We start from the raw sequence: 60948 nt of genomic DNA, 5'->3' as shown, positions 1-60948 counted from the left end.
TCGATAACATAATTAAAACATATTTTGAGTTTTTTATCATTTCATGGTTTATATTTCTTGTGGAAGTTGACTACTTTGCACTGAGAACATAATAAAATTGAATGCATATATTAATAAAAGGTGTGTAAAATACAAAATAGTAGCCTATTTATAATGTCTCTTATCTCTGTTTAAGAGATAAAGAAGACCTAAATATACAATTTAAGCCATTTCTTATAAATATGTTACTTATTTTAGAGAAAATATGAGTAAATAAATCATTGAGACATAAAAGTCACTGAATGACCCAGCTCACTTTACATAGGTATCTGACAGGTTAACCTGGTTAAGCAGATGTCCAAATGTTCTCGCGGCTGAGTGTCCTTTAGGACCCAGCGGAGAGCTCAACTGCGCGGCTTGAATACGCTTCATTCCCTCAAACTTACATTTGGAGATGATCGCTTTCAGCAGGTTAGTTGTTCTCTCCCGGGCAGGATAGGTAAGCGCTGGTAGCAACTGAATTTAACTGGTGGTTTCGCTGTAATAACTCGCATTTTGCCGGCTGCGTGTCATTACAATTACTTTTATTGACTTTTATTGGCAAAGCTGGCCAATGAACATTTGGCAGACGTGTAGGTGAACCTGTGCACTGCATTCAGTCAATTGCTGTGGAGTAACATTTCTGGGACATGATCTGATCAGCAAACACCGGATTCATTCACTGGATGTTTTCTATCTGGGAAAACTGTCAAGGTGGGTTATTTTTGTCGCTCGCATGTTGCATGAACCAAAAGAGTCTAATCATCATAATCCATGTACAGGTAATTTCTCAGAATCTGGAGGAGATCAAATGAGGCAGGTTTAAATACTTACCGTGTAGGCTAATATGACCCGCGTTTCTAAATAGATCGTCCAGGTGTTTTTTTTTTTTTTTTTTTTTTTTTTTTTTTTTTTTTTTTTTCGTCTAATTGGTTATTTTATTTCTGACACCTCCAATGTCAATTAATCGATAGCTCAATGGCTTTATCCAAATTTAGATCTATATTTCCCTCTAAACTGCACAGTTTACCTGTTCTTACAATTATAGTAATTAGTTTTGCTTTGTGCTTTAAATGAATGCATATCGCACATTCACTTGGTAATTCGCATAACTTGAGCACAAGCTCATATTTATTCATTACCACGCCTCCTGCGCACGAGCGTTCTTGAAGAAAGCGTTTTGTCTAGTGCTTTGTAACTAGTAACCTGCTGCTCTTTTTCTTCCTCACACTCTTAAAAATAAAGGTTTTAATTAGAAATAAAAAAAAAGTTTGTTTATTTGCTGCATCAGGAAAATATTTTAAAAAAAATATTTTGTAGTTATCTAAATTGTTAAAATATGTAAACATTCGTTTAAGAACTCAGAAACTATTGTACAGAACTGAAGAACCTTAAAGAGCAGGTCATATGGTATTTTAAAGTGGCAAAATTTAAAGTATTTTAAATTTTAAACATCAACATTTTATTTTAAGATATTAATCTTTAAAGAACCATACATTCAACTCAAGAAGCCTGTACAGCTTATGAGAAGAATGACATATCAAAGCACAATTGAAAAACCTTTATTTTTAATAAGAGTAACTATCCATTAATCATGAATGTCTAAACCTTATAGGGCATTTAATAAAAAGAAAAAAATCTAATAAGGGACGATTACAGATAGATCACATTTCAGGCCCTTAATGATTATTCATTCATTGGCATTTGTTTTCCTCTTAACTGATGCTTAACGCAGATATGTTACTTCAGTGGAGTTAATTGGAAGGACATGACTCTGTGTTGCTCTCAGCGGAGTGGACAGTACAGTATGGGAATGAGAATAGCACTTTAGACCTCATGTCAGTGTGTGTGTGTGTGTGTGTGTGTGTGTCAGAGCATGCAAACCTTTTAGGAAAGAGGCATTTAATTATATATGTTTCTCTGGTATGTGGTGAATATGGTCCGATGGGAAGCAAGCGACAGGTTGATTGGCATTACTCATGGAAAGATTAATGCATTCTTACATGTTTGGAAGAACATGCCAAGTGCTTTTAATATGTGAAGATGTCCTGCAAAGTTTAGTGACTTGCTTTCTATATAAAGGAGATTTAGATTTGAAACATAAACACTTAAACATAAATGTTCTTTATTGGCAACTATGGTTCCATGAAGAATGAAAGTGAAGAGTGAAAAACTAAAGGTTCTTTGCAGTTGAAAAGGTTCTTTAGATTATTAAAATGTTCTTCAGAATAATAGAAGAAAATGGGTTTTCATTGTAAGTTTCTTTTGGGAACCCAAAATAGTTCTTTGGCATGGTTGTGAAATCCACCTTTTTGATGTTTTATTTTTAAGAGTGCAGATATGCTTGATTCTTCTATTTCTTGCTGACATAATTAACACCACAGCAGATGCTAATCTGTCAGTTCAGAAACTAACAGAAAACAAAGCTTCACAACCTTAAAAAAGATTACAGGGTGCAAAGCTGTTAGAGCTTGTTTCAATTTCATCACCTGAACAGCTCAAGTCCCATTGCGCACAAAGCTATCATGTAAAGTATGTGGTAGTGTGTGTTTGAGAGGAAGAGAAAAGCACAGAGGGGGTTAAAAAGCAGGAATGATCAAGGTATGTCAGAAGTATTGACACTGTGAGGGACAACAAGTTTAGTGGAAAGACCATTGAATAAATAGAAGTATTCACAGCGGGTTTACAGAATACCTGAAAGGCTGTAACCACCGTGAGCCATGTGCTATGAGTGTCTACTGACTTAAAACACTTTGGTATGCTTCGGTTGCCTGGGGAGTAAAATACAACTGGACACAGGGGGGTGTTTTCAGAGGTTCTGAGAAAAAAAAGTAGGGATAAAAAAATACCCACGCCACCACTACACTTTTTTACATGGTCATATGGGACACTTGTAAAACATTCATGGTCCCTTTTCATAGCAAAATCTATTATTTTTCTGCTGTTGGAATTCAGCATCAATTAAAGAAAAAAAATGTTCAGCAGAGAAAAAATAGAATCTTTCAAATGGAATTTGCCCCTCTTAAGAGATAGTTTGCCCAAAAAGTGAAAGATTGTCATTCGTTCACCCTTATCTTTCCCAATCTGCATTCTTTTTTTTTCTGTGGAATACAAAATAAGTTCTGAGGTATGTTCTGTCTTTTTCATATAATTAAAATGAATGACGACTGAAGCTTTCAAGAAAAAGAAAAACACACAAAAGATCCATCAAGTACTTTTATGAAATAAGAAGTATCATAAAAGTTCTTTATAGAATTTAAATTTCAGTAGTTATTCACTGATCACCTCTCCCTCGATAAAGCTTCAAATGATCCTTGTGTGTTCCAGAGAAGAAAGTCAGTCATATGTTTTGGAACATTAGGTTTCTTAATCCATGAATTATAAAATTTCTTTTTTGGAAATTAATCCTTTGAGATGAGGGATGTACTGATCTAGGCATTAATAAAATAATGGAAATTATGAAAGATATAAAAAGATATATCTAAAAAAATAATAATAATAAAATAAAACTAACTTTTAGATGTTAAGACAGATAGCGTCTTGATTATGTACTTAACCATTGTTCCCTCATGGAGGGAACGGAGACATTATGTCGAATGACATATGGGGTCTCACTTGGGAGGCCAATCATCTCTGAGTTTAAAAGAAAATGTCAATGAAAATCGGCTAGTGGATTTTGCATACCTGAGCCACTCCTCATGCATAGAGGTATAAATAGGTGACAGGTGCATCCACTCTTCAAGTTTTACACTGAGGAGTCGAGAACATGCCCTGGCAACAGTGAATGGTTCAAGGCTGTGCCATGGGGACATAACGTATCCGTTCCCTCCATCAGGGAATGAGGGTTACGTAACCGTTCCCTATCTGTCAGTCACTACGAGTTATGTCGAACGACATATGGGGTCCATGGAAAATGCTACAACCTGAACACCATCACAACCCTATGGCGCTGCAATTGTTGACAAGCCATGGCATGCCACAAAAGCTCCGCTAAGGTCGTAACCTTCCCGAATCCCCAGCGCAAATTCACTGACCTTGGTACTGAAGGGGACCAACGGTGAGTACATTGCTGCTGGAGAAAGCCATACTGCTGTTCCATCCACAGAAATTTTTTGGAAGGGATTTCAACCTTTAGTGAAAGTTTGCTTCAAATCTTCCCTATTTGTTCTTTCAGAGAATTGGTGTTCTTCTCTCGGAGAGAAGAACACCAATTCATGAACAGACTCCACTTCAAAGCATAGGCCTGCCTCGTAGATGGAGCTCTAGCATGAGTTATAGTGTCTACCACCACTGGCGGTAGGTCACTTAGGTCTGCTGCGTCCTGTCCAGAAGCCACACATGGCGGTTCCAGAGATCTGGACATGGCCATATGTGCCCAGCCCCTGAGAAACGAGGTCCCTCATCAGGGGGATGTGCCAGGGAGGGGCTGTCACGAGGAGCATGAATTCCGAAAACCAGGTCCAGGTGAGCCAGTAAGGCGCAACCAACCGGACCTGTTCCTTGTCCTCCCTGACCTTGCACAGTGTCTGTGCGAGCAGGCTCACCATATCAAATGCATACTTGCATAGAGCCCGAGGCCAGCTGTGTTCCAGTGCATCCGTGCCCAGGCAGTGGGAGGACTCATGGGAAGCAAACAGGTACACCTGAGCTTCCCCGAATCGACTGTAGATCAGCTGGTCCATCTGGGAATGGAGCTGCCATTCTCCCGGGAAAGTGAGCTGTCGTGAAAGTGCATTGGCTGCACGATTGAGCTCCCTCGGAATGTGGACGGAACGCAGCGACTTGAGCCGCGTCTGATTCCAGAGGAGGAGATGGCAGGCAAGTTGAGACGTGCGACGTGATCGTAGACTGCCCTGTCGGTTGATGTACGAAACAGCTGCAGTGTTGTCCATGCAGACCAACATGTGCTTGTCCAGCAGCAGTGGCCGAAACTACTGCAAGGCTAGATGCACTGCCAACAACTCCAGACAGTTGATTTGCCAAAGCAGTCGAGGTCCTGTCCAGGACCCTGAAGCTGCCTGCCCGTTGCAAGTAGAGCCCCAGCCCATATTGGAGGCATCTGTCGTGACAGCGACTAAGGGCACCCCGGCCCGTAAAAAAACAAGGTCCGACCAGTGGCTGAATAGGTGGTGACACATCGGTGTGATGGTGATACGATGTGTACCATGGCCAACTTGGGATGGGGAGTGTAGCCGGTGCTGAAGTGGTCTCATATGAAGCAATCCGAGCTGTGTGACTGCGGCTGTGGATGCCTTATGTCCCAGGAGCCTCTGAAAATGTTTCAATGGTACCACTGTCCTGCCTTTGAAGGAACTCACACAGTTCTGCCCCGACTGGGCATGTTCGTTGTTGAGACGTGCCGGTCATACTCACCGAGTCTAACTCCATACCGACATAGGAGATTCTCTGCACAGGGGAGAGCTTGCTCTTCTCTCGGTTGACCTGAAGCCCCAACTGACTGAGGTGCCAGAGCACCAGGTCCCTGTGATCGCACAACTCCTCTTGTGACCGGGCCATGATGAGCCAGTCATCTAGATATTTGAGGATCCTGATGCCCACTTCTCAAAGTGGGGCAAGAGCGCCCTCTGCGACTTCCGTGATGACATGGGGGGACAGGGAGAGCCCGAAGGGGAGGACCTTCTACTACCCTCGAATGCAAACTGCAAGAATGGTCTGTGACGAGGAAAGATTGAGACATGAAAGTACACATCCTTCAGGTCGATTGCTGCTAACCAGTCCTATGCTTGAATGCATTTGGTAATACATTTCTGCGTCAACATCTTGAATAGGTGCTTGTGAAGGGCCAGATTCATCACTCGCAGATCCAAGATAGGTCGAAGGCCACTGCTTTTCTTGGGTACGGTGAAGTAAGGGCTGTAAAACCTCTTCCTCATCTCAGCTGGAGGGACTGGCTCGATTGCATCCTTTGCCAAAAGGACAGCAGTCTCCTCACGTAAGACAGAGGTGTCTCGGACTGCCACCGAAGTCTCGAGAATGCCGTTGAACCTGAGAGGTTACGACTTCTTGACCACTGATGATAGGGGACATCGTGGGTGAGAGTGAGGAAGCAGTGTGTCACTCACCGTCGACCCACAAGCTTTGCAAACCGGAGGAAACGGAAACTGCTCTTTCTTTGAAAATGTGGCGGAACAAAAAGAAAAGGGAACAAAGAATTCTCCACCTAGCCCTCCTCTGGGGGAAGGAGTGGTGCTGTCTTCACCACCTCCTGCAGAGCAGTCTGCCACATCTCCAGGTTGCCCTGTCAGGGCCGCTTCATTGTCTTCTTGGAGGACTTAGCAGCTGGGTGTGACACGAGGGGTAGCACTCTCCTGTGTGGCTTGATGCACAGGCCTTGATGTTGTCTCAGCATGGGGTAGAGCCAGAGTGCAGGATGCAGGAGGGGGCCCATGGTGGACGAGCAGGCTGAGACACAGCCCGTGACAGAATGGTGGAAGCTGGAGTTCACGTTGGGCAGGATGTGCTGGATGGCCTCAGTCTGCTTCTGTACTGCCGAGAACTGCTAGGCAAAGTCCTCTACAGTGTCACCGAACAGGCCAGCCTGGGAGATGGGAGTGTCGAGAAAGCGTACTCTGTCAACATCTCTCATCTCAGCCAGGTGGAGCCAGAGTGGACATCACCTTCCTGAGGGACTGTGCCATGACTTTCATCAATCTTGGCTTGGTGTACCTGCAGGATAACAATGGCATGCAGCTTGGCCCAAAGTACTATAAGCTTTGGGAGCAAGAGCCGGCGACAGCTTACAGGCTTTGGACGGGAGACACAGACTAATCCATCCAGAAACCAATCATCCAGCCGTGGTTAACCTGGCTTACACATAACATACTAATACACTTCTAATATCCAAATCCGTTAAAGGATTTTTAGGCTGCATTAATTAGGTAAACCGGAACCAGGAACACTTCCCATAACACCCGATGTACTTGCTACATCGTTAGAAGAATGGCATCTACGCTCATATTAGTCTGTTTCTCTCTTATTCCGAGGTCACCGTAGCCACCAGATCCAGTCTGTATCCAAGTCAGAGGGTCACTGCAGTCACCCGGATCCAGTATGTATCCAGCCCAGATGGTGGATCAGCACCTAGAAAGGACCTCTACAGCCCTGAAAGACAGCGGAGACCAGGACTAGAGCCCCAGATACAGATCCCCTGTAAAGACCTTGTCTCAGACGACCACCGGGACAGACCACAGGAAACAGATGATTCTTCTGCACAATCTGACTTTGCTGCAGCCTGGAATTGAACTGCTGGTTTCGTCTGGTCAGAGGAGAACTGGCCCTCCAACTGAGCCTGGTTTCTCCCAAGGTTTTTTTCTCCATTCTGTCACTGATGGAGTTTTGGTTCCTTGCCGCTGTCGCCTTAGGCTTGCTTAGTTGGGGACACTTCATTTACAGCGATATCGTTGACTTGATTGCAAATTATTGCACAGATACTATTTAAACTGAACTGAGCTGCATGATGACATCACTGAATTCAATGATGAACTGCCTTTAACTGTCATTTTGCATTATTGACACTGTTTTCCTAATTAATGTTGTTCAGTTGCTTTGACGCAATCTTTTTTGTTTAAAGCGCTATATAAATAAAGATGACTTGACTTGACTGGGTGGTGTAGTCACCTCCATCCCGATGGCCCTTGTCTATCATGGCCTCCTAATAACCCCCATCCACTTGATTGGCTCTATGACTCTCTCTCCTCTACCCCTTTAGCATGTGTGTGGTAAGCGTACTGGCCCCGTTGTCCTGTGACTGCCATCGCATCATCCAGGTGGATGCTGCACACTGGTGGTGTTTGAGGAGAGATCCCACCACATGATTGTAAAGTGGTTTGGGGTTACAGCAATACACAATAAAAGCGATATATAAATGCATCATTAATTCATAACTGACAAATGGCCAATTTTGCACTATTTATAAAATAAATAAAGAATATAAAAATAGAGGCAACAAGTGAATTTAATCATCAAAACAATATAACTGAAGTTCTAAAAGGTGTAAATGGAGATCTGCTACATATTACACTCTGATATTAAAAAATACATAAATAAGTAAAACATTGGGCAATAACCAAAATGGTACCGGTACATATCACATCCCTATTGACCATGATTTAAAGACAGGGCAGTGTTATGAGAAAGGATATTTTTACATATGAATCTCAATTCCAAGCCACTTCTGACCAATTTTGGAAAGACCCTCCTATTATTTGTGATGAGCTGGCACTTCCACAGTCTCCATTCATCTCTAGAAAATTCCAGGAAGCTCTCGTTCCTCTGTTATCTCCCTCTGATGTATTAGTTTCCTCTCTAATGCAAGCCTGATAAGCTCAGACTTCTCAAATTCCTAGTGTTAAGTGCATGGAGGAGAAAAAAAAAAGTCTCTCCCATCTTTACTGTAACCCAATCACAGGACTGGGAGTCTGAAGCTTTATCTGGATTAGGAGTGTGATAAAACACTTGTGTGATATCAGACCGCACCTTATCTATCCTTCTATCCATGACTGCTGCCTTTAACTTATTGCCTGTTCTTGTGCTTTAGAGCAGCCACTATTTCAGTTCTATTACTGACATTTTTATGAAACCCATGATGCTGACGGCTATACAGTAATGTCTTATTAATCACATCCTGCCCCATGCCAGGGGCTGCAACGTGGTAATTGGCTCCTTGTTAGAGGCCAGCATGATTGACAAAGCACATTTAGAGGCTGCTTTGTCTCATCTATCATGGCACGTCCCTCTATTTGAGGGGGCACAGACCTAATCAAGTCAACCATTCATACCCCAACTTCAAGGATTCCTTATTTTGATGGAGGAGTGCATTCAGAAACCTGTTTTTTCATACAGTATGTCCAGTGTGTGTACATGTACTCATCATTGATTTGAAATTACTGATAGTTACTGATGCACTGTAAAAAGTGAAAATGCTACTCTAAAGGACTTTTAGAGTTGAAAATGAAAATTCATTTCACCCGAAATGAAAATTCTGTCATCATTTACTCACTCTCATGCTGTTTCAAACTTACTTTCCTATGTGGAACACAAAGGAGACATTTAGCAGCATGTTCACCTTGTTCTTTTAAATGTAATTAAAGTAAATGTTTACAAGGGACTTTCAAGCCAAAATATGAAAAAAAGCACCACAAAAGAAGTATACATTAAGGTCCATTCACACCAAGAACAATAACAATAAAGATAGCAATATTAGCATCCATATCAATGGACGATAATGTTCTGTTTATTAAAAGTGCGCAATGCAGATATGCCATTTGCAACTTTAAATGCTCAAGCTCTTTAAAGCAGGATGGATTCTGAACAGCGGTCAATGTTTTTATAATTCATCAGCTAGAAAAATTGCTCTCCAAGCGATTCCAGTGATATCGCTCTTCTGTGTCATTATCATTGTATTTGTGGTGAGGACTTCAGTATTTCCATAAAATTAGAACAATTATTAAAACAATATAGTTATATGTAGTTATTCTTGATGTGATCAGGCCTTAACTTACTGTACATGCTATATTCTAAGTCTTCTGAAACAATACAATAGCTTTGCATGAGGAAAAGGCAGAAATTTATTAAAAGCCATTATTAATTGATAATCTGTTCCCCCCAGCGCACCATTCAAATCTCATTAATGTTCATATATATTCAAATATGGTGTGTTAAAATGTGGTTTGATGCTAACAATGCCAAAGGTCAATGTTACTTATGTGTTGTAAATGATCTCAATGTACCAGATTTAAATATGTGCATATTCAAAAAAAAAAAAAAAAAAAAAAAAAAAATCAAAGAGAGAGAGAGAGATTTGAGAGCTATGATAGGTGGGAGATTTTATGTTTTTTTATATATATTCTTTAGTTCCTGAGACAAAGTTTTTGAATGACTTTAGAAGACTTACTGGTACTTACAGACCACTTTGATGAAATTTTTATGATGCTTTTTTGTCATATTTGGAACATGACAGCCCGTGGTCATGAGGGTGAGTAAATGATGACAGAAATGTCATTTTTAGTTGAACTAGCCCAACAGCTATTTCAACCTGACCTGGCCCTTAAAAATTAATTTAATTTGCTGTGACCTACTGTGGCCTGGTTGATTCAGTTATATTAAATGGATCCAATTAAATATTTTTACTTACATAAAACCAGTTACTTTTATGTTATCACATGAAGCACATTTTAGGCCACCTGACAAAAATATTTTTTTTTGCAGTGTAGCACTAGTAATAAGGGCATCTGTCTCTGACATTAAAAGGTCTATGAAAATCCATTAAGGTCTATGAAATATGAAATATGCATACCATTTCTATATCTAGAGAAAGAATATTGAGCTCTTTCCACCACTGCTTGCCTCACACTAGAACAGAATCCTTAAAATCTCAAATTGCTGAGAGACCTTCGAGGGTTGCACTGTGGAAAGATGTGCAGACTTGCACAGTCTGTTTGTGCCTGCAGGGATGTTTGGCTATTTGTCTTCTGTAATAAGCAGGTATTTTTAGGATATTTCTCTATGAAGTCCATCTCAGCTATAGAAAACACTTGACCTGCACCTCCTCACCTTTTCCACCAGGCTTCTTGTTATTCGCACAACACCAGTCTTGAAAGCTCCTCCGCTGACACATTCTTGTTTTCCTTTTGTTTGTTCTTATCCCTCACAGACTGTGGAGAGCATACGGGAAACAGCGATGGACAGGCGGATGATCTGCAATGGCCTCCACTAATAGCTTGAAGAAGGAATTAATATCATTCTTTCACACCAGTGACCCACACTTACCACAACTTTGTCAAAACATGTTCAAGCTCCCCTGCAACACAATCAGACAAAAAGAAACAAATGAATAAAATAAGAGCAGCCTAAGGAATCTGAGTCAAAGCTGGCACAGATGCCAGCCTTTTTTCTCCTTTAAAGTTCAGTGTTACCACATAGGCGGTCTGCCTCATCACCCTCTGCCTGCTTATTATCTATCAGACTCCATTTAATGAGGCATCAGAAGAAAGGCTCAACCATGTACTTCCTGCTAGTGTTTGTACTACAGGCCCTGTGGGTGAGTTGGTGTCATGCCACACAGCATTACCCGGCCTCATGGGGGCACTATGATGTTTGTAAGTCCCAGGTTTATGCAGAGGACCGCCTGGCCTGGCACTATATGGCCTGCCAGCCTGAGGCCACTGATATGACCAAATACCTGACAGTGTCTCTTGACCCACCCAACATCACCTGCGGAGACCCACCTGAGATGTACTGCGCCCTGGTAAGTTTTATCATTTTTTATAAACTTGATGAGAATTTGATGAGAATCACATAACTAGTATATACAACAACACAGTACATTGCTTGTATAACAAAGCTAGAATACTTGATTCTGATTGGTCAATTGTGTCATTTAGCAGCAATATTTTTTTATTTTTGTATTTGCACTTGGGTATTCTTTTGCCACTTTATATGATTATCTTCAGTAAAATACTATTTTTCAATGGTTCATGAATTATACATTTGTTTGGAGTTCAGATTTTTTTTTTCTTTTAATGTTTTGTAAACTGAATCTGTACACTTTTGTTCTCACATAATCAAATAATTTCAACTCAAATTTCATATTCATTTATTTATTTATTTGATAAGTACCTGCATAACACACTACCGTTCAAAAGGTTAGGATCAATGAGATTTTTTTTTTTTTTTTTAAAAGAAATTAAAACTTTTTCTGCAAGGAGGCATTAAACTGATCAATTTATAATGTTACAAAAGATTTCTATTTCAAATAAATGTATCACTGTTTCCACCAAATAAAGCAGTACAACTGTTTTCAGCATTGATGAATGATTAAGGTTTCTTGAGCACCAAATCAGCATATTAGTGTGATTTCTGAAGAATCATGTGACATAAAAGACTGGAGTAATTACTGCTCAAAATAGTTTTGCCATCACAGGAAATTTAAAATATGAAATGCAGAAAACAATTATTTTAAACTGTAATAATATTCCACAATATTACTGTTCTATTGTAATTTTAATCAAATAAATGCAGCTTTGTTGAGCATAAGGGGCATCTTTAAAAAACCCATAAAAACCCAGACTTTTATATGGAAGACTGCATCAGATAGCCATAATATAATAAATGAAATACTGAGCAAAATAAACCCAGGTGATGCATATAAACTTTTATCCATGTGGCATCTATACATCTGTCTAGACAGCTAGACATCTGGACTTTTTTATTTATTTGTATTTGTATTTGTTTTTTTTTTGTTTTTTGTTTTTGTTTTTGTTTTTATGTGTACACACATACACTGAAGGAGGAAAGGTCATAAAATGTTATTTAAATATTATTATATTTCATGCTCACTGAATTCACAACATACTCTTTGAAAATCTCACAGATGGTCAACAGAACTGCAGCAAGGTGTTAATGTGCTAGCATGATAAGCACATTTAATACCAACAGGCTGAATTATCAACACCACACATCACATATACACCACAGAACAGTAAAATTGTGCATACATATTGTTTGATCAACTGCATATCTTATATTTATATATATTATATATATATATATATATATATATATATATATATATATATATATATATATATATATATATATATATTCACCTTGTTAATCATAATGTTTATTTAACGAGAATATTATTTTTGAAGGTGGACTGTAAAGATTGACTGTAAGCAAAAGTATAATTTTGCGATAAGGGTATGTTCTCCTTGTGACAGCTTACCCAGTATAGTGTGACAACACCCATAAAATGTCAACCTTACCCTGCATAAACTGACTTTTTCAAAAAATAAACATATCCTGACAAATATTCACTGTCACATTACTAGACAACAAATTAACTTATGGTGAAAACTGCAATTATTATGAACGATTTTTTTTTTCTTTTTCTTTTTTTTTCTACTGTAATTCTTTTTAGGATCACAGACCAGCTTCTGTTCATCCAATATATCTGTCCACTGTGCATCTTCACATTAGGCAAATTATAGCCAGCTATAGCTTGTTGTAAAATATTGACATGTTTTCATTACAGTAATCTGACAACAAACTGACAGTCAGTCTGATGGATGTCAGCATTGCAGTGCTTTAGGTCATTCTAACCTATGTAAGGTCAGCATCATTTGAGGTAACAAGCCAGTCATGGAGGTCCATGCTGATCTTGTAGCCAGTGAAGCAATGAGAGCTGATTTTTCTATTCCATTGTGCCTTGGGGGAAGTGAGGTTGGGGAAACAGGGGTATCATGTAACAGCAATAAGGAGTTATGTGTTAAGTGCAGTGCTCAAGGGCACAATAGCAATGCTCAGTGGTTGCTGGTACAGAACACAGAGTATCTTGTTACTCAGCAATATTTTCTCTTGATGCCTCATTACGCTTTTTATAGTGGAAGGCGAGTGCAATATTTCTGAGATAATTACACAGTTAAACTAATTTACTAACTCCACACCATGGATTCAATCCATTAAAAGATTCAATCAGTTGTGTTTGCTAAGAAGCTTAAACTTCCTGGCATGATCAAATATGATAAAGGGAAATCGAACAGCACATGGTTAATTTAAGATGCTATCAAATTTTTATGAGTAACCCCCCTGATATGAGATAGAAGAACACAGATGAATGGTGTAAAGTAAACAAGGAAATAAAGCACTGCTATGGGCCACATCCCAACATGATCAACAGTTCACCTTGTGTGGAACATAAATTCAATGAAGTAAACACACACACACAGAGAGAGAGAGAGAGGTGAGCAATATCACACGAGTAGCAAAGTGATATGGCTATATATCGGCACGGCTGTGATTCGGCTGTAGACAGGCCGATATCACTAAAATATCTGAATACCTCTGAATAGAATATCTCTGAGAGGTAGCACTCCTCTCAGCCAATCAGATTTGAGGAAATGAAATGTGTGTGTGTGTGCGTGTGTGTGTGTGTGTGTGTGTGTGTGTGTGCGTGTGTGTGTGTGTGTGTGTATGTGTGTGTGTGTGTGTGTGTGTGTGTGTGTGAAAACACGCGCGTATTAGACATTCAGATAAAAAGAACAAACATTAATATTAAAATTAAACTATTTAATTCTAAATAAAAATAAACACAATAAAAAAAAAAAAAAAAATAAATAATAAAATATAAATAAATCTCTTTAATCTAAAATTCAAAATTGTACATTTAATTCAGTGTGCTTGACATTTCTTTGTAATTAATTGTGAAATTCACTAGCAGTTCATGAGTGAATATTGTTTCTACACATTTTTTTTTTTCAGTGTCCTTGTTCACAGAGTACTTTAATCATGGCTAACTGTTTAAGGCAAATTTCTACATCAGCAACTGAACACTTTTGCACTAGGATTCTGCTGCAATTTACATCAGTATGAGTTTTTAATCCAAGATGATTTTGTATCAGTCAGCACAAGAAACCCTAAAGAAAATGACTGACTGCACATTTAAATATAGATAAAACCCCATTATGCATTTGTATTATGAAACATATGCATTGTTTTGAGAAAATTTATATTACTTAAAATTATCCACTAGTAGAATTGTCTGTCTATAAGTGAATAACAGGATGTATTTAAAATACCCTGAATAATTTACTGTTTCTCGATTATTAAGTATGTCTGGGGGGAAATCTGACTCAAACTTATCTTATTGAAGTTTTCCTGAAGATGTCTTAGATTTCAGAAAAGTCTGCCCACAGGTAGATTCATGACAGGAATTTTAAGTAGCTAGCGGTACAAAACTTAAAACATGTTCCTGGGGAGAGCGACTGAAATAATCTAAGATAAAAACACAAAAGGCATCTTGTGAACTCAGCCAACAGTTAAAATGAAGCAAAGAGGTAAAATGCATTCAAAGTGGTTGAGGAATGGTCATTTAATTGGGAGTTCAAATTCTCTATGGAAAAAAAAAAAACACACAGGTAGTTTTCTTCACTAATAAAAGGAAATGAGATAACATCAAATTAAAGTTGTATAATCACAATCTAGAAGGGGTGTCTAAAATAAGATTTCTAGGTATTTGGTTAAACATTGGACTTACATGGAAGGAACATGTTAAAAAGATGGAGGATAAGTGCAAGAGAGTGTTGAATATACTGAATATACTGAATGAGATGTGTGGCTGGGCAGGTCTGGGGGGCGGACATGTTTGCATTAAAAATTATTTACATAACGTTAATTAGATCAGTATTGGTCTATGGTAGCATGTATGGATCTTCAGCAAAGACCCAACTTGAAAAATTAGAAATAATTCAAGCACAGGAATTTAGTTGTGGGACATATAGATCATCTCCTGTTGCAGCGTTACAGGTAGAAGTGGGAGAAATGCCTCTCAATTAAAGAAGACAGTAATTAACTGCAGTAAACTGGTCAAATCTTATGGCACAGGATATTCTTTCATATTGCACGATACGGTTACTAGAGAAATGTTGGGGAATGTAATAGTTTTGGATGGATTGTTGGAGATTTAGTAGAGGGATTAGATATTAAAGGTTTAGGTATTGGTCCAAGAGTGACTTCATCAGCAGGTCCTTTGTGGATTTTGCCTCAACCTATAGTTGATGTAAAAATGCTAGAATCTAGGCAGAAAGAAGGTATGAGTGGATTTGAGGAAATCTGGATAGGGGAATATTTGTGGACGGAGTGGGTCCCAGCTCATGCGGGAGTGAAAGGGAATGAAGCAGTAGATAAATTGGCAAAACGAGCTGTGCTAGACACCAGTATAGAAATGGAGGTATCATGTAGTAGATATGAAATTAAAGCAATAATTAAAAGATGGCAACAACAGTGGGAAATAGGAAACAAAGGAAGACGTATATTCAATACAGCCACAAGTGGGGAAAGGGAGGTATTCAGGTGGGGATAGAAGAGAGGAAAACATATTATCTAGACTCAGAATAGGACACACGGGACATAATAAAACAATGAAGTTATTGTCCAAGCATCCAACAGCTTTCTGTGATTGGTGTGGAGAAAGTGAAATGGTAGAACATGTCATCATGTATTGTGAAAGGAATAAAGAGGACAGATTGAAGTTATTAGAAGAGATTAAGAAAAAAGGAGCGTATGATATTACTTTAAAATTCTTAATAAACCCATAAATGGGAGGTAATAACAGAGTTGCTTTGTTTAAGGTATTGTAAAATATGGGTTTATTTAATAGAATTTGTGTGTGTTTGTATTTTAAAAATTGTGTTTGTTTGTTTTTGTTTTGTTTGTTTCCCTCTCTTGATCCTCTACTGACTCAGAGGGAGTCATGAGCAGAAGGCAGAGGAGCTGGAGATGCAGTGCTGGCTGAAGTGAAGTAACTCACTACAAATAATACAATCAGCCAATAAATGAAAAAAAATGAATCCTGTGTCTGGATAGTGTTCGCATGTAGATGGCTGTAATGCACGAGAATTAATATGATCCGCCAATAAATGAAAAAAGATGAGGCCTGCACTCCCACAGGACTGGCGCTGGACAAGACTGATGTGCGGGTGTGTAGACACTTGTGTGTGTGTGTGCCGGATTTGGGAGAATAAAATAAAGCAACAAGAACAACTAATATAAAATAAAAAAATTTAACAGGCGTGAGCATAGGCAGAGTTTCTATTTATAACACGTTTGCAGCATTGAGCAACATAGCCAATCACAGACATATCTGTTGATTATTTCTGGAACACAATGGCCAATCAGAGGTGTTGAAGGTGTTTAAGACCCTGTCCCAAATGGCACACTTCATGTGCACTTGCTTTATTGTGGACTTACAATGGCCACCGTGTGCGCGTGTCCATTGTCCATGAGACAGTAGGGTGTCCTATTCATCATTTTAGCTTTCAGAAGGTTGCTCACAAGCACCCCCTATGCATCCTCGATGCACTTTTCTGCCGAGCCTGCACTGAGGTGAGCTCTGCAGCAGACTTCTACCTGACTGTCAAAGCAGCATTACGAAATGAAAGTGAAGACCACTAGGGTTTAGGGTGCAATTTGGGACAGGGCATAAGAATCTACTCACTGCTCAAAATGCTGGAGTTCTTGTGCAGCGCTGAAATTTGCGTGCTCACAAATCCTTTCATTATAACACACGAAGTGTAGACATGAAAGATTCATTGTGCTTATATTCATTGTGTTATAACAGAGCTTTGTAAGATCGCGATGAACTGAGATGTCAGCTTTTTAGTGATTATAAAGGGAACGGTCTTTGCTCACATCTGCCATGCCAAACAATGCATGCAGCAGCCTATGCTTGCTTTTCTGTCAAAAAATAACTGTGGTTTGTGAATGTTAATGATTTAATAGCAAATATTTTATCTGGAGAATTTTTGCTGAGATCTTGTAATTAGGCGACACGGAGCTTACTATTTCATGTAAATTTCATGGATGTACTTAAAAAAATCTATATAGGCTACTTTTGGGGACGGAATCGGGACAAGATATATATTTCTAGGAGCGGGACCTGTGCAGGTCTCTACTCTGCAGTGAATGGGTGCCGTCAGAATGAGCTCAAACAGCCCATAAAAACATCATAATAAAAATAAAATCATACTGGATGCTTGGGTCAAATATGACTAAAAATGTACATCAGTGCATAACTTCTGCCACTAATTAGCAATTATCAAAGATAAAAAGTGTAGAAGCTGCATTAAATTAAATTTGGTTTCAAGTCTGAGATAATGCATTCCCTCAAATTAAATGGCCATGATGCTGCTGGTCATCGTGTCCTAAGTAATGTGACATTGTACACTATTATTACAAAGAGAAAACAAACAGTCATTGTTGGTCTAATTTGTGCACCCTAAATATTACCTCACTCTATATGAAGCTTGAGCATGAGGACAATATGACCTGTGGTTCCACAATAGTGATAAATCTGTCGTGTTTTAGGATCTATCACCTCTTTCATTCATTTATCACCTACACAGAGGTGGGAGTCTGGGCTTCACACACACACATAGCGGAAGATGGAATGTATGGGACAGCTTTTTTGCAGCAGGGAGTTAACCCTGATATTATTTTTAGCTGCAGCAACAAGGGAATGTGTCCAAAAACATGTAGATGCGTCTTTTCTCCTCTAGTTCTCTCTAACTTTACATTTTCAGTTTGTTTGCAACATCAACAAAAATACAGCATAAAACACAAAACAATGCAACATTCTCTCCCTTTGTCCATTCATTGTACTGAGCAAACAGACATACAGAATGACCTGTTAGGGATGATAATTTGATATTGAGGTTTCACAACAGCTAAGTTGTGCTATTAATTAATCTGTTTTAGCATAGCACATTAATCTTGTTAATTAAAACAAAATGTTCAATTACTCTACATCTATTCTAATTGTTTTGGGGAGGGGCCATGAATGCAAGGATGTTCTTGCAAGATTTTAAAGATCAATTATGACTACTAAAGTGGGACAAGCAAAGCACCTAAGAGACGCTGGTACTTCTAAAGTCTAGTGAATATTAAATCATTTCAAATAATGCTGAAAACCCTCCAAGGAAAGACTATGCTTTATAAATAAACTTAATTGCTTTTTCATCAAATTCTAATAGCTCGTTTTATTTAAGATTTTAATGGTTATGCATATATGACACAATTCCTGGTATTTGTATGCTGAATGCTACTATGTGGCTTATACAGTATACTAAGTAAATGGAGGACACATGCTGCATTTGTTTCAAACCTGTATGAGTTTCTTTCTTCCATGGGCGTAGAGTAAGCGGGGGAATATGGACAAAATCATCCAGCTATCGATATTTATGCTGAATATGAAGCATAAACATTTGGACTGATGAAACGTGAAGACTTTAAACACACGACTGCGACAATATATGGTTTATGTGTGTTTTTCAAGTTATCTCCAGGTAATAAAGTATATGAATAATTGACATTGCATTTATTACAATATACGTAGAAACTATTCTACCTTATTCTATGATAGAAATGAAAAACAGTGTTTTTATAAAAACAAATCATAAATTGTCATTAGGAATATATAAGAAAAATTTAATAGAATACAAATTATTGATTATTGTCCAGCAGTGTATTTGATTATAATTTATTATTTTTGGGTAACCCCCCCCCCCAACCCCCCAATCCAAGATGAATATGAGTTTGAGTTTGTTTCTTCAGAGTCATCACTTGCTCACCAATGAATTCTCTGCAGTGAATGGGTGCCAGCAGAATGAAAGTCCAAACAGCTGATAAAAAACATCACAATAATTCACAAGACCTCATTCCGTCAATCAGGTGAATTAAAGCTAAATTTATTCAAATGAAGACACAAGCTCATCTATATCTTGGATGACTCTATTAAACAAAACAAAGACCACAAAATAACACTGAACTATTAGTCCATCTGTTGGAAATGACATTGGAATACTATCTAATTTGAATTTGCTTCAGAGTGGTCCAGACCCGAAAGTGAGAGTCTTTAAGCTAGAAGCATCAGAGCTGATGAGCATTTGTAGAACAATGGACAGCAGCGCTCTGAGTCACTAGATTACTATAATTCTTCTGAACTCTGACCTGCTCTCACAGAATGCATGAAAGTGAACAGAGGTGCCAAATTACCATGTGGTCCCCAAGCAGCTTAAGCAAGGAAACAAGGATGAATGTGCAGCTTATAGCTGCTCTGAGATCATCTGACAATTGACAGGCTTTATGGCGGAACTGTCTTTGTTTGGCAGTGATAAACAGAGCTATTTATAGAGCCTCTTGTTAGGTGTTTCAATTGTCAGTCACTGAATTTAGTACAAAACACTCTACGGACAATGACAACATGACAAGCCCTGACAAGGTGGCTTTTGGTTGGAGAACCACACTTATGCAGCTATTCAATAACCACGCACAATTTCATGCTCAACAAGGCCACATAGGCAATTTCCTGTCAGAACTATTCTTATGTGCAATTTTTCTGTAAGCCATATGGTACTTTCTCTCAGCCTGTATTTGGATGAGGATAAAATACCATTGTGCTGAGACATATGACTCTGAAGCATTCAGACGTTTAATTTTTTCAGTAAATGTGCAAAGATAATGAGATAATACAAAGATGTATAAACAAGAATGACGATTTCCAGGACCAGTAATCCCATTGTGGATGTGCTGAGAATGAAACAGAGATGTGAAATAGTAAAGCCATAAAATACTGTTATGACACCAAACAATGAATGAATGAATGAATAAACGAACAAATCAATTAATTAATTTTAGAAATACAATATTAATATTATTCTTATTTCCACATTATTAATATAAATTGTAGTAGTAGTTGTTCTAGTAACAATAATAAAAAATAATAAGAATAAATAAATTAATTAATTTAAAATAAGTAATATCTCAGGCACATATTTACTCATTTAAAACACTCCAAATTCATTAACATTTGAATGAGGATAAATACAAATTCATGTGTGTATGCACATTTTGTGAAATCTATTGTGAGAAGTTCTCCTATGTGTATAAACATGAATAATCCATAGATGTCTGTTTTTATTTGAAAAGTCTAAAAATTAAAGTAGTTAAAGTATACAGTATATAGTATATGGTGTATCTATAAAGTATATATGGTGTATGGTGTAACTTGGATAGATAGATAGATAGATAGATAGATAGATAGATAGATAGATAGATAGATAGATAGATAGATAGATAGATAGATAGATAGATAGATAGATAGATAGACACAAACACAGGATTATGTTTTTATTTAACAGATTTAATTATTAAAAAATTAGTACAATGCTCTAAGATGTCTAAAAACTTTAGTCAAAAAAAATGTTAGAAATATATGTCAGGAATCTATATGCAGTTATTTTATAATGGCTGTTAATGCAGTTTTCCAAAATTATTTACTCATCACTCTTTTAATTTCATTCCACAACACGCTATATGTTACTTTCTTGCTGTTATGGGAAAACCAACCAGACATTAATTACCGTGAATCAACTTGCCTTATCAGTCTCATTTCCCCAAAAAGCCAAGCTGAAGCCAAGATGCAGCAAATAAATTAATGAAACTAAGGGCTTTTTGGCAATCCAGCACAAGCTGTCTGCCAGCAACGCGCTCCAAACAGCAAGGGATTCCTTTCAGAGTCTGGCCTGCTGGCTGGCACTGTGAATTTCCCATCCTCTTCTGATCTGAGCGGCTTGGCAGTCTTTGAGGCACAGCCTCATGAGCATGTGTCAGACCTGCATCCGAAGAGAGCGAGTGCTGCACTAAAGGCTTGTTTAGGATCACAGGGGTCACAGATGTTGAAAGCCTCTTCACTCAGAGAAATACAAAAGCACTGAAGCAATAGAAAGACGCTTTTGTTTGGACAGTTTCTGGAGAGGTAGTTTATGAGTAATGTACTTCATAAAATGCCACAGTCATAAACACTGGAACACTTCATGTGGCATGTGGGGACAACAGTTGCTTTAATGGCTTGAGTCTTTTCTTTAGTACAAGTACTAGTGTCATTCTTCAACTATTCCATTTGGACCTGTCAGCATGACCCTTACGAAAAATAAGTTTATACAAGTGTGCTATTAGTATACTTCTTTTAAACTAAAAATAGGAAAGTATGCTTTTAGTTTACTTTTTATGTACTTCTCAGAAATGGGGTTTATGTACTCCTCAGAAATATACTAAAAATGACATTTAAGTATATTTGACCTATACTTACAAAAAGTCTAAATATATTTGAGCTATACTTGTGCTCCTAGAATCTGTGTTTTCATTGTTATATGGTAGAGGGCGCTAGTACACATCTTCCAAAAAAACACATTCAAAAATGAAAAACAAGTGAAGAAGAAGAAAACGATCAACATACTAACACATGTACTACAATTATTACCATCTTCATCGCATCAAAACTTTAACGTCCATAATAAAATGTCGAGCGATGAAGAGGTAATAATTATAGTCAAGCTTTGGGGTGTTGATCGACTCCATCTACATTTTGATTTTCATTCTGAATCCAATTCACGTTTTTTTTTTTTTGTTGTTGTTTTTTCAGCTTTTTGTTTAAAATGTTATTTCTGTATTTTTTATGAAACTTACCCACATTAAAGTGTTTTAAAAAAAAGAATGCATGAAGCTAGAATAAAATGTTTTTGTTTACAAGCAGATACCCTGTTCTTTCTTTGGGTATTTTGTGAAATGAAAACCTAAATAAGGACATAGTAGTATACTTAAAGTATGATGTAAAGTTCACTTAAAGAAAACTTATGAGTGTACTTGCAGTATAAAACTACTAAACTAGTAGTTTACTGAGACTATACTTCAAAGTGTACAAAGTATTTAATTAGTAAATTAGTTTTTCAGTCTGGTTCTCATGAGCACCTAGAAATTTGGTTTGTAGAAATTTAAAATTATTGGTAATAATCCTAATAATAGTATTATTGCAACAAAATAATTTAATAATATACGTATATATTTAAACAAAATAATAAATAAAATATGATAATACTATCATATTTTAAAACAAAAAGTATTTAATTAAAATACATTTACAGTAAACATTAAATTTTTCTTTTATTTATTTTATTTTATTTTATTTTATTTTATTTTATTTTTTTTTGCATTTTGCTCTGAAACCAGCACTACATACCCAATATTTATGCTTTTATTTCAAATGTAACTGAATCTTATACAGTATTACAGTTAGTCGATCTAAAAAAAAAAATTTTTTTTTAAATTGTGTTGATTGGACTTTTGGTTACTGTAATATAGCCCATGCAATCTGCGTTCTTGCCTTTATGACCAATAGCCCTGGTCTCTCCTTATCAATATAATACAGAAGACAATGATTTTTCGATGTTAAAGATTTTTACTTTTTTCAGCTTCAACATTTTTTTATATTTTATTCTTAGTCGTGGTGCAAGAAATCCAGCTTCCGAGTCCAAGTCTCTACTCCCTTCTATTGAGAATATTATATTGATAGCTGCTTATGATAACTATTTACTTGGATCATATATTTAAGCTAAGCAATTACAAACTCACGGTGCCCTGGTCAACAATATTTTAACTATTCAGAAACGATATATCACTGTCTGACCATCTGAGATTTCGATATGAAGATAAAGGTTAGGATCTTAATTTTTCGGTAGTATTACAGCACACCATAAATGTATATTAGCACCATTTGTTGTTTGATCTGGCATCTTATAGAGCATTTGGACCCAAAAACAGTGATGCCTGACATCAGGCTTAACAAGCTGATAACAGCCCTGATGGGAGATGGACATATAATTGATAGGTAGTTGTTTTTGCTATTGCCATAATGCACTTACAATTACACATTTTAAAGGATTTTGTGGGTAATAGTCAACCTTGTCTACTGTGACACTGTGTCATTTGTATTGTATTGTATTATTTTGACTTGTACCTATAACCCACAAGCAGTCTTTCTTCAAGACGCTTAGTTCTGCATCCAGGTTTTTGAGCCAGTCATAAATATACCATGTCTAATCACCCTGGAGCCGCAGGAAAGTTTACATCAGCATTGAAAAAAAAATAATAATAATAATAATTAAAAATGAATTAATAAAAATGACATCTGTCAATATCGATCTTGCCTTAGTAGGGCAGTGTTGGGTTCCTCCACCAACATAAGTAGGCCCACCTCAATTAATACTTGAGAAAATTTTACATTTCAAATAGACAATCTTTTATTATTATTATTATTATTATTATTATTATTATTATTAATATTATTATTAATACTAGTAGGTGGTGACAGCTTTGCAATTTGTAGTATTAATTGGCAGCTAAAAAAGGATGCTTCTCTAAATCTCTCAGTAAGTTCACCTGCTATAGCCTTGTGAAAATACCTTGCACATGAGATGTATAAAACAGGCTGTTATTATGAGAGATTTGTTGAAAGCCTGCATATATGGAGAGCTTCCTGAAAAAAAAAAAAAAACTGAGAGAGATCTGGGGCTTGTTTCCAAAAGCATTGTTTACCAACTGTGGTCACAAGTTCCATTGTTACCAACATAGTTCAGCAGTTTACAGTACCAGATGTATGGTTGGAACTACAGTTCTCAACCTGTAAATGTAGTACAATCATTCCAAACATGTAAAAAATTGTATTCTACATTTTTTAGTTTGTAGAGATTTAAAAAGAATTTGAAGAGTGTGCATGTGCATATGTGCTCTTATATCACTTGTGAGCCCGGAGTAATGTAAGGAAACCTGCAAAATAACTCCAAATAACTGCAAAGCAGTCCTCCGATGCCATGTTCGTTATTTACAGCAGCAATATGACATTAATCTGATCTTGAAGTAATTAATTAGAAGAAGTTATCACACCACCACCTGATTGATGTCATTAATGACAGTTCGAATATGAATATGCAACGTGGATGTGCGGTGCAACTTTTTGCGCCAAAAGCCCTTAGAGAAGCTGTGTCTAGCAAGTTAGTTTCTCTAACAATTCATTGTACCATGGTAGCTAAGCAGCAAGTTACGTCATAGTTCAGGGAATGCACTGCTGGTCTATAATACCTGAAAAAATCTGTTAACATCCCCATCCCCAATGTTGTTCACCTGACACAGGACCCTCTGGAAGTACATGGCTTAAAATGTGACATCTTTGCTCAGGGGACCAATAGTAATCACGTTAAAACTGCATGAAAAATGATTGGTTCATGTCACCGAGAAAATGGAAAATAAATTGGCAGACCCCCTCTTAGTAGCCCCACTTCACACTTTCAAGAGTATTATTTCAACTTTCTGACACAGACACTACACTGAAAACGAACATTTAAAATGGATTGCTCCCATTATAATCAACAAACCTGAGTAAAGTACAATGCAAGCACCCATTAGGGTAGTGCAGTGTTCGCATATAGCACAAAAATGTATGGTGTACAAATAATATTTGTAGATTTTTAAGGAACTCATGTCCCTGGCCTCACATGGGGAAATGCAGCACTGTACTACAATGAAAAAAGAACAATACATTTGTTTCAATATAGAACAAGCAGTTTGGAAAGGTGCTGGAATTTTTTTTTTTTTTTTTTTTTGCCAGAATACAAAGCTAATAGAGAAATATGCAAAAAACACCAGATGGTGTATTTACACCGGAATGGGTGAATGAGTCCAGACATGTAAGACAGCTAAACCTTGAGATATGGAGTCAAAAAGGTTTTAAGGGACCTTCGACAACACTCGGTGTGGTGTGAGTAAGTGAGGAATTAATATTAATCAGAATGAGTCACAATTGTTGAACTCATCTTCAGTTTCTCCACCAGAACTGAGTTGATTTGAGAAACATCTCATTAATCATGCTATGAAATTTCTATGACTAACCCTACAGTAAAGTGGCAATCAAGAATACATGAATAGTCAGATGGTTAATCAGCTGAGCCTGTTGTATAATTCTCTTCACAAGTGTGACATATTTAAATTATTAGAGGGTCACTTGTTTAACAGAAACTACGTCTGTATTGTTCCGTGCAACACAGAGAGCTTAGAGCTGATATGATTCAGAGTTGCATTTGTGTTATACAATAAAATGACAAAGAGGTGAAAGGGGAGTAAAGAATCAGGAAGGGCAGGTGTGAAAGTTCAAGGAGTGCAAACATAACAGCTATGTTGTGGTATGGGTGAACAGTGGTGGTGATGGGCTCAAAGGTCACTGGCCTTGCTGGCAGCCCTGCCATGTGACACACATGAACCTCAAGGACATGTTATGCATGAACCCAGTAAAAGCATAGAAGAAATACAACAGCAGATAGATGGCAGCAGTGATGAAATATAATATCTATCTGGTACTTGCATTGCTCAGAAATAAAAAAAAATCAATGGTCCTGTTGTAAGCCTATTTCTACCACAGAAAAAAAATGATGCTTTGGTAAATTATGACTATGAGATAGATTGAATTATGAGTCAAGAAGTCAAAATTATGAGATCGGATGTAATATTTATGACTTTTTAATCTTAATTTCCCCTATTTTTCTTACAATTCTTACTCAGTATCTCATCATTTTGACATTTTGTCGTAAATATGATTTATCAATTTATGATAATTAATTATGATTTATTTATTATTTTTCTTCTTTTTTTGAGGCAGAAATTTGTTTTCATTTAAATCTAATCATGGGTAGGTTATAATAGTTATTCAAAAAAAGATTAATTTCTTAATTAATTCATTTTAAAAACCTAATTATGTTCCATATTATACATTATATCACATAAAGAAAGATACAGGGAGTAAGTCAACCCAACCCAAATCCATGCGCTGTTAAACATGAGAGACTAGCACAGTGAAGTGGTGAGAAGAACTGTTTATTGAATTCTGACAGCTTGGTGTATCCGGTATCCTCCACCCCCTCTGAATAATGAAGTTGTGATAAGTTTACCCAAGCCGGACGAAGCCCCATGGGATAGATAATGAGGCCAGTTGTTAATTAATGTGAAGTTCTCCTGGTCTCTGTATGCTCTGTGAATCCCAATTAGGCTGAAGCTTAACAACATGTTGCACTTGATTTTCAGTTCACTTCAAAGCTCAATCATCTTCTGCTGTTTTCAGAGTCCCTGCTTTCTCAAAGTCTTTATACTAAAGGGCACACTGCATGGCATGGAGGAAAGACAGCAATGTGTACACTTCTGCTTAGATGCAACCACAGCTTCTGTGCACTCACATGTCAAGTTATTAAAATAAGTAATTTGTCTGTTTGCACTAAATGTGAAAATGCTGCATGATTCAACACAATCACAAATCACAGCCAACCAGAACAGTGTGTGGAATAGTTTTGTCTGTTTGCATGCACAGCTTCTCGGATTCATAACACTATAGACAGCATATATATATATATAGCATATATATATATATATATATATATTTTCAAATAAAATAAGAAAAGAAAAAAAAGAAAAACATAATGCTCTCACTTTTGAACAGTAGTGTATATTGTTAGAATAAAGTTAGAATAAAGGCTGTTGTTTTTAACTTTTTATTCATCAAATAATCCTGAGAAAAAAAAATATCACAGGTTCCAAATAAGTATTCAAGATATTGAAATTTTGAATGTTAAGGTACATAGTGGCAGCACAACTGTTTAAATCCATCTTTTTTTTTCTGCACCTGATCAGATACGTGTTGTGTTTCCTGCGTGACCTAATGCCACAGATATTTAACACGCTGACATCCTGGGAGGATTTACTTGGCCCAGGATCTTATCGTAATGTTTTTTATTTTACGGCCAATGAAGTGATTTCCAGATATCCAATCAGGAATCTGTCAGGCCTGCTCCACAGATCTTATTCTGCAGCGTGTGCAGGTCTCACTGGCTTCACAGTTCACCACTGCTTTGCTTCATTTCTCCCATGGTCAGTGGGGTAAGTCCTGCACTGCAGTAAAGCACCTTAATGACTATGAACCATTAAAGTGCTATTGAGTTTCTGTCAAATCGCCAGCACCTACAATCTCTCACTGTCCCTCTGCTCAGCCCTCTCCATTACCAGGCCCCTCCAGCCAGCATGGCTCAACATCACCATAGACATAGACAAGATTGCCATACCTTGAAAGAGTCTGCATTAGTTTCAGCCATTCAAACCTTGCTTTAAGGTCTGTGTGAGGCAGGATGTGATGTATCCTTGTGATTCTGGGCTAACCCATAACCCTTCATCAATATAAGCCTTAGCAATTCTGTTCCTCTGGGAGAGATTGGGGACTCAATCTCATATAGTTGCTTGCAAAGACCCTTGTAGTAATTGAAACGAGGCTCTGCCTCATGAAACAGACAGAGTGAATCCATATTGCCGTGGGAAAGGCCTTTTCTGAAGAGCAGATAAAGGAGAAATCATTGGTTTCAGAGAGTGGAATGATGTTTGGCACACAGTGGGGTCAAAACAAAGGGGTCAAGATTTGGCTGGTTAGGATGATGCCACTATCCCCCTGCCAGGTATATACTAGAACTACATCATCTGGTTTTAAAATCTTTCCATATTGACTGCCATTTGAAATCAGTTGTGTATTCTGATTAAACACATATTTTGCAAGCAACTTATATACAGTATAAATTTTCTTTAGCAGATTTCAAATTGTGTTATATTTTGAGTCAACAAATAATACTGAACATTTACAAACCCTCAGGTCATCCAAGATGTTGGTGAGTTTGTTCCTTCATCGGAACAAATTTGGAGAAATTAAGCATTACATAATTTGCTCATCAGTGGATCCTCTGCAGTGAATGGGTGCCGTCAGAATGAGTCCAAACAGCTGAAAAATATAATAATCCTCAAGTAAACCACACGACTCCAGTCCATCAGTTATCATGTTAATTAATGTAGTCTGGCAAAATTTCCTTTTTTTTTTCAACTCTATATGATGTAGTATTATTAGACAAAACCACTATATTGCCAAAAACTGAGGATGACAGAAAGCTTCAAATTGCATATGCTTCAAGACTGCATTTATTTGATAAAAGGAAAAAAAGAAACCAAAGTATTCTACAGTTATCTAGTAACTGTATTCTATAAACCTTTCTGATTGTTATCAATGTTTTAAACAGTTTTGGAAACCATTATACATATTTTACTTTGTTCCAGGATTCTTTTTCCAATTTCTAAGTAATTTAAGTTTTTAGGTTTAATTTTTCATCTAATATAAATTACATTTTATTTCAGATTTATATCAATTAACAGAAACCATTTTTAATGATTTTAGTTTTAGTTTTATTTAATAACAGCAACACTGCAGCTGAACAACTTCAATTAAGATGAATGGAAATGTTAATGCTAACCTTTTTTGGCTATTACCAGATTCATAACTACAATGATTTCCATGCTTAAAATAACTGAATTGTGTGTAGTAAAATATTGATGCTCTTGCTTCGTAAATTCCACAAGGAGCATACCATGTCTTTGTCTGAGGAAACAAGAGAGATTAATAAAGACGAGTAATCAGACATGACGTTGAAGCCAGACTTCCTCTGACATTCACTTGATCATAGCCTAAACCGCGAATCACACAACCTCCTCTGTGTTAAAGTACTCCAATATTTCATTGAAAGGCCTTTTCTTTTCTTGACATGCAGTTGCATGGGTTTCAATGCATTTTATCACATGAAACAGTTTGTTCCTTAAAAACTCGATCTTGGTTGCAGGTAGCAATTCGGTGCATGGAATGAATGGGAAATTTAGAGGCTTTAGTGTGTGATCTGGGTGCGATTTTCAAACATTTGTCACATCAGCTGATTTGTGGGGCAGCTTGGACCTATTCATCAGGCCCTGCTGTCACTGGGCAATGATTTTATGTTCCTCATCCACATACTCTGTCCCAGACCGCATCAACAGAGGCTCCGCCTGTCAGTCTCACAGCCTTCATGTCTATCACATCTGCTGTTGTTGTTGTTCTTTTCAGTCACTGCATTCTTTATGATCTATCATTATTATACAAAAACACAATAACTGCATTAGTTTGATAGCTTAATTTATTCCCCTGGCCAAGCTGAATTTTAGCAGTCATTACTCCAGTCTTCATTGTTGTATGATGCCTCAGAAATCATTCTAATATGCTGATTTGGTGTTCAGGAAACATTTCTCATTATTATCAATGCTGAAAACAGTTTTTTTTTTTTTTTTTTTTTTTTTTTTTTCTCAGGATACTGATGAATAAAAAGTTCAAAATAACAGCACTGATTTTAAATATATAATATAATATAATATAATATAATATAATATAATATAATATAATATATAATATAATATAATATAATATAATATAATATAATATAATATAATATAATATAATATAATATAATATAATATAAATGTGTTTAATGCATCCTTGCTGAATAAAAGTATTCTGTAAATATTCAATCTTAATGACCAAACTTTTGAATGGTAGTGTATATTTTAATTCATTAATTATTTATTTGATTATCTTTTAATTTCAATTATTGTTGCTATGATGTCTAACAGAATCTTTTTATGTAAGAATCAAAATAATGATCAAAGTATATTTTGATGAAAATCTTAAGTTGTTAACATCATTCAAAACAATTTAGATTCAGTAATGGTTTATTGTGAGAATTACAAAAGATGTTGTTGACAGTGGCAGCTCGTGGGTTTTAAAGAGGAGGAACACTCATTTTACTGGTCTGGGCTCCCTGATGATTATTATTATTATTTGCTTAACCACTTTAAAATGGCTTTTTGGTTGCTTATATCCAGCTTAGGTGTGTTTTCCCTTTTTTTTTTTTATTTTTTTTTTTTATATATATATATATATATACTGTTTGAATGACAGCTTGGTAAATCTGTTGGCAAGCAAATATTCAATATCACTACTCATCATAAGTACTTGGATCATTATCAGCGCAGCTCAAGACGTTCAAACTAATATCACGTAATTTACGTCTCTGTGATGATTGGTTGATATACCCAAAGGGAGGCTTGCCTTCCTTATGATGTTTCTTTTCTCAACATTCCTCAGCGCTGAAAGTGAACACTGGATGCTGATTGGCTAATTGTTTTTTTAACAACTGAGGCATGAGAGCTCAACTCTCCCCTGGCCTCCCCCTCCCCTTCTCTATCATTTTGCGGTTGTAAGTACATCAGCAGATTCGGCACATTCGCGATAGAAAAGCAGCGCTTTCCAACTTCAGTAACATGTTATGGTATTACAGCTGTGAAATTACAAACAAAAAATATATATTCTGAGACATGAACTGAAATGAATAATGAATTTTATTTACACTATTAAATAGTCCTCCTCTCATTTTCACCTCAAAATTTTGGGGAGGCTGTGACGAGCCGCCACCGGTTGTTGATATCATTCGAGGTGGTATTGAAAAATAACTTAATGGTACAGTTATGCATATACTTAATTGAAGGCTTGTGTCAGTGGTCAAATTATTAAAAATGTGTTTGTGATGTACAACATATATAATAATCTATCAAATCTGTACCATCATTCCTTTTAAGTTTAAAATTTGCAACCTGTTTTTCTGCTCTAGGTCAGTTGGGGTAATAATATTGAATGTTTTCACTGGAGCTCACAAATACTCAATTAACAGGCTCATATGATGTACGCCGTAACATCCTCGTTCAAACCACTGGCCTGCTCACAGAGACACAATATTGGATTGCCCCTTTAGCTTTATGAGGCAGGACCTCATTAGCGGCCAGTCTATCATGACCTTTATGTTGAAGTGTCTGTGATGCACTCTTCTATGGTGGTAGTCTCATCAACAGGGATTAATAGAGAGCAGCTTCGGAAATTACTGCTGTGGTCTAGTGCTGCTGATGGAGATGTCAGTTGTTATAATGAGCACACTACACTGTCTTTCCTCTTCTAACAGAGACCATACATGGAATGAGATATAATCTACATTGATTTTTCAACGGCCATCTTCAACACTGGTCACACTATCCCCAAGTGTTAAGAGGAGAGAGTATATTGATCGTGATAAGCCATTGCAGGAGAATCCAGCGGAAGGTCTGGCCCTCTTTGTCATATTAAGCCACTCAGTTTTGTGTTGTAATGTGGTGGAGGGAGAAATCAATGATAGTATGTGTGCAGGTGGTAATTCACTCCTCTACTTTACATGCACAAAGAAGGGGGGCAGATCATTTACAAATGAGTAGACTTAAAATAGTTAAGCTAAAAATGACCCTTATCTTCCTCATGTTCCAAATCCATACATATTTTCTATGGGACACACTTGATAAAAGACAGTTTACAGTGAGCAGGAACAACCAACAACAACAAAAAAAAGAGAGAGCGAGAGAATCTGTGAATATTGCTCATGGCTGTGTTAAATCTTGAATTTAAGAACAAGCTCGATTTTAATTTAAATTTATTTTAATTTCAATGTAATTCTGCATTCTGTTTGCTTCAGACAACCACATTTAAAAAGCCATTTTGAGTGGTTGACATTTATGCTAGAAATAGGAGGAGGAATATGGCACATTTTTTCACACACTTTTTTTAAATGTAAAATTTGAAGATTGAAAACTACTTTTACTATGAAATGTTTTTGTATTGCAAGAATGTATGCAAAGGTTCTTCAGAAATGTGTATTTTGTGCTTCATGGAAACTAGTGTATGGGTTTAGAGCAACATAAATACCAGTAAATGAAGTTTGCTTAAAAGTAGATGTGTTTATTCTGCCTCTCTAAACACTTGTGCCCAAGTGAAATGGTCTTTGCTCAGCACAGCATCTAAGATCCAATCTCCCTGTGAACATTCCTGGACTAAACAAACAAGGAAAATACATTTTGATCCAACAACGCAGAGCAGATAATTAATTTGATAAGAAGAAGCATCACAATCTGTCAGTTCTTCCACTGACAGCAGCGATGGTGATAAAGTTATTCCACTAACAAAGCTGCATAATTTGTCTCAAGAGCCTTTAGATGTTATGCATCTTTTGTAACTGCTTTCCGCTGCTGTTTGTGCCTGAAACAAAACAAGATTTATGACAATTGCAGCCGATCAAACATGTATACAAGATGGAAATTAATGGCCGTCTCCTCAAAGTTCATGGCTGATTGTCATTTTTGCTATGGCTCAGAGATGTGCAGAATTTTAATGAAAAAGTTGATCTGAAACACAGTGGCTCAGCGGTGCAGGGCAGACACAGGCGCATGAAAAATGCATGGAGCTCTGTGTGTACCTCCAACTTCACTCATCGGAATTCCACTCCCATTCCAACTGGCCAACAAGCAAGAATATCAATTATATTAGCAATTTGGGTGGTAGTGAGCGAGCGGGTAACCGTTGAGCAGCTCTCATGAGGCACACCGCTCTGAATGCAGGCGATTGCCATTCAGAGTGCCATGTTCAGCAGTCACCTCAGGAAAACATCCAACTTAACTGCGTTAATGGAGGCTGAAGTGTTTTCATAAGAATATGTTCATTAACATCTTGATTCATGTGGAGAATCAAACATCTCAGTGTAGGTTCCCTAAGTTCACCTTAAACGAGTGCCACTGTCTAATGGGAAAACTGATACTATTAGCCTACTGCATAATTAACGCATCCGGTCTCTCTATGTCTGTTTCAGGAAAACCCATATATGTGTAATAACGAATGTGATGCTGATACCGAAGAGCTGGCCCACCCGCCTGAGCTCATGTTTGACTCTGAGGGACGAAACCCAACCACATTCTGGCAGTCAACCTCCTGGAAGAAATACCCGAAGCCCCTTCAGGTCAACATCACGCTGTCCTGGAACAAAACAATAGAACTCACAGATGACATTGTCCTCACCTTCGAGTCTGGCCGACCCGAGCAGTTAGTCTTGGAGAAGTCGCTGGATTATGGTCGTACGTGGCAGCCATACCAGTTTTACGCATCTGACTGTTTGGATGCCTTTACTATGGAGCCAAAAGCAGTACATCAGCTGACCCCAAGCACAATGTTAGAAATCATCTGCACTGAGGCCTATTCAACGGGCTATGTGTGGAAGTACGATAAGACTGTACGCTTCGAGATAAAAGACCGATTCGCCCTTCTTGCTGGTCCGAGACTGCACAACATGGCTTCTTTGTATGGGCAGCTGGATACCACCAAGAACCTAAGGGATTTCTTCACCCTTACTAACCTTCGCATTAGACTTCTACGGCCTGCTACCGGAGCCACAATGGTGGATGAGAACAACCTTTCTAGATACTTCTATGCCATCTCGGACATTAAAGTGCAGGGCAGGTAAGTTAATTCCTCTTTGAGTCTTAATTTAACAGAACACATGGCACCGGCCCCCCTGAAATCTGGTTGGCCACCCCAGGTGTATCTGGCAGTGGCAGATCCTGACATGGGGAATATGGGCAGCTAGCAAAGGTGGCTTTTTTCTCTTCTATATAGGCTACTTATCTAATTTTAGGCAGTTTCTATAGTGTTATCTTACTGACAAAATGTTGAGAGTGCAGTAATATAACGCAATAGCACATCCATGAAAGAATTTCCTTCGCTCTCGCAAAACTGGACGTGCACTTTTAAATAAACAGTGTTCTCTTATGAATTGGCTCTGCTCTCGCTCAGATATTGTGTGTGCGCACTCAAACTTTGTACTTGCATTATTGAAGATCAAGAGCTTTTTTAATTCAGGTAAAGACTAGGCTTATCCCACTAAATGGAAGCAAGCTGATTATAGTCAGCCTTCTGTAGTTATTTATTTCATTATGTAATACTTATTTAATACTTTATTATTAACTTTATTTATTTTATTTACTTATTTAAATATGCATTTATTAAATTATTTTATTTAGTGCATTTGTATTTTGTTCTTTTTGTGTATAGTTCCACAATAAAAGCATATCAACCAGGCCCGGTTCCACAAATAAATCACTGAGGTGCTTGTGGAATTAGTGAGGGTGCTCTAGTCTTAATGCACATTTTCACATATTTTGTACCATCCATTGCTATGGTTATCACTATGTCAGTCACTACTATTTCGAGAGTGAATCCTGCATAACTACGCGGATGCCATTCCTGAAACTTTGCAAAATGTTTAAGGCTGAAAAAAACAAAAGTTGTACATTTTGAATAGATTATAGCCTAGAAAGCCCATAAAGAGCGCTCCCTTTATAATCACTAAAAAGCTGTCACTCTTTGTTCATCGCAATCTCTGTTATGACCAATGAATCTCTCTACACTGCGCGATCAATCTATTATTTACATTGTGTATACACTCTGTATGTTAAAACGAGAGGATTTGATTGAATAACTCAGCACAGAACAAAAACTGGTGTGTGTTGTAGCCTTTAGGTGTTAGACAAAACCAGCATATATGTATTGTCATAAGGATGGTGAAATTTTTTTCATTTGAGTAGGAGTAGGAGTAGGAGTAGGAGTAGGAGTAGGAGTAGGAGTAGGAGTAGGAGTAGGAGTAAGAGTAGGAGTAGGAGTAGTAGGAGCCTTTAAGTCCCTTTAAGTGTTTTTTTTTTTTTTTTTTTTTTTTCATTGAATATGTAAAATTTTTCATGTGGTAACATCATATGTATTCAACCCAAAAATATTTACCTAAATAATCTATACATTAGATTACTGTGATAATATGAAATTTAAGGATTAGATCAGATAGAAATATCTCCCTAAGATAACACCCCCCTCCCCCAAATTCTTATCATTTAAGAATTATTTTCATGCAGTTTCTTGATTTGAATGATTTTACATTAGTTAACAAAGCATGCATCTTGATATTTGTATAACATAACTAGCTCCATATTGTATGGCTTTTGTGATATGTAAACTTGCTAGTTGCTCACCTGGTACAGCATTGTACTGTACTTGTGGTGCACGATCACGATGAAAGATAAAAAAATAAAAAGAGGTGACGTGTGGCTGTGGTGCCCAGGGAGCAGTTGGGGGTTCAGTGGTTTGCTCAAGGATCTCACCTTAGTTGTGGTATTGAGGGTAAAAGAGAGCGCTGGTTATTCACTCCCCCACAACAATTCTTGCTGGACCTGAGACTCAAAGCCTCAACCTTCGGGTTATAAGTCAGACTTTCTAACCATTAGGCAACAACTGCCCCCTGCCCCCAATTGCTCTGATAAAAGAGCTAAAAGACTTGTAGAGGCCAGCTAAAATTAATTATTGAAGCTAAGATAAAATTATTGCTAAGTTTAATGCATGTAGCCCCAGCCCAGCTTTTGCAGGGATCCACATATGTAGTGTTGAATAACAGAATAAGCTTAATGAGTGACAACTCATATTTTTTCTCTAAAATTAGAATTTAAGCTGAATGAAGGGACATTGCAAAGGGCAATAAAAATAAAATGGACCTCAAAGGTCTCATTTAGACGGCATAATAAAAGCAGAAAGTGCAGCATGACTTCGCAATGTCTTCTCAAGTCAAATGATGACACAATAGAAACATAAACACAGCAGCTGCTCTCCAAATTGGGCCAGAATGGCTCATAAGCAGTTGGTTTATGTGAGAATAACTTTGTTCATAATGACGCATTTGATAGTTCCCCTGTGAATCTAAATGCACAGCTCTAAATTAGGATTCAAAGGACTGCAGTGGTAGATTAGGGCAATTACAGAGTGAACTAATTGGAAAGAGACTAATCTACTAATTAAGACCATTTACTGCTGATTAAATAATAACCACCAGGGACACATCACCATGCAAGTGTGCCTGTTGGGTAACATTACTATGACTTTTCATGTGAGGGTATTTTATATAGATGGTGGTGCACTGTTTGTGATCCCTCATATTGTACTCCTTTGGAACACAAATTTTCATTTAAAGACCCATTACACAATATTTCATACCAATTGTATAGTTCAAAGGAAGTTGTACACATGCACGCTCCAGTAGACAGTCCTCCTCTTGTGTCAGGATTTGTTAGCTTATTGAGTTGAATGAGCTGACAAATCTTAAGTTAGGCTTAGGAAATCATGCACATGATCCATCACTGAGGCATAAACAAACTAAATAAGAAAAAGAAAATGTCTGACATTTGGCAAATTGTTTTACCTGATGCAGAGAGTTTCTCTGTAGTGTCAACAACACAATATTACAAAAACTTTTGAAAGGATAGTTGATTCATTAACAAAACTTATTTTTGCAATCAATAACAGGGTAAAAAAGACATTGTCAACTTTGAGCAGACAATATATTATGAATATGTTTTATGTAAAAAGACACTGAACTTGCAGATCTAACATTAGTTTGTCAGAACACCACACGTTCACTTTTGGAAATTAAAATAGAGCAAAAGGGAGATAATCAGAGGTAACCTTATGTCTTAATGAAGGCAGTGGGGCTGCTTTTTGTTTGGCTTTGATGTGTTGAGAGTCTGTAAGAAGAAGGAGGTGTGGAAGCTGCAGTGCTTGATGTTGGGAAGGACCTCCACCTATAGTCTCCTTATGAACTACAGCTTCCACACAGTCTAGAACAAATTATCCTCACACAAAGTCTTAGGTTCATTAAAAGCTACAATTGAGTCATCACACTTCAAAAATACTGCTTTCTGTTTTCAAAAAAAGACTAAAATTGTGATGCATCAATTAAAATTTACTGGCAACCTCCTTCTGTGATAAAACAATGAAATTCTTTGATATTCTCTTTTAACAATGTAAGGAGGAATAATTCATATTGTTTATAATCAGCAAAATTATCTTTTCAAATGAAGAAAAACTACTTTAGGTGATAGAAAGAAAAGAAAAGTAAATCAGGAAATAACTTTGTTTACCATTAAAGTGTTAAATCTGAGGACTCTGCTTCTTTGCAGTGACCATATTTTGCCATTTATTAGTTCCTGAGGCAAATCAGAGGTGAATACAGGTACATCCAATATCTTCTCCTGCCTGTGGGTTTTCAATTCAATTTAATCCCAAAAATCTCTGACACAGAGAAGAATATTACAGAGGAGGTCTTTTGACCAGGGTTGTGTAGTTATTCACTTGGATGGAGTTAATAGTGTTGAAGGAAGCAATGCTTCACAAGTCTCCAGCACACAAAAGAGCTCAAAAACATTAAATAGTGCAGGTATGATTCCTAACAAGATCTGCATCTTCATAGTAATGTTACTCTGGAAATTAGATGTTTTCATTTACAGTCTAATGGTAGATTGATTAAACTGCAGTCAAACAAGCTTAGATTGAGTGCAAAGTTTATGTGTACAAAACCCTGAGAATGAAAACTGTAAATGTGATTAAACAAGAAAATTGAATTTGAAATCATCAGGTTGTTCTTTAGTTTTTCAGTCAAAATGTAAAGGGACATATACACATTAATTAACCAACATGAATTCCAGTAAAGTATATTAGATGTGAAGAAAAATTGCAGAAATGGGCATGTGCTAAATTCGTTTTGCCTTAACTGTGTATAAACTTTACTTAAAGAGTACATTTAGCATTTATATAATTGTACACTGTCAAGTTGTTTAACATAATCATGCATGAAAGATTGTGCTTGCAAACGTTATTTAAAAATTATGTCTTTATTTACTCAACCTCATGTTGTTCCAAACTTTATTCAATGTTGTAATGATTTGGGGTGGGAGGTTCAGTCTTCTAACAAAATTGCAAAGCATCATAGAAGTAGTTCATACAACATGTGTGCTATATTCGAAGTCTTCTGAAGTCACATGATAGCTTTGTGTGTGACACTATACATGTGTCATATATATATATGTGTGTACTATAAATATATCCGACCTTACTTGGATACATACAATACACTCAAATAAAGGTATATATAAATTATAGCAGTTCTCATCTGCTTGATTGTTTATATAACGAAAACTATATTATTGCACAGCTCTATGTATAAAGTTAAATATATGGTAAATCCAACTTTATCCACATACATACAGTATACTCATACAAAGCAATATATGTGTGTGTGTGTGTGTGTGTGTATATATATATATGCGAATATCAACTGCTTGAGTGTTTGTATTGTTGCAAAATGTAAGCTATATTGTCACCCAACTCTTTCATAAAGTTGGATATTTAAGTATACTTAGGCCAATATATACCATATAGCGAACACTTTATTGCTTATACTGTTGCAAAATGTAAACTATATCATCACCCAACTCTAATCTAATATGCGTTGCAACTGGATATAGAAAAGCGCAACCAGCACATTCCTCAGAATTCACATTCTGTGTTCGACCAAAACAAAGAAAGTCATACAGGTTTGCAATGACATGAGGTTGAATACATAATGAAAGAAATTTCATATTCAGCTGAACTATCCCTTTATTGACATCTGTTTAGTGAATATTTAACAGCTAAATGAAAACAGGCCATGCAAGGACTCATGATCTAAAAACTGCCTTCAAATCGTTTTACATAGCACTCCACTTTTAGGATTATCTCATATTCAATAAAAAATATATATATATATTGCAATTTTTTCATCCCAATTTAAATATGCATGATCTGAGGAAAGATTATTTAGATGAAACAGTCCAAAGGAAAAATCCCTGAAAAAGCTGCATTACTTTGGTTGATTCAGCCCCAGCAGACTCTTGCGTTGTAATACTAAAATAAATGCTTCACACATCAAAGAGTGCCAACTTACAGCATCTTGCACAAAGATCTACCTAGTAGTTCAACCCTTCTGCTATCCTCATTTTTTACTCATGTGATTTATGTTCCCTGAACTCATACTGACGCAAAATCACAGTGAACATGAAAACATTTCAGAAATTTGTTTTTTTTTATTATTATTATTATTTTCAGAAACTATCAACAATCACAGAGTTTCACAATTTAATTAATTAACATTGTATTAGTTTTATATTGCATGTAATATTTTATTCAGAATGCGTCAGTCGGTGATAGCATGCCCTGGTGAACTCTTCGGAATGCAATTCAGAATAGCAATTCAGATTGTTAAACTGCAAATTGCTCAGTTCGCATGAGGCTTGATTTGAAAGTCATAGGCTGAGCTTTTGAGTACAGATGTTTGTCACAACTGACCATGTTTCCTGCCAATCATTTCTGATTCACATCTAAGATATTTAATTATGCCTAATGAGAAGCTTTGCTGCAGTCATCAATAATAAACGAGCAACTGGAAAGAAAAAAAAAACATAAACATAAACTCTCCCTTGAGGCACTGCAGTAAACTTGAATATCAACACATTTTGCACTCTCAAAAATAACACTACATTATTCATTTATCCCAGCTGCTTTAGAGCCAACATTATGCAAGTTTTCCTTTATAACAGAACTTACGTGAATATAAAAACAGACGCATATGCTGATTAAATTATATTGAAAAGCACAGTAATGTCAATCATTTCTATTATGTTTACGCACCATTTAATTCCCCATTTTCCAGAAACTGTTCTGCCGCTATACTTATCAATAATCATAGCACTTTATCACATACTTCTACATATGCTGTATCCCCACTTCACTGTTTATCCAAGCAGCTTTGAAGATGAGGGAGAGGTTGTGTTTGATCAAAGCAGGGATGGGACAGAGTCCCTTATTAGCATAATATTCATGCAGATCAGAGTAAATGCTTCATAATAGGGCCTGTCGTTGAAACAAATTGCAGGCGTTGCTCTCAGCAATGCCAACCAGAGTGCCACAAATTCAAATCGGATTTAGTCGCAGTTGAATAATCATAGTAGGCGAATTACACTTTGATGAATTCCTAATATTTACCCAGAAATCTGGAGAGCCCCTCCAGGGTCGACTACATTTTGAGGTGAGACACAAACAATTTGCCTCAGATGTATTACATTCCACCCAGATGAGTTAGGAAATTGGCCACCACGCAGAGTCAGTCAGTCCTAATAGGAATCCTCATTTCAGCAGCATCACAATGCTGAATTATGTGGCCATGGCTTTTATTAAAGTTTCAATACACACAAGGCACAGGGCCTGTCAAAATACAATTGTGAGACTTACGTGTTGGTGCTCATAGTATCATGCAAAACTCATCATCCTGTCATACTCATTTGTTTTAAGTCAGTTTTACTCTGACTAAAATGACACTATGCATATACTGTGTATATATATATATATATATAGCTATAGATATAGATATAGATATAGATAGATATTAAAGTTGTTAATGTAAAACTTAAAAAAAAGACTCTATTTTGACTGTTTAGTTATCAGATCCCAGTCAGAATCCCAGTAAGAGATTTATCTGAAAGGTAAATTTACTCTGTTATTTAAATACAGAAATATACATATTTACATATTTAATTGCTCAAAATTTTATTTAATATATGTCATATTACCAACACTATGAATTCAAATTAAACAGTTTCACTCAATTAAACTATTAGTTTTAATGAAGCTGAAGCTGAAGCTGTCTGAAATGTACATCTACTGTAATTCATGGAAATAATTACAGGGGGCAGCTGTGGCCTATTGGTTAGAGAAGTGGACTTGTAACCAGAAGGTCGCAGGTTCGAGTCTCGGTGCTAGCAGGAGTTGTAGGTGGGTGGGGAGTGAATGAACAGCGCTTTCTTCCATCCTCAATACCCATGACTGAAGTGCCCTTGAGCAAGGCACTGAACCCCCAGTTGCTCACCGGGCACTGGATATATAGCTGCCCACTGCTCTGGGTGTGTGTTCACTGTGTGTTCACTTCTCACTGCTGTGTGTGTGCACTTGGATGGGTTAAATGCAGAGCACCAATTTCGAGTATGGGTTACCATACTTTACAAATGTCACGACTTTCACTTTCACTTTCAAATATTGAATAATAACTCCATTCATTACAATAAGTAATTAATTTAAAAATTATATCACAACAACATGGCACTCTTATCCCAAAGCTAATTTTCTTTTCTTTTTTACTGCAAAATGAAACCTATCATTTTTACTCCACAAATCTAAAAACACTGATGTGTTCATATGTCCCTCAAAAAAATTGACACAAAATACTTTAATATTTAAAATAATATAGTGTCTATTTGCCTATATATTTTTCTCTGTTAAAGTTATTAATTGTCTGTGTTTTAGTACATTGTTATGTTATGTTATACCATGTATAACAAAAAATTCAAGTTCAAATTTGATGCATTTGTGTCATTTTTTGCAAAGCAAATTAAAGTATTATGTTTCTTATAGGGTTTATATCTGATTATTCTCAATGTAAAGGATACTTTTGGGTGAGCACTGATCAGTTTACTGTGTTTCTTCAGTGTTCAGCTTCAGTTCAAGCAGCTCAAAGCGGGTCGACATGATTGTCTATGATTGGGTTGTCTGAAACAAGGAAAATAATTTTTCAATGCTTTCGCGTTTTTATTTAGCAATTTTGTTGACGAGATTCTCACTTTTAAATTTGTTCCTTTTCCTTCTGCACATTTACGTCTTCACTTATGCTGTGTTTATTTCTCCTCTTGATACTGGTCACATCACAGTTGACGCTCAACAAAAAAAGTTAGGGCAGATGTCGAGAGTAACTAAGGTTGGTTGACATACAAAAGTGAGCGAATCTTCAGCTACATCTGTGAAGTTCGGGAAGACAGACAGGTACAGGATTCTCTCACCTTCCTTTTTGATGAGATGGCTGTCAGATGTCTCTGTGCCTCCGCTAGTTTACATTTGGAGTCCAAGTCTGCTTCTCACTACAAAGACATCTAAGACTTTCTAATCCTCAAGGCCAGAAGGTGAAGAAAGTTTCCAGGGGTCAAACAGCATGAGTAAACCTATGACTTTCACAGATACTGGTAAAGTTTACTTACAGGACATGCCAAAAATTCTTCTAATATCTCTTATGTATATTTAAGTTCAACTTGCTGTTTGCATGGGTTCAGTGAAAATGTATGCACTCCTAAAAAAAAGTGTCTATATATTCTGACTATATATTCTGAGTCAATTTTTTTTCAGACAACATATAAATTAAAGGTCACTGCTAAGCACAGCTCAGGATAGACCAGGGGTGTAAAACTTGATTTTTATTCCAACCCTGCTCCAACACACATACCATGTAGTTTTCAAATCTGAAGAACCTGATTATTTGGATCAGGTGTGTTTAATTCGGGTTGAATCTAATCTTGCAGGGCTCCGGCCCTCCAGGAATTGAGTTTGACATCCCTGAAAGACGTAAGTAAATGGTCACATGGCCATGTGATCTTCCAATGAGATGACCTGCTTCATGTAAAATAAAACAGCTTTTATTATAATATATATTCAACATAATATATATACTCATTTCTTTGGGCAAAACATATAATGAGGTAAAAATTATTGAGTGCACTGTTAACTTACATCCAAAGGTAATATGATCTCATTTTTGAACAATTAGCTTTGCCTGATAAGACTTCACATTACAGCCTTCATAGCTTAAGGCATTCGCAAATAATACAAAATATGGCTGACAATTGATTGTAAACAGCAGGATTGCGATGAGCCTGTGATACACATTAGCTTGAAAATAACTCTGTTATTTAGTCTCATTTGCAGAGGCCATTAAGTAATAACACTACAAAATAACATGCATCGCTTCAGCAATAAACTTATGGTATTCAAGCATAATAACAATAATGGAGTAATTGCTACGCAGTAGTTTTTTTTATTTGCTTTACCACAATAGAATTATTCTTTATGAGACATGGAGCATAATAAAAAGGAAAATTCAAAAACATAAAACAAAAAAAAAACTATTAGATGCTAAGTACAAATACCTTGGAATAAAGACAATAGAGCTTGTGTGTTTATATATATATATATATATATATATATATATTTGTATATATATATTATATATATATATATTTTTTTTTTTTTTTTTTTTTTTTTTTTTTTTTTTTAAATTTATCAATCAATTACAAAATATACATTTCAAATAAAATTTCAAAAACACAAAAGTCTAAACACAAAAAAAACACAAATAATAGACAATTTTCTACCCAATTGGGGATAGACAATAAAGCTTTTGAAATTGAAATTGAAATATATATATTTCAAATTCAATTTCAAAAGCTTTATTGTCTATCCCTAATTGGGTAGAAAATTGTCTTAAAAGCGATGCATGATATTTTGTAGTGTTATTACTTATTGGCCTCTGTAAATGAGACTAAATAACAGAGTTATGTTCAAGCTGATGTGTATCACAGGCTCATTATTTGTGCTGTTTGTGTATTGAGCCTTTTGTATTGAGCCACACAAACAGCACAAATAATCCTCACAACAACACTACTACATACATACATACTAACTACATTACACATTACATTTATGTATACACAAAAACACCTACATTATAACATTACATTTAATATATATATATATATATATATATTATATATATATATATAAATTAAATACGTAATTTAATTTAAATATTAATATTTTAAATATTGCAAATGCAAAGGATGTATTTCTAATAGTGGGTAGTCTCACAAATACTGTGCATTGAGCTATAGGGAACTCAAACACAGAGAAAATGGAAAATGGGAGACACATTCCAGGAGAAACCAAGGTCAGGATGAAACATAACAAGAGGAACTGACATGAAAGTCTGCCTTCTACTTCCTCTGAAGACAGACAATATATTTCAGACATTGCTATGTTTCATAGTAATGTGGCATGGGACTATAGACGCCTCTCTGTGAGGGCTAACGTTTAGAGGGCATTGCATCATATGATTTTATAATGAAAGCCACACACGTCTTCTGTTAAAACCCTAAAAAAGAAGGGAATATTATTCTTATTCAAAACCATTTCTCAGATTTATTCAAATAGTGAAAAGAAGCCCCTTTGTGGCCAAAATTCATGAATATGACTTATGAACTACACCTCACAGACAATGCAGCTCAGTATAACGCCCTGAGCCATATCTTTAGAGAGCAAGTGCGCAAAGCAAAACACTTATGTCCTCGATTCATAACAGGAGGGAGGAGAGTGGAATTAAATGAGTCACTGAGTGGTGCCACTCTTAGATAATGGCCAAAGCCCACTGTGGGAGAGCAAGGAGAAAAAAAGGCCAATAAAGAATTATTAAATGGATTTTCATCTTTCTGCCAGCACAAATGGTTGCTGTGCCAGGCGTTCTCCCAGCGGCACCCGTGGAATGATATTCAACGGTCCCTCCAATTTCAATATGACAATGCCAACGGCAAAAGCATCACGTCCCTCGTTGCTGCGCCGCAGATACACTGAACTTCGTGACATCGGCTTGATGATCCAGTTTCGGCTGGTTTTTAATTAACCTAAGGGTCAGATCTCAAAGCACAGCACTTTAGGGAATTTTACCATCTAGATGAAGGACGCTTAGATACATCCACATATTAGAGATATGGAAGAGATTTAATTGACTATCCTTTATGATACTCCAGAGAGGCGGTGAATACGTGCACTTCAGTAATGCTGAAACTGGAAAGTAGCCTATACATGTTAATATCAAAACATGCACAGAAGCTCACTGTGTAATAATACAGAAAATCGTCTAACTGAACAAAGATATTTAATCGGGTCCATCAAAGTCAATGCAGACGAAACCATTTACTGTAGCTCCATTTGATGTTAAATAGACCATCATGAAAGCTGAAATTAGAGGTTTTGTTCAACTGTTTTCCCGCAGTTATTAATCATTTATGCGCAATGTCATGAAAAGTAGAAAGTCAATTGGAATTGATGTATTCCTGTAACACGTCTGACTCGAGTTCACAGCAGGAAGCAGCCACATGTCCTCACCGCCGCGGTTCTCCAAAGAGCAAAAGTCCTCCTTGAACGCATTGCATAAAAACAAATACTGCCTTGATATCATACCGAACACAAACCCTCCAGAGAGGTGTAGCATATCCTGAATGCTCAGTGATCTCATTAACCGCTGCCCATCACACAGGGAGGCGGAGGTCAGAAGTAAACAACACGGTTGTAACCTTTTGTCTCCTGACAAAATCAATGACTGCAAATTATATTTAGAGTAGATATGGAAAGTGAGACCACTCATCTCGAGTGGCAGCTAAGATAATCATCCACAATCGTTTTAACTAGGAAATTAGGATGAATAACTACACATGCACTGAAAAAAAAAATGGTGTAGAAACCAATTTCACGCAGAAATTGCTAGTAAATTTCACAAACAATAAATTAAACATGAAATTTAGAAAAACTGGAATAGTATTTCCTTGTAAAAATGCACTCCAGTAATCTTTGTTTTGTTTACAACTTTGAAAAGTCAGTGTTTGTGCCTTCCCATGAAATAAAATTCATTGAAAGCATCCTTGTTTTGACATAAACTCCAGACTTCAGAAACCGTGATTTTCTCTTACATTTAATGCTCTGAAACAACAGTGATTCTGTCAAAATCTCTTTCCCAGCAGACATCAGAGGAACTTTGAAGAGGTGCTGTTAGTGTCGATAGACTTTCCACTTCTTTTATTCTTTCCCTTTTTTCAATGTTAAAGCCCAACCACTGAGAAGCTTTCATTCTGCTTTTGTGTCACAGATGTGACCCACACTTCTATTCAGTTTCTCCACAGGGGCACACTTAAATGAGCTCTGTTTTTAATGGCATAATGAAGCTCTCTTCCGCAGCATCATGGGAAGTCAACATTAAAGGTTGGAGTTTGTAATGGATATGCCACAAAGAGGCTCTGAACATATCGCAAAAGAAATTAATATTACGATTCAGATAAGACGTCAAACATTGCGGCTGGTTCTTTGTTCCCGCCACCAACATAGAAACGGTAGCCTGGGCTGACATTTTCCCTTTGTTATGTTTTGTTCTTCATCCTGCTAGGTGCAAGTGCAATCTTCATGCCAACAGCTGTGTTTTTGACAAAGGGAAGCTGGGGTGTGAGTGCGAACACAACACCACGGGGCCGGATTGCGCGCGCTGCAAGAGACACTACCAGGGCCGAGCATGGAGCATGGGCTCCTACCTGCCCATCCCCAAGGGTACTGCCAATATCTGTGAGTACATCCTGCCATCTCCTTCTCGACATGACTCATGGGAAAGCATAGTGCTCCATCAAGCACCGAAACGTGACCTTTTCAGTGGTGATCCAAATGACATTTTACTTTCAGAGCAACAAAAAAAAGGACCAAAAATAAGCCTGTAGGCAGCACATATTACAGAAACTTGGGTTTTTCTATAGCTCCAAAATGTATAACTAGTGGCGTATGGCAGGCCTCTGAAATCAGTGTTATTTTATTACCTCTGATATAAGTTATGTGAATATTTTGAATTAGAGTTGTATTTTTATAGTTTCTTTATATATATATATATATATATATTTTTTTTTTTTAAATATTTAGTTTATTTAGTTTTAGTTATTTTAGTACTTCAAGAAATGTTGCCTTGGCAACAAGCTGAAATAAGTTAAGTTTAGTTTATTTATTTAATTTTTTTATAGGTCGTTTTTGTTTTATTGAGTTAACTATAATAGTTTTAGTTTTAGTTAACAATAATAACTCTGCCTGAAATCATGTGACACTGAAGATTTTAATGACTTTGCTATCACAGAAATAAATTACATTTTAAAATATGTAAATTTTAATTTCAGTAATTTTAATATTAGTAATATAGTCATTGTACTGTAATAATATTTCACAATATACTATTTTATTTATGTATTTTTATAAAATAAATGCAGCCTTGATTATCATTAGATACTTACAAATTCTATATAATATAATATAATATAATATAATATAATATAATATAATATAATATAATATAATATAATATAATATAATATAATATAATATAATATAATATTCTGCATGTCTGTCAATTTTATTCAGTTATTTTATGTTATGAGCTTTTTGTGCTTCTCCCAAACAGCCAGAAGTCATCCTCTTCTTTAGCTTCATCATTGCATTGAGTAGTGGCACATCTGTCAAGTTCTCAACCCAAGGCAGGGGGCTCATTGCCCTAATAAATCTAATGAAGTCAGTAACTGTAGCTCAGGGACAGCGAGAGGCTCGGCACTGTCCAGATGGTGGGAGGAGAACCCTCTGGCCCCCTCAGTGCAGGTCCACTCAAAACTAAGTCACTGCCATCAAGCACAAGCCATATACTTATGCAGTCACAAGCAAAGGATGTTTTCCGGAATGCTGCATCGTAAAGAGGAAAGTAGCGGCGACATATCTCTTTATTAATGTCCTTTTCTGCATTCTCAACACTGCAGCGATGCATGTGTGATTTTGTATGGCAATTTTAGATTCAGTTCACCTGAAGTGCTTTTGTGTGAGTGAGTAGGTGGTTGTATGAGTATACATGCTTTTGAAAGCCTTTAATATCGCTCTAGCCTTTCCCCCTGTTATGAAGGCCTTCATAATGTAGGGGCAAAGCTCAGGCTGACAGCCAGTTATTAAAAACCCAATACCAGGACACATCTGTGCCCAACAGAGGAAACCAAGAACCACCTATATCAAAAGCAATATTAGCACCTGTTTTGGCAAGAAATCCACAATGCAACAGGCTTGCATATGAAATCCAAATAACATTACTACCCCTGCAGCTTTGGTGAAATCAATAGTCCTCGACTGTTGCATCATTCCCCTTCCCCGCAAATGAGCATGGTCGCAGCGACACGCCACTTCTCCTACACTGCTCATATTACATGTGAGGTTATGAAACATATGGCTCTCACATAAAGATAAATTTGCTAAAAGTGCTGAATTTAATTAAGCTATAATAGCTTTCATCTGTCATCAAATCTTCTGCTGTGATCACAAGGGCAATTTATCTATGTTAAGTATGCAGGACCCTGCTCATATAAATATATAGCTACATGTAACCCTCGGGTCTAATAATTCAGCTGGAAATGAAACCCATGTCTTTGTCTGGTGGGAGGGGCTTAGAGAGTCAGGTGGGAACATTTTATGTGAGAGCAAAAGTGTCCTGCCCTGCCTTTACACCAGCATCGTACTGCCAGACAGAGTAGAGGAGATTTTGTTTTTGGGTACACTGGCTTTAAACTAATGGGTTACTGTAAATTTTTAGCCGCATCAAAATGCTAATCATCATGGTTAAGAATTGACAATGTGTTTAAAACTACAAATTATTTCCTGAGTTTAAACTGGATTTTTAACATTGCATTTAAAATTTAAGAAGGGGACAATATATAATCATTTAAATGTCCCAGTGTATTTTTGTGATCATATGCATAACATACCTGTATGTTATTTTCATTAACATTAATAACAGTTACAATTAATGTTATTATTGTTAATGAAAATAACATATATACCCACATTTAACATTAACAATGATTACATTTAATGCTATTATTGTTCATGTTAATGTACTAATGTAATGTACTAATGTACTTGTTAATAAACTATATAGTTTTGAGGAATTGATTGTATTAATTTATGCACAAATGTCACGATAGCATTGCATACAGCTGCATTCTTCATATAAACAGCAAAAATGCCTGAAAAACTTATAATGCATGAGTGCCAGCCTTAACCAGGCAGAACCTAAAGATCTTGATCTTATGTTTGCAGAGGAGGATTGCTCTTGTTGTGTCCCATGTGGGAAGAACAGGTGCTTGAGAAGTGAAGAATTATGTGTGTTTGGTACTTTTGTGATAAATAAGATGTGTGTTGGTTTAATCGATGCACACTGAGCGCATCTATCAGCTGTCCACTTCTGCCTGTTTTCCAGGCTTGTCATTCATAGCTCAGGTGAGCAGAATCCCCAATTAGCTTTGAGTCGCTAACACTGTAAAGAGGCCTATGATATGCCGTGAGACTTGAATTCAAGAATTCATTCACGTCTGAGTTTGAACTCTTTCGGAGCTAAACATAATGTGATGAAAAAAATAACTGTTAGTCACTGTTGCTAGGTTAAGCATTATACTAAAAACAATGGACACTATTATACAAGTGTAAACCACCTCAATGGTCTGTGGTTTTGAAGCAATTGCATGCTGAGATATTCAGTGCTGTTATTCTCTGAAAAGTGTCCTATAGACTGACTGGAGAGCAGCACGTCGGTGCATTGGATTGAAATGTCAGGCCTGTCATAATAGTTGATGGCTGAAAAAAATAATATAACAAAAGAATCTGATGGATAGAAAAGTCAAATCATTTATTAAAATGTGTGCTAACTAACAGCACCACTGATTAGTGAATAATAAATAAAATAAAACACTCTGGCAGGCCGCATGTACTCTAGCAGTTAAAAGAATGAGCTACTCAATTTTGTGTAGCGCAAACTCTGCCTATGCATTTTATCACAAAACTAATATTTGTATTTATTTTAAATGTTGGAGTGGATAGTAAAGGAAAAACTGTCAATGAGTATCTGGAACATACCTGGAAACTGCTTCAGTATGGTTTAAAAAATCCCATATACTGCCATTTGTGTTATTTCATAATGTGATGAAAACACACACAATATTACACATAGTCTAAAATTAAATTTTTTAAAAACTTTCCCAAAAATTTTTAAAGTACACTACCCTCCAATAATATCACCCCTGTTTAATTAAAAAATATTATTTAGAAATAAAACTTAACAACTGCTGGAAAAAATCAAACATTTTTGTTGAATGAATGAATGAATGAATGAATGAATGAATGAATGAATTGACCCCCCCCAAAAAAAAATAAACCCACCCCCCCCCCCCCCCCCCCCCCCCCCCCCCCCCCCCCCCCCCCCGACCCCACTGACACCCCCCCCCCCAAAAAAAAATAAAACCTTGTTAAACCCTGCCAATGCAAGTGTGCCTTTTGAAACAAACAGCAAAAAATAAAACCTTGTTAAACCCTGCCAATGCAAGTGTGCCTTTTGAAACAAACAGCAGTTTTCAACCCAGTTTTGTAATTGCCAGTGGTGATATTATAGCACACAGAACTGCTTATTACAATCAGAGAGTGGCCAGAATCATATGAGCTGGTTTGATTACGTTTTTTCCTCCGTAACTGATGTCCTCACTGAAAACATGAAGCTGTGAATCAAAGTTATTTATCTGACTTTTTAAAAGCTTCTGTAAATGTAGTTTAATTGATGCTAGTTCTTTCTTTTTTCCCAGGTATCCCAAACAATCTTGGCACCTCTGGTGAGTTTTTCCACTCATGGCTTAATGAACATCATTTGTATTGTATTTGTGTTTTATATAAAAAAGGATACTTTAATATGTAAAATAGAATTCTATCAAATATTCAAACATATTAATATAAGTTCTGGTAATAAAAGTGACTGAAAGCTAGTTGTGAACACTAGATTAATAAATAATAATAATTTGATTCTTTTTTTTTTTTCATTTCATCAGTTCGTCCAAATGCTTCTTCACTTGGAGCAGCAAACCGAAATCAAGGTGAGACTTTCAGAAATCATCTCATTAATGCCTGTAAAACATCCAACCACAGTTGTTTTTTTTAATTTTTTTTCTCCAGCTTGAGGATACAAACCCTCATACTAACAAAGTGTCTTTGTTTGTGTATACTTTGATCTCCTCTGCGATTTCAGTCTAGCCTCAAATCTCAAAAGACTATCCAAGATACAGTTTTGAGTGACTCATTGTCTGCAGTTAGTTTGTTGTTAGGTTGTTAATGACAGCTATATGCTTAGAATTAGAAAGCAATAACATAAAAAATGTTAACGTTGTCATGCTCAAAAACCCATTATGCTATTAACTGTGATTTAATAGTTGCTAATGCTAGTCAGATGCTGCTAAAATGTATTTTTTCTCTAGCATATGGATGGTCTCAAAGCTTAAAGATGTACTAAAAGCCACACAACTCTTATTTTGATTTAATTGGGGCTTTAAGAAAAGAGGATAAAAAAAAAATTGAAGCCTTCTTATTTTCAGCACTCCTGCTGATTGTGTGTGACAGAGAGTGGTCTCTTTTCTGTCAGGACCAGTAGCAGAACAAAACTGAAGATTGTAAGAATCTGTCTGGTTGTTCTTCACCTACATCTTCTAGATCCAAACCCTCTGTTAGTAAGCAGTCAGCGGACTGCAGTGTTTAATGATGACCTCCCGGATATCAGGCTCTTCTAATAACCTCTCAAATGTAATTAGTCTCAAGTGTCTGTTTTCTTCCTTTTCATGCAATAGAAGAGAGAAAGAAGTGAGGGAAAAAAAGATGAGATGGCAGTAGGTTTATGTACACTGATTTCAAAGACATGATTGATATTAATCTCTTGAGCAGATGAATACAGTGGAGAAACCATCACTCAGACCATAAAAAAGATTAAAAGAAATGCACAGGAAAGAAAAGTGGTGGAAAATATGTGAACTGGACACTAAGATTTGTTTATGAGTTACAGAGTAGTAAATGCTAATAATCAATCAGAATTTTTTTTTTACTTATGATATAATATGAGCAGAAGGCACAATATTCTGTTGTGATTCTGTTAGTGAAATTTCTCTTATTTTATTCTAAACAAGTGGTTTTCAAATGGTGGGTAACAGCCTGAAAATGTATTACAGGTCTGTTCCCTTAAGAAAGAAAACAATGCTAAATAAATTTCAACTAAACTAACACTATAAATGTGCATTATTCAGATAAATAGGCTTATACAGTTAAAAATAAAACAATAAAACTACAATCAGTGATAATGTACAGTATAGAAAATGTTTAATTATGTTGAGATTTGCTTAACATTACATTTAACAGTGAAAAAAAAATACCTTACCCTAAACCTAATTAGAAATAATTTTCTGTTTACTTTTCTAAAATGAGCAATTTTGGTACTGCATTTGGGACTGAGATAATTCCATATTAATTACTAAAGGAAATTAAACTAATTAAGAACTACTAATAGCTGACATATTAGAAATATTACCATTAATTACTACGTAATGACAACATTAACATTTCTGATATGTGAGCAAAACTTTGAACATGGTCATAAAATGCACCACTAATTACTCACACGTTACTTAGGTACTCTTCATGAACAAATAGTGATCTGGGCCAATATTTTAGTAAGGAATAATTGACGACGGGCCATTGAATTATTAGAAAAATAATGCACACCCGAGGTGATGATGCGGCCACGACACGAAGCAGTTATTTTTCGAATAATTCAACAGTCCGGAGTCAATTATTCCGCTTATACTAAGGTTACCACACCTCAAGACATCGATCAGATGATATATTTAAAGGGATTCGTCCAGTTTTTGTACTTAAATCGCTATTGTGAGTAGGAATATTTCTTCTGCATCTCATCTAACGCCTCTTTTGCTGGTTCCAAAACGTCATTTTAAAGCTGATAATGGAGGCTTGAGCCATTGATAGCATTCTAATGCAGTTATCAATGAAGTTATTAGAAACAGATCGAGAGAGACAGAGACACACAGAGAAAGAGAAAGAAAGAGAGAGAGAGAGAGAGAGAGCTAGTGTGATTTAGACTACCTCTGTGCATCCCTCAACAGTGTTCTGCAGCAGCGTCTCTAAACAGCGCTGCTATTACCTCGCTAGTGAGAAATGTCATGTGTATTTACTTTCGGAAAATCATCTGTCATGTTGTTGTTTTTGTTAGTCCTGTGTGCTGTATAGGTACTGTATGCTAATTTCCGTTATTACAGTTAACTATGCGAAGAGATATGGAACTGTAATGCGATCAAGAGAGCTGCCTGGAACTACGTTCGCCCTGCGTTTCCCTGAAAAGGCTTCGTAACAAAATAAAATACAAAAACAAACCATCTTCAAGCATTCAGCGGCCCCGAATTATAAAATAAATTAATACATACATACTTACTGTATGTATTTATTTATTTATTTATTTATTTATTTATTTATTTATTTAAATAATGGTCCAGATCACTAGTAGTTCCTGCAGAGTGACCATGTTCACAGTAAAACAGACAATTGTTCACGTCTAGGACACATTAATGTTGTGTTTAGTAATTACTTGTTAATTCTTTAACATTTTTGTAATTATTTAATAGTTCTTCATGAGTTTAATTTAGTATTTAATAATTACTGATTTCCTAACAAGGAATTATCTCAGTCCTATATTCACTTTTATTTACTGATTAGTTTATCCTGTTTCCAAATTCATTAATAGTAGTTCCTGAAGAGTTACTTTAGTACTGTTCATTGGTCCTGAATTACTCCCTGCATAGTTACCTATTAATTACTCACCATTATTCTAAAGTATTACCACTAAACTGAAGATCTTTAGTCTCATCCATAAAACACCACTTTGAGATTGTTCATCTCAACTGAAACCAGACCTGTCAGGGAACCAATAGATATGTTGTATGCATTTGTCACTATTGTTCAAGTCAGGAGCTGCCTGTTCTGTTCCATTAGCATGTGAGAAAGTCACTGTACCCGACGAAGATGCAATACAGCACATATGCCTCCAAGGGAAGACAGAGCTCGGCCAGGGTTCACACCTCAGTTTTTTTCTTAGGTCAGAAGGTAAAGCACAACACAAGTGCAAATGCAGTCTACGTCACTGAACACTACAGTACATGTGAAGGATGACCTTGCACGTCTTTCACGATGAAAATGAAGACCGGGACAGATGCGAATGTCTGTGTGTTCAATGCTCCCTCAGTGCACATGTACATATTTGAAGAAAGAATCAGTCAAAGGAGCAGCAGCAGTGGGTCTGTCTTCTGGGTACACTTGAACCGCATCCTTTGCTCGAATCTAATCTTGGGTACAGATGCTAATGGAAAGACAATACCCCTGTAGGGTCCTCTGGAAGCCTGTCAGCATTTGGATAATCGCATACACAGTGAACAAAGTAAACTCCAAGCCTGGAGATTTAAAGTTTATATCCCAGCAAAATCTTTCCAGAGTCGTCACTCAAAATGGACACTGAGCTTTTCTGAGCACCAGTTAAACCATGCCAGATGGTCGTTTCGTGCAGAGATATGATTTTAAAAAGTGATATTTCAGTGTCAAAATTGCCCTCAGCACTTAAAATGCTTAAAAGTGTCTCTTTTGAAGTGAAGCATTTCTATTTATTTGTATAATAGTAGGATTACGGTAATAGTGCAGAAAAACTGTCTATATTTAAACTATGGAAAAGCATTGAGAAAATAATAAAATGAGATCTTAGTCAAATCACTGTGGATATATATTACTTTTTAAATAATATGTATATTTTTGATAAATGGTAAAATGGCTTCTGTTTGATCAATACCGTGTTCTGACGATGCTAAAATGCACAATATAGTAACAGTTTTGATACGAATGTCACTGTACAGCTCACAATGCAAATTTGTTTCTCAATATTTTTAATTTGCAGCAACCTTTTTATGGCTTTGCTATTGTACACACTTTTGTTGGGCCTAATAGTGCCCTTTAATTGTGACTACATTTATGAAATAGCACAGCATCTCATACATTCTCTACTGACAAAAACATTTCAAACTGGCCTAAGCTGGTTTGCTGGTCCTTATTAGTCTCCCTGACTGGGGTGTGTTTGCAAAACATAATAGTCGCCAATTCTATCAACATATCATAGTTCAACAATTTAGTGTTGCTCAAAACATAGTTCCAATGAACTGCATCAAAAAATTGTATGGTTGGAAAGGTAGCTCCCAATCAGTGGTTAGAAACATGTTTTCTTGTTAGTACAACATGCAGACTTAATAGATCATGCTCTTGAGGAAAATAAACAAGCTAACCTGTAGTACAATCTAAATCTTTCATTTTATATATGTATAAATCTCTACGGCTTTTATTTTGTCAGGAGAATGAAGAGTGTGCATGTCCATACATGCTTTAGTACCCCGGGAAACCCAGGAGTATGATGTGAGAGAGAACTTGCAACTAAAACATTTGGAAATAAAGCAAAACTGTGAAGAACAAAAATAGCGAAGTATTCCTAAAATGCCATCCTCATTATTTACAGCAATAAACTGGCATGAATTCAATATTGAACAGATTAATTTGTCAAAGTTATTACTCCTCTGCCTGCTTGCTGTCATTAACGACAGTTCTTGATTGTTGAAGCAACATGGCTCGAACGATGGCTGTGCGACAAAGTTACAGCGGTTTTGGTAAACAGTCATGAATAGCTAGTTAATTTCTCCATCAACGCAGTGTTGTCAATGTTAGTTATGTGGTGAGTTGGGAACCACACCTCAGTCAAACTGGTTTTAGAGGGTCAGCTAAGAAAATAAAACCACTTAAACACTAGTTTGGCCAGGCTGGGAGACCATTGTAAACCAACTAAGACCTAAGCTTAGGCTGGTTTAAGTGGGGGTAGTTTAGTAGTGTTATTGCTCATAGCTGGTTTTCTTCAGTTTTGTTCTGTCCCTACTTCTCAGAGGACCTAGATGAAATCCATTTGAATGAAGAAAGCAGCATGTAATTACTCCCAGTTTCTGAGCAAATAGTCCTGTCTCTCCTCCCAAAGCAAATATTTTCCTCAATAATGGAAGCCAGTAAAATGCAATAGCAATCAACTTTTTTCCACTAAAGAGTTTGTTTACAGGTCAAGGAAGGGAGATTAGAGCAATTCGGACTGGATTGGCACCATGACGTACATTTCATTGCACACCGCTTCCCTGTTTGTCTTGAATTTGAACTTGAATCTTAATTATATGCAGTTTATTTTTCATTTCACAATGATTAGATTATGGATTCAATTTCAGAAGTATCAAAGCATTGTTGAAAGGTTCAATTTCATTTAACAGTAGGTGTTGATTGAGTTTGCTGTAACCTTCACACGCTAAAACACCCTAATCACATGGAATTACCAGCAGTGCAGCATCAACTTAGTCTCACAAGAAAACATAACTATTTTACGAGGTGATTATTTTGTATGATTTTTAGAAAGAAAAATGTAGTAAAATTCATATTAATTAGCCACCAATTTGCCAAAATGTAAAATAATTATGAATTGCCATGAGATTATGTTGGCAGAAGTTGGAATTTCACCAGTAGCTTCATACCAGAGATTTGCCAGAAGTCAGCAGTGATGTTTTCAATTTTGGTCACACACTGAAAAATGTCATACAAAGATATATTTCCTGCCCCAAATCCCACCTCTCACTCTATGATTAATCATATCACTTCTGCAATATTACAGTGGGACTAACATCCCATGTGGTGCCCTTAAAAGTCACCGCTGAGCCTCTCGCCAGAGCCCATCATAAACAACCACACAAACAGCAACCTGATGATCATCTTGATGGATGTGCTTTTTTCCCTGGAAAGTGTTTCCTGGCATGGGGAGGAAAGCGATGTGTGTTCACCTCTCTTTTTCTCTGCTCCCCACAGCTCGAGTGTGTGACAATGTGCTCCTGCGCTGTCAGAACGGTGGCATGTGTCACCACCACCAGCGCTGCCAGTGTCTGGCCGGTTTTGGTGGCGTACTGTGTGAGAAGGCCCAATGCCAGGGTGACTCTTGCGAGGATCTGCAATCCAGCCAGCTGTCCCTCCGCCCCCTGCCCGCGGCCCAGACTCTCCCGCTGACTCTGCTATCTCTCATCCCCTCCCTGCTGGCCACCCGGGGCCTAACATCACTCTGAGGGGAACGCTTTTGCCCCGAAGACATTCTCCACGGGGGCTCCAATCCTGACTTCCTGTTAGAGGACACACGATGACTGAAAAGAAATACTCCCTTGATGTGGAAGAAAAAAATTCAACTTTTTTTTTTTTTAGGAAACCATAAAGTTTTCTACTCAGTACTGTCAATAAAAGTTGGCCATAGATGATGGATAAACTGGAAATTTACAAAAAGAAAACCAGAACAACAACATAAAAAAGCTGACACTAATGACTGTCTTTATCTTTGCTGAATTAAGAAGAAATCAAATCAATACACTGTTACACTGCTCTGTAGCCATCTGTCAGATAAGACTTTATTTCAAGCCTCAGAGCACAGAAACACTGCAATAGAATTTTATTTTATTTATTTATTTATTTATTGAGACAAATCATTAATGTGAGGATGAAACAAGATGTACTCGCAGACTGCCACCTGAATTAACACACACACTACCACGACTGGTTGTCAAACTTCTCACTCTTAACCTTTTCTCGACCCTCTCTCTTTTTCTTGTAACTCTGTGAAGTCATGCAAAATACCCATGATATATGTCACACAAGAACTGATCCAGTTTATCAGTCAGAGCTGGTGTAAGATCAAATATACTATAACATGAGAGACAACCGTTGACATTTTGTACTGGGATATTTTCATGACAATGCGAATTAGAACAAGAAGAAAGACCCTGATCAATATTTTGACTTTTTGCATTGCTGCAACAACCTGTAGAATTTGGGTTGATACTTTAATTATTGCCCTGATGGAGTTGTATATTCCTGTTTAGTTGCTAATCGTTTTGCTTAAAACATGCGTTTACATTCTCACCGACCGAACTGTATGAAGGGTTTCACCAAAGGGCTTCGGTGAGGAATCCTTTGTTGCTTGAAGCCAACTATGTTTGTGAATTAAAGATGAAAAAAAATAACATTTTATTGCCATTTTGTGAAAGCAAATCTTCAAAGATAGCAGGTGATTTCTGTTCATGTGTGTTCTCAGAATTAGAAATCCCACAAATTGTATTTGATGTATGGAGTTTAGTGGTCAGTGTTCTCTCAAACATTACGATTGTTAAGAAAGGTGTAAAAATGCTAGAAACGTTCATCTGCCAAATTATGCACACTTTGAACTCAAAATTGAAAACTGACCACAAAATTGATATAGATGAAAGACATGTTCAGCCTCATTATGGCAGTGTTCTGAAATAGGAATTAAAACATGATGGTCCTCATAGACAGATTCTGTTCAGACTTAGTAGTTAGACTGATATACCTGTAAGGTAGGTCATTATCCAGCCAATATTAATCACAAAATAAACCCTATCAGGGTGATCAGATAGTATGAGCACTTGACAGTATGATTATCCTGCTGATTAGATGGCAACTCACCAAACGGAAACATTGCAACTATACTGTTGCAATGTTTGTACTTGGTAAATAGCCCGATAGCATATACACTGGCATTGAAAAGTCTGGGATTAATACTTAATACTTCTATTCAGCAAGAATACAATAAAATGTGTAAAGTGACAGTAAAGGCATTTATAATGTTACAAAGGATTTCTATTTGAAATGGTGTTCTTTTGAACTTTTTCTATTCATCATCAAGAATCCTGAAAAAAAGTACTGTATCACGGTTTCCACAAAAACATTAAGCAGCAGTATTAACTGTTTTCAACACTGATGATAGTATATTTTGTGAGCACCAAATCAGCATATAAGAATGATTTCTGAAGGATCACGTGACACTGAAAACTGAAGTAATGGCTACTATTTCTGCTATGCCATTACAGGAATAAATCTAATTTTAAGATATATTAAAATGGAAAACTAATATATTAAATTGTAATAATATTTCAAAATATTACTTTTTTGCTGTATTTTTTTTTTCATCAAATAAATGCAGTATTGGTGAGCATAAGGGATTTCTTTCAAAAGCATTTTAAATCTTATTTGCCTCAAACTTTTGAATGGTAGTATGTCATATAGTGCATATTATATCAATACTGTATTTAGCTAATATCGTTAGCTCTATTAAATGATTGGGTGAACTATTGCTTTATTGTACCCATTTATCAATTAGTGAATGACAACCCTGTAGCTCAAAATGTAGAACATGATACTAGCAACACCAAGGGTTCAATTGCATGAACTGGTAAAATTTAGAAACCTTCAAATGCAATCTAAGTCGCTTTGGGTAAAAGCGTGTGCCAAATGAATAAATGTTAATGTAAATGAGACTATTACTTAGTAGCTGGTACTCAATAGTCAAGGCATAATTTCTGAAAGCTCAAATTTCAAAAGAAATGTATTCATAAAAATAGTACTAACAGGGCTGGATCTGAGGACATGGCAATAAAAGTGTTCCAGCAGAGACTGAAATCAAATGTAAATCACAAAACGAATGAGTAAGAGAGGTGTGTTGACGAAATTCGGATTGGAGAATGTCACACGCTGCGAGGCATAACACGCAGTCGTGATACGGCAATCATTTTCAAGTCCACGCTGGGTACTCGAATGGAAATGAAGTCATTCTGTGCCTGTGACACACGATGAAAGCGGGTCTGAGGCAGGATAGATTACATTAGTGAGATTAGGCCTCTTCATTTCAATCAAATGAAATCCTCTATCGCCCTTGATCTTAATAACTTTTCTCCCAAAAGACAAGTATAAGTGAAGATGTCATTTTATTTTGAGAAATAACTGCCATGCCCATTTACTCCATTGTAAATTCTTTTGATGATAGGTCCAGGTTCACCATTTTTGTTCAACTCATTTCATTCAGCCTAATAGATGCAATTAGAAACACTTTGCACTTCCAAGATGGAAATTTAAGATTGGCCAGATAAATGAGTATAAACATTGCACCCCCCCCCCCAAAAAAAAAACAAGCTGTACCGCATCTTATTAGGTTTAAATGCAAATGCTGCCAGAATGCTAATGAGTGTGTAATGAGACAATGCAAGCTCCCCCCAGCAAACACCACCTCTATTTCTGATGGACATCAGGGGTCAATGAGGGTACATGCTGTTCCTCATGCCTTATACTTTACAATAACAAATGAATGCTCTTTATAAAACAGCTTTTTTTTTCAACTGAGACTATTGTTATACATTTTAGCAGCTATTTTTACACGTGTCCCTGATTGTGCATTTCGAAAGCTCTGCATACTAAAAAGGTGAAACAATTCTTTGACTTTCCCTCAAGCTGTGAATGAATCCTGAATCAATTACCACCCACCTGAAACAAAAAACACATGAGTATACAAATACACACAAACTCTAGATGAATTATTTTACAGTGCTATTTCAAAGCTACTCGAAAGGCCTCTGAGATTGTGAAATCTCTTTCAGTACGGTCGTTATAACATCACTGTGGGATTATCAATGGCTTAGAAAAATAATGGCTCATTCTCAAGGTCCCATTTTTCAAAGCCGCAGAACAGCATGAGGAGCTTCCCACTCGAGATTGTCCCTGACAATGTTACTAGGCCAAGATGTCCCACACCTGAGATGAGAACATAAGGCACATTTCAGCAGGGCTGTAAAACATCTTTTTATGCCTTTCTGCTTCTTTCTGGACCATTTTTAAACTTTTAAAGGTTATAGTGTATCAGGAATGTGTGCATAGCTCATGGACATACACTTGATGGATGATTATTGAAGCACAATGTTTTTCAAAGTACAGGAGTCTCAGCAGAGTAGATACCATAACACTGCCATAAAACATTACACTTTTTTTCTCCAGGATGTGGCCTGTTTACCAAGAATGATGCTTTCCTAAGTATAATGGAAACATCCATCTCTGAGGAACGGGACTGTAATGCCTTATTCAAAGCAGGCTGTGACATTTTTTATTCGTAATTATAAATCTTCAATATATACATTTTAATTTCACAATTTTATATCTTTATTTTAAAATTTAATTTCCTTTCCCTTCGTCATGTACATATTTTCCTTATCCGTTCAGCATATTTTTATGTCTTTATTTTAGATTTTTATGTTTAAATTGAATTTATAATATCAGTGTCATTTTATCAAAAGTACAGCAAAACTGTAATATTGTGAAATATTTGTAAATAAGCTGAATTTTCAGCAGCCGTTCAGCATCACATGATCCTTCAGAAA

General features: G+C 36.5%; 1 protein-coding gene across 1 annotated transcript; it reads left to right on the top strand.

Moving 5' to 3' along the window:
- The first annotated feature begins 415 nt into the window (after positions 1–415).
- LOC109080477 (netrin-G1-like) lies at positions 416–57453 on the top strand. Its single transcript, XM_042771738.1, has 8 exons — positions 416–478; positions 586–732; positions 10691–11284; positions 33021–33664; positions 46140–46312; positions 50389–50415; positions 50629–50673; positions 56555–57453. Exons 3-8 carry the CDS (start codon positions 11012–11014, stop codon positions 56803–56805), a joined length of 1413 nt encoding a protein of 470 aa, XP_042627672.1. The 5' UTR covers positions 416–478; positions 586–732; positions 10691–11011; the 3' UTR covers positions 56806–57453.
- The last annotated feature ends 3495 nt before the right edge of the window (positions 57454–60948 follow it).

Source organism: Cyprinus carpio, chromosome A2, assembly GCF_018340385.1.
Source record: "Cyprinus carpio isolate SPL01 chromosome A2, ASM1834038v1, whole genome shotgun sequence".
Taxonomy (NCBI): Eukaryota; Metazoa; Chordata; class Actinopteri; order Cypriniformes; family Cyprinidae; genus Cyprinus; species Cyprinus carpio.
The sequence above is the reverse complement of the archived record's forward strand: the minus strand, read 5'-3'. Positions and strand labels throughout refer to the sequence as shown.

Excerpts from the sequence above, each read along its gene's own strand:
- LOC109080477 (XM_042771738.1), top strand. The coding sequence starts at position 11,012 with ATGAGGCATCAGAAGAAAGGCTCAACCATGTACTTCCTGCTAGTGTTT. Across the intron at positions 46,313-50,388 it reads CAAGGGTACTGCCAATATCT|GTATCCCAAACAATCTTGGC; the intron begins GTGAGTACATCC and ends CTTTTTTCCCAG. Across the intron at positions 50,674-56,554 it reads AGCAGCAAACCGAAATCAAG|CTCGAGTGTGTGACAATGTG; the intron begins GTGAGACTTTCA and ends TGCTCCCCACAG.